Source organism: Triticum aestivum, chromosome 3B, assembly GCF_018294505.1.
Source record: "Triticum aestivum cultivar Chinese Spring chromosome 3B, IWGSC CS RefSeq v2.1, whole genome shotgun sequence".
Classification (NCBI taxonomy): Eukaryota; Viridiplantae; Streptophyta; class Magnoliopsida; order Poales; family Poaceae; genus Triticum; species Triticum aestivum.
Window position 1 is genome coordinate 815,602,670 of NC_057801.1, and position 71,752 is coordinate 815,674,421.

The window sequence follows — 71,752 nt, forward strand, 5'->3', positions numbered from 1 at the left end:
GTGCAAAAAGAATTAGAACCGTTTGACGTTCCAGTACAAAATGTAAAATCACGCACTATAGCCAAAGTTTCTATCCTGCACCGTACAAACCAACAAGCATTGTAAACATCCTAAAGGCAAACCTTGGCACATTATTTTTATAATAGAAAGGAATTGTAGAAGGGGATAACTATTTTTGATGAAAAGTTTCTGTAATCAAGATTCACAAAGTTTCCGTGAGCATGAACAAAGTTCAAGGAGCTCTTCCACTTCAACAATGCTTGTCTCTTTCACTTTCGCTTTTCTTTTTGAAAAGTTTTGGGTTCCCCACTTTATATTTTTGTTTTTAAACTATATAAAAGCACTCAACAGAAATAAATGACTCTCTAAAACTTCCGGGTTGTCTCCCTGGCAGCGCTTTCTTTAAAGCAATTAAGCTAGGCATATAGTGCTCAAGTAGTGAATCCACCCGGATACCAAGGTATATCAAAGCCAATTCTAATTAACAATGATTTTAAATTTAGTTGTGAGCACAAGGTAAGATATCTCATGCAACAACGAAGTCTAACTCTCTTCCTATGCATTGGCATGTCATAAAAGAACAACTCATGCACACATAGTAAAGGCCAATGCATAGTATAAACAGTTTCTTGCAATTTCATAGTATGGGAAACATAGAGAGGTGGAGATCTAGTTCCTCTCTCATAATAATTGCAAGTAGGAGAAGCAAGCACATGCATATCACATTCATCAAAATTATCATGTGCAATGGTAAAAGGCAACCCATCAATATAATCCTTAATAAGCACAAACTTCTCTGATATAGTGTAGTCGGGAGAATTCAAAAAGATAATAGGACTATCATGCGTGGGTGCAATAGCAACAATTTCATGTTTAACATAAGGAACTATAGCAAGTTCATCTCCATAAGCATAATTCATATTGGCATCTTGGCCACAAGCATAGCAAGCATCATCAAAACGGGTTATTTCAAGAGAATCAACGGGATCATAACAATCATTATAGCAATCATCCTTCGGTAAGCACGAAGGGGAATTAAACAATGTATGAGTTGAAGAGTTACTCTCATTAGAAGGTGGGCACGGGTAGCTAATCCACTCTTCCTCCTTTTGTTCTTCGCTCTCCTCATCATCTTTTTCATCCAATGAGCTCATAGTTTCATCAATTTCTTCTTCCATAACTTCCTGCAAAATATTAGTCTCTTGGACAGCGGAGACTTTCTCAATAAATGCATCAATATTGTAATCGTATTCATAATTCTTATAACAATATTTAAGTATAGCAAAATTTTCAGGTCTATAAACTGAATCATCAAAATCATCAAACTCTTTAAACATAGATTCAATCTCATAAGCACCCATAAAAGCAACAAATTCTTCTATTTGTTCCACATCATAGTAATCATATCTACCATTAGAATAAGAAGCTAAGGTTTCATTATCATTGAATTTGCATGAAAAGGGAAGGTGTGGAGCCTTCATCCTAGAGCAACAAGTATAATCATGTCTCAAGCATAGATCCCGAGCATACCAACACAACATATTAATTTGATCCCATAATAGTTTCCCTTTTTGTGTCAAACAATAATCCCTAAAGTATTCACATTGATCCAACGTGTCTCCCATAACAAAGTTGAATGGGGTTTTCTCAGGATTATCAAAGTAGTACATAATTTCTGTCACATAACGAGCATCGAGGGTTTTAGGAGGTTCCCCATCTCCATGAGTAGCAAGTACACCTAATTTTTTTGGTATTTCATGTTCCATATCCATAACTAAAGATAGAGAACAACTAAGAACAGCAGATAAAATTTACTTAGTGATAAAGCAAACAAGCACACACGAGAATATTCACCCCACGCTATGACTCCCCGGCAACGGCGCCAGAAAAAGGTCTTGATGACCCGCAAGTATACGGGATAGTTGTAGCCTCTTTCGATAAGTAAGAGTGTCGAACCCAACGAGGAGCTAAAGGTAGAACAAATACTCTCTCAAGTCCTATCTGCCACTGATATGACCCTACGCACGCTTGACGTTCACTTTACCTAGAACAAGTATGAAACTAGAAGAACTTTGTAGGTGTTGTTGGATAGGTTTGCAAGAAAGTAAAGAATGCGTAAATAGAAAATAGGGGCTGTTTAGATAAAGAAGCAATAAAGTAAATATAGTGAGTGTGGAAAAGTGGTGGTAGGAGTTGTGAAATTGTCCCTAAGCAATTGACTACTTTACTAGACCGATAGCAAGTTTTATGTGGGAGAGGCCACTGCTAGTATGTCATCCCTGACTTGGAATTCTATGCACTTATGTTTGGAACTATTATCAAGCATCCGCAACTACTAACGTTCATTAAGGTAAAACCCAACCATAGCATTAAGATATATTGGCCCCCCTTCAATCCCGTATGCATCAATTTCTATGCTAGGTTGAAGCTTCTGTCACTCTTGCCCTCCAATACATAGTCCTATCAACATACAACTAACCCTATGGTGTGATCCACGCGCGCGCTCATATGATGGGCACCAAAGGACAGCAAGATAACCACAAGCAAATTAAATCAATCATAGCAATTCATCAACCACCAATAGGACAACGAAAATCTACTCAGACATCATAGGATGGCAACACATCATTGGATAATAATATGAAGCATAAAGCACCATGTTCAAGTAGAGGGTACAGCGGGTTGCGGGAGAGTGGACCACTGTAGATAGAAGGGGGAAGGTGATGGAGATGTTGGTGAAGATGGCGGAGGTGTTGGTGTAGATCACAGTGATGATGATGGCCCCCGACAGCGCTCCGGCGCCACCGGAATTAAGGGGGAGAGAGCCCCCCTTCTTCTTCTTCTTCCTTGACCTCCTCCCTAGATGGGAGAAGGGTTTCCCATCTGGTCCTTGGCTCCCATGGCTTGGGAGGGGCGAGAGCCCCTCCGAGATTGGATCTATCTCTCTGTCTCTCTCTGTTTCTGTGTTCTGGGATTCTGCCCTGGCACCGTTTCTTTTATATCCAGAGATCCGTAACTCCGATTGGATTAAAACCTTTGCCCGGATCTTTTTCCAAAAATTAGCTTTCTTGTGGCAAAAGAAGGGCATCAACCGCCTTACGGGGTGCCCATGAGGGTGGGGGGCGCGCCCACCTGGAGTGGGCGTGGGCCCCTGTCTTGTGGCCACCTCGGGCACCGTATCGCGTTGATTTTACTTCCCAAAAATCACAAATATGCCAAAATAATTCTCCGTCCGTTTTTATCCCGTTTGGACTCTGTTTGATATGAGGTTTCTGTGAAACATAAAAGATGCAACAGACAGGAACTGGCACTGGGCACTGGATCAATATGTTAGTCGCAAAATAATATAAAAAGTCGCCAAAAGTATATGAAAGTTGAATAATATTGGCATGGAACAATCAAAAATTATTGATACGATGGAGACGTATCAGTGATAAAGAGTTTACGTCGATGCAAGCTTTTACACCGATCCAGATAACTCTAAGTCTCAATTTGGATACATATTGAAAGTGGGAGCAATTAGGTAGAGTAGCTCCGGGTAGAGCATTGTAGACATAGAATATTTGCAAAATACATATGGCTCTTAATGTGGCAGACCGGCTGACTAAACTTCTCTCACGAGCGAAACATGATCACACCTTAGTACTCTTTGGGTGTTAATCACATAGCGATCTGAACTAGATTATTGACTCTAGTAAACCCTTTGGGTGTTGGTCACATGGCGATGTGAACTATGGGTGTTAATCACATACAGATGTGAACTATTGGTGTTAAATCACATGGCGACGTGAACTAGATTACTGACTCTAGTGCAAGTGGGAGACTGAAGGAAATATGCCCTAGAGGCAATAATAAAGTCGTTATTTATATATTTCCTTATATCATGATAAATGTTTATTATTCATGCTAGAATTGTATTAACCGGAAACTTAGTACATGTGTGAATACATAGACAAACAGAGTGTCACTAGTATGCCTCTACTTGACTAGCTCGTTCAATCAAAGATGGTTAAGTTTCCTAGCAATAGACATGAGTTGTCATTTGATTAACGGGATCACATCATTAGAGAATGATGTGATTGACTTGACCCATTCCATTAGCTTAGCATTTGATCGTTTAGTATATTGCTATTTCTTTCTTCATGACTTATACATGTTCCTATGATTATGAGATTATGCAATTCCCGAATACCGGAGGAACACTTTGTGCGCTACCAAACGTCACAACTTAACTGGGTGATTATAAATGTGCTCTACAGGTGTCTCTGATGGTACTTGTTGAGTTGGCATAGATCAGGATTAGGATTTGTCACTCCGATTGTCGGAGAGGTATTTCTGGGCCCTCTCGGTAATGCACATCACTATAAGCCTTGCAAGCAATGTGACTAATGAGTTAGTTGTGGGATGAGGCCTTACGGAACGAGTAAAGAGACTTGCCGGTAACGAGATTGAACTAGGTATTGACATACCGACGATCGAATCTCGGGCAAGTAACATACCGATGACAAAGGAAACAACGTATGTTGTTATGCGGTTTGACTGATAAAGATCTTCGTAGAATATGTAAGAGCCAATATGAGCATCCAGGTTCCGCTATTGGTTATTGACCGGAGATGAGTCTCGGTCATGTCTACATAGTTTTCGAACCCGTAGGGTCCGCACGCTTAAAGTTCGGTGACGATCGGTATTATGAGTTTATGTGTTTTGATGTACCGAAGGTTGTTCGGAGTCCCGGATGAGATCAGGGACATGACGAGGAGTCTCGAAATGTTCGAGACGTAAAGATCGATATATTGGAAGGCTATATTCGGACATCGGAAAGGTTCTGAGTGGTTCGGTTATTTATCGGAGTACTGGAGAGTTACTAGAATTCGCCGGGGAGTATATGGGCCTTATTGGACTTTAAGGGAGAGAGAGAGGGGCTACCTAGGGCAGCCCCCCCCCCCAAGGCCTAGTCCGAATTGGAATAGGGGGAGGGGCGGCGACCCTCCTTCCTTCTCTTCTCTCTTCCCTTTCCTTCTGTCCTACTCCTACTATTTGGAAGGGGGGAATCCTACTCCCGGTGGGAGTAGGACTCCCCAGGGCGCGCCACAGTAGAGGACCGGTCCTCTCCCTCCTCCACTCCTTTATATACGGGGGAGGGGGACACCCCATAGACACACTAGTTGATCATTGATCTCTTAGTAGTGTGCGGTGCCCCCCTCAACCATAATCCACTTCGGTCATATCGTTGCGGTGCTTAGGCGAAGCCCTGCTTCGGTAGCATCAGCATCACTGTCATCACACCGTCGTGCTGACGAAACTCTCTCCCTTGACACTCTGCTGGATCGTGAGTTCGTGAGACGTCACCGAGCTGAACGTGTGCAGATCGCGGAGGTGTTGTACGTTCAGTACTAGGATCGGTCGATTGTGAAGACGTATGACTACACCAACCGTGTTTTCATAACGCTTCTGCTTTCGGTCTACGAGGGTACATGGACAACACTCTCCCTCTCGTTGCTATTCATCACCATGATCTTGCGTGTGCGTAGGAATTTTTGAAATTATTGCATTTCCCAACAACGACTAGGCTTTTAGCAGGATTGGGTGAATTTAGGTATGCAATGTGTGTCCTCGGTGGAATACCGCGTTTGTTTTAACACGGAAGAAATAAAGAGCTTCAAACCATCTAGAGGACTGAGGCAGGGGGACCCTCTCTCCCCATATTTATTTTTATTATGTATGGAAGACCTGACTGCACTCTTAGCTAATGCAGAGGAGAATGGAAGTATTTCTGGAATTAAAGTTAGCAGAGATGCCCCATCTATTTCAAATCTCCTCTTTGCGGACGTTTCATTAATCCTGATGCAAGCTAATTCGATGAGCGCGGTGGCACTGAAATCAGTTTTGGATGCTTATTGTGCTACATCGGGGCAAATGGTGAGTGTTCAAAAATCTAGTATATTTTTTTAGTCCCAACACGAAAGTGGAAGATAAGGCGCATAGATGTTGATACGTCTCCAACGTATCTATAATTTTTTATTACTCCATGCTACTTTGTCTACTGTTTTGGACTATACTGGGCTTTATTTTCCACTTTTATATTATTTTTGGGACTAACCTATTAACCGGAGGCCCAGCCCAGAATTGCTGTTTTTTGCCTATTTCAGTATTCGAAGAAACAGAATATCAAACGGAGTCCAAACGGAACAAAACCTTCGGGAGCGTGATTTTCTCACCAAACGTGATCCAGGAGACTTGGACCCTACTCCAAGAAGTGCCATAGGCGGTCACGGGGGTGGAGGGCCCCCCCGGGCGCGCGCCCCTGCCTCGTGGCCCCTCTGTTGCTCCACCGACGTACTCCTTCCTCCTATATATACCTACGTACCCCTGTCAGATCATATACGGAGGCAAAAACCTAATTCCACCGCCGCAACCTTCTGTATCCGTGAGATCCCATCTTGGGGCATGTTCCGGAGCTCCGCCGGAGAGGGCATCTACCATGGAGGGCTTCTACTTCAACACCATAGTCTCTCCGATGAAGTGTGAGTAGTTTACTTCAGACCTTCGGGTCCATAGTTATTAGCTAGATGGCTTCTTCTCTCTTTTTGGATCTCAATACAATGATCTCCCCCTCTCTTGTGGAGATCTATTCGATGTAATCTTCCTTTTCCGGTGTGTTTGTTGAGACCGATGAATTGTGGGTTTATGATCCAGCTTATCTATGAACAATATTTGATTCTTCTCTGAATTCTTTTATGTATGATTGAGTTATCTTTGCAAGTCTCTTCGAATTATCTTTTTGGTTTGGCCAACTAGAGTGGTAGTTCTTGCCATGGGAGAAGTGTTTAGCTTTGGTTTCAATCTTGCGGTGTCCTTACTCAGTGACAGAAAGAGTTGCAAGGCACGTATTGTATTGTTGCCATCGAGGATAACAAATGGGGTTTTTATCATATTGCATGAATTTATCCCTCTACATCATGTCATCTTGCTTACGGCGTTACTCTGTTTTACTTAATACTCTAGATGCATACTGGATAGCGGTCAATGAGTGGAGTAATAGTAGTAGATGCAGAATCGTTTCGATCTACTTGTTTTGGACGTGATGCCTATATACATGATCATACCTAGATAATCTCATAATTATTCGCTTTTCTATCAATTGCTCAACAGTACTTTGTTCACCCACCGTAAAATACATATGCTCTTGAGAGAAGCCACTAGTGAAACCTATGGCCCCCGGGTCTATTCTCATCATATCAATCTCCATTACTTTATTTACTTGCTTTGTTTTACTTTGCCTTTTACTTTTTACTTTGTATCTATCTATCAAAAATACCAAAAATATTATCTCTATCAGATCTCACTCTCGTAAGTGACCGTGAAGGGATTGACAACCCTAAGCGTTGGTTGCGAGTTGCTATCGTTTTGTGTAGGTACGAGGGACTTGTGTGTGATCTCCTACTGGATTGACACCTTGGTTCTCAAAAACTGAGGGAAATACTTACGCTACTTTACTGCATCATCCTCTCCTCTTCGGGGAAATCCAACGCAGTGCTCAAGAGGTAGCAGATGTACTATTCTGAACATTATAACTGAAGATCTCAATGACAAATATTTGGGTCTGCCTTCAAGTGTGGGTATGGACAAAAACTGATTGTTTCCAGTTTTTAATAGATGGAATTGTTATGAAAATGAGTGGTTGGAAGGAAAAACTGCTATCAGCAGGAGGAAAGGAAATCCTTCACAAATCGGTTGTACAAGCTGTCCCAACTTATGCAATGTCCGTCTTTAAAATTCCTAAAAAAATATGTAAAGGAATCATTGACGCGATGTCGCATTTTTGGTGTGGTGACGAAGACAGTCGGAAGAGAAAGCATTGGATGGCATGGTGGAAGATGTGTGTACCAAAAGACCAAGGAGAAATGGGTTTTCGAGATATACATTGTTTCAATCTGGTCTTGTTAGCCAAACAAGCGTGGCGCCTGCCTGATAATCCTAATTCCCTATGTGCCACCATTTTCAGAGCTAAATATTTTCCGGATGGAGATTTAATGAATGCGAGTCTGAAAAAGGGATCTACTTTCACTTGGCAAAGCATTATAGCCGGAGTGGATTCTCTCAAAAAAAAAGGTTATATTTGGAGAGTTGGTAATGGACAGAATATTGATATTTGGAGAGATGCATGGATCCCGAATGGGGCCAATAGGAAAATTATCACTCCTAGAAGAGGGCAGCTTCTAACAAAAGTTGCTGATCTTATAGATCCAATCAACAATTGATGGGATGAAGATTTGGTAAGACAAACGTTGTGGCCAATTGATGTCCAGAGGGTGCTTACGATCCCCCTCCCCGCGTATAACATGTCGGATTTCATAGCTTGGAGTTTTACAAAGAATGGACTGTTCATGGTTCGTTCTGCTTATCTGAAGGAATGGAAAACGCAACAAGGGAGGAAATTGCGACACTTAGATGGCATGGGAGGAACAAATGTCAATATTATTTGGAGCAAGATTTGGAAATTATCTTGTCCCGCAAAAGTGAAAATCTTTATTTGGCGTACCTTATATGGAACCCTCCCGTGTCGTGTTACACTTGCTAATAGACATATGGAAGTTTCTCCCACCTGCGCATCATGTTCGAACGGGCATGAAGATATTAAACACTTATTATTTTTGTGTCAAAAGGCAAAAGAGGTGTGGGAGAAACTGTGATTGCACGAAGCCATTAAAAAAGCTTGCGCGGTCGATCGTGTGGGAGAGGCAATACTCGAATTTCTACTTCTTATTCCAGAACACGAGCTATCTACAGTGGGCATACAGAATGTTCACGAACTGATCGCTATAACATCCTGGTATTTATGGTGGGAAAGACGTTCGCTAATCCATCAGGGGAAGACCCAAGATGCATACAAAATTTTGATGGGAGTCTGTGCTATAACAACAAACTATGTTATTGCCCAATCATTCAAGGCAACAAATAGAATAGAGGGATGGACGAGACCCCCTCTAGGTTTTGTGAAATTAAATGTCAATGCTTCTTTCGATCAAGACATGCTTAGAGGCATAGCGGGAGCTGTACTTAGAGATGATAAAGGAAGATTTATTGTTGGAGGGAATTGGAAGATGGATTGGTGTGCAGATGTAGATGTTTTAACAGCGGAAGCCATGGCACTGCATTTTGGCCTATTACTTGGACAAAAGGTGGGAAGCAACCGACTTGTTGTTAACTCCGACAATATGGAAGTAATCGACATGATGAAGAATGGAGGACATACAGCGGGAGCGGCGGCAGCTGTGTTTGATGATTGTTATTTTATGGGTTGTGATTTTCCGTTAGTTAGATTTGAACATTGTAATCGGAAGGCAAATAAAGTAGGTCATGAAATTGCTAGAATAACTAAATTTTCTGAGATAAGGAATTGGTTTGAGGAACCTATGAACGATATTGTAAATTTCTTATAGCCGATGTAACCATTGTTACCAATAAATAAAGAGGATGTTTTACTTAGAAAAAAAAACAAGTGGCTAGGGTTACACGCCATCGCCCTCGCCTCCCACGGTCCCACCTCCCATCGCCCCTCCACACCGCCGCCCCTCGGCCAACCCCGACCACGTCCTCTGCGCCTACCGTCTAGACAAGCGCCTAGGATTTCACGCCGCAGCCGTCGCCGTCGCCACGCACCTCCCGCTGCCGCCGCCTCCACCCCCCTGACTATGTCCTCTGCCGCCTACCGTCGCCTCCGGACGCCGCCGCCCAGCTCGGCCTCCTCCCTCGTCCCGCGGCCGTATAGTTTGATCGAGATGCTGCACGAGAAGCCCGTCCAGATTGGCCAACTGTCCGATGATGGAGATGGAATAAACAACACGTGGACAGGGGAGAAGAGGCGCCACAGGCACCTGCCCGCATCATCTTCCGATGCTCCTGCCACTACTCACGACCATGGAGACATGGAGGACACCATCCAAGGGGCCCAAGATCCGATTGCTCATCCAAGGGTGCTGCTGCTCAGAATAGATTCGGCACAATTCTTCGGGCCGGACGTCCTTATCAGGGAGGAAGACCATGGGGTCAAGATCCTTTTCTTCATGTGACAGACATGGAGCTGCTGCCCAAAACAGTTTCGGCAGAAGAAACAAGCCAGGATTGCTTCGGGCCGGACGTCTTTATCAGCAAGGAAGACGAAACCCGTTATGCCCAACGTTTGCGTCCCAGCATTCTTCCCAGGGAGGAAGACCTTCCACTTGATATGACATGGGAGGAAGAAGGCAAGATAAAAGCACGCCTTGCACGCCTTCGCATCACTTATTACAAGGTACCTACATGCTGTATCAATCATTCACCGCTCACTTCAATTCACGTATGTCCATAGTTTTAAATAGCGCGCTTAGCATCTTAGCGGTGGACCTCTTCCAAATGCTATAGCGTGCTATAGCAGAGCTATAGCGCGCTATTTAAAATGTTTTTTCATTTGTTTGGATCAAAGTTTCTTAGCGCAAGACCTTTTATAAATGCTATAGCGTGCTATAGCGGAGCTATAGCGGGCTATTTAAAACAGTGTGTATGTCTGTAAGTTTACACTTGTGTGCCATGGCAGCAAATCCAGCCGTTTGGTTTGGTATGCGTGAATGATTTTATCTCATGTTTTTATCATCTATGTGTAGGCTTTGAAGCCAGAGTGCGCACGTGAACGTGAGCTTAAGGAACCAGAAGAATACACTGATGTTGAACTTCGTAAGGAGTTTTACTTTAAGAGGTTAGAGGAGGATGCAAGTTTTGAGTGGTTCGTCCATCCCGATGATACCTATAAAGCTGGATTGAATGACTACCAACGGATTGCCCCTCGTAATTTTGTAAGTGTACTGTCTATATCTACATCTAGTCATCCAGTTGACTACTTTGGTTATTATTATCATAATCATGGGTGTTCAGAAACTATTTCAACACACACCGTGAAATCCGGCAATCAATAAGGTAGTTCATTTTGCTTCATTGGCTCCAACCACAGCTGCAACATTAGTATAAAAAGTTAAGCCATGAGTTTGTGGTACGAGTTAAAACTGTTTTCGAACAGAAGATGATGATGATTGTATGGCTGAGGTTCAGTATTAGATCACAAAAATATCATGATTTCAATGACCGTAGGGAGCAGTCCAAGGCTCAGAGCTATGTTACCTTGTATGTTTTCACAAACATTGCTATCTTCAAACTTCTTATCTCTTTGATTTCGTGCTGGTAACTTTGGCTACTGAAATTAGTTGATGTTTGAATTGCTTCTGAATTATATATGGACATGGTAATATTTCTAGCAAGCCAGACTTTACTAGGAAAAAATGTGGATCCTTAGTCAGTTACTTCTATAGACAAAAGTATGTCATCTTACTTCAATGTAGCCATTGTGGGACTTTTGTTCCTTTTCTGACGTTTCATCTAATTCTTGTTCTTTTTTTTAGCTGCCTTATAGCGGTCGGAACCTGTACCGCTATCACAATGAGTACCGCTCACGTTATCATACATATAAAATTGATGCTGTTTATGTCAAGTACTATGCAGAAATTTCAGAGAAAATCAAGGTATGCATTATGTGATCAAGCTGTTGGAATTAAAAATACTATGAGTGGCTGGATCGTTTTTAAAGTGATACACTTCTATCTTGCAACAGTGGATTACAGAGTATCTGCATCTGGAGCGCAGGACCAAGTTTGTAAGTATGCCCCCCCCCCCCCCCCCCCCCCTCCCAGGAAATCACGAAATTAGTCCATATACATACACATCATGATTTACTTCTTTTCACTTCAGTGGAATAGACAAGGATACTAGAGCATGGAGGCAAGCATTGAGGATTGCAACTGGCTTTCCTCATATGACTGTTCGTTTAGCTGCTTTTGCTTATAATGTAAGATATCTTGTCTTTTACTAATTTTTTTTTGAGAAATTTTTTCATTGAAATCACGAATCAGTACAAAGTAGGTGACCCTTACAAGCACACTGAAACGCAAACACAAAGGACCATGACCACCTAGAGTACCCTAAGGCAACCATAACACAAGAAGATCTCCGGAGCCCTGTGTCATCATCCATGAATCTTGAGAGAAGACCCCTGCAGCAGAAGGATATGCAACCAGTCGCAAACATGTCATCATCTTTGACCACGATACAATTGCCGCCACGCTGCTTCCTCCTTTCTTGACACCAGCGCTGAGAGGGCATGGATATCAATCCAACACATCTGCAACAGCCGTCGCCATCTTTGGCTTTGAGTACCGCGAAAAGTGTCTCTTCCGGAAGGAAGAGAACTCGAGTCATCCGATCGGTCCAGCATCGCGGCCGGGCCATCCGCCCTGGCAAAGCAGGATCTCCCACCAGCATCAGCGCAGAGGAAGGAGAAGAACAGCAGCAGCAAATCATACCAACAAGGAAGAAGAAAGGTCTTCGTCTCCCTGCCTCCATCGCCCATCTGAGGATCCAAACGGGCAGTGCCGATGGACCTCCAACCACCATAGCCCGTGACCTCGACGAGATCCGGGGATCCCTAACACCGCTAGCACCTAGACGAAGGCAAAAGCCTCGCTTGACCGCGAACGGAGCCCGGAGAAACTTATTCCGACGCGACACCACCGCAAAGGCCTCGGCAGCGTCTTCCTCAACCCTAACCCTACCACACACCCACCTAGTGAACAGACCCGAGGTTCCCCCTCCCTCCCGCCGCCGGAGTGGCCGACGGAGAGAGAGGGAACCGGCAGCGTCACCGGCGGCACGCAAGGGACCCCTAGTCGCCTCCTTGATCGCCTCAAGCGATCCAACTTTTCCTTGCCTTTTGCTAATTGAGGTGTTGATTGCTGGTATTACTCACAATTTGGTCAATTTGATTCAGGAGTACATTCTTGAGATGGATAAGGATGCGTCCCTCAAGGACATAGGTCTTCTCTATTTTGAGATCTGGAGGCGTGTTGCTAAGAAAAATGTTGTTATCCTACTACATCAAACATTTGTGTGATAGATATGCTTTGTGATCATGCATATTTCTTACCGCTTCACAAATATTTCAGTTAAGTTACATGGAAGCTGTGAAGGAAGTATATGAAATGGACAAGTTTGATGTACACAAAAGGAGACTAGATGGTGAGCTGAAAGGGGTTCCTGTCATTGCAACTATAAAAGAATATGTAAGTTGTTGATGTCTCAATTTGTGGCTGTTGTGCATATTTGTATACCCCCTAACTGTGAATTTATGTTGTCAAAAAGAAATATGCAACATATTGCCAATGTCTAATTTCATCTGTTTATCTTTCAGATGCACTATGTTGCCCGACAGGGTGGCATTGATGTGAAGGTAAGTAGGGTATTGTAGATTTGACATGGTGATACATATTTAACTGCAATATATTGCTAATATTGATATGGCCTTTGTGTAGACCGAAGAGGATAAAGCTCGGGATGTGTTTAGGGAGTTATCTGTCAGTATGGTATTGTCTTGATGAATCCGCTATGGTTTTTTGTTTTGTTTTGAGAAAAAATCCTCTATGAATTTATATGTGGTCATGATTGTCGTTTTTATATAACTGGTTCTCTTGGTCAGCATAAAACAATGAACATGGCTCAGTACGCTCAGAAGAAGTTGGATTTAGCAGATGAGCTGAAGTTGGACAAAGAGGTATGCTAATAACTGTATTTGTTGTCAGAGTAAGGTTGCGTCCCAAGATTTAAGGAAAAAACATAAACTTATGTTCGCGCTCTTTGCAGGGTGGAGTTGTTCCATTAGAAAGACCCTTCGAGTTCTGAGCAAGGGAAAAACTAGATTTGTCCCTTTTGTCCTGAAATGATTGTCTATGATCCGTTATCTCATCTGGCAGCGAGACAGAAATAATATGATGATTGTATTACATAACCTGCCCAGCATTCTGAAACTGCGGATGATGATTGGCTCTAGTTTATATTTGTGGTTTCTGAAAACAAGGGAGTGCTTTGTGGTCGACGAGGCCACCTGAGTCGTAATCCTAATCCATGCAAGTTTAACCGTGGTAGAGGACAGTTGTATGGAAAAGGTGGACATTAAGCCGTAGAAGCAAAGTGGGCTACGTGTTAGCAGTGGAAGAGGCGGCATCAGACTTGGTTCAGATTTCAGCCACTGAATTAGAGAGGAGCAAAGGAGCTGAAATGGAGTGTTTAAGGATTAAATAAAAACGAAGAAGAGATAGCAACTAGAATTGGCAACTTTGCAAATCATGCTCGTTCAGATCCAGGTACATCAAACCAAGCTCTTGCATCCTCACAAAAATTCCATTCAAACTGGATACTACATTCGGGTGCATCTATGCATGTCACAGGCTCTTCAGTTGAGTTCGTATCATATACTTCATACCCACACACACATACAGAAGACGGCACAAACTGCTGATGGAGCTGCTCAGCCTATAAGTAAATGCACTCCAACCAATTTACATTATCTTCGGTTTTATATGTTCCCTCCTTTTCAATTTAACTTTGTCTAAGTAAGCTCTTTGGTTGATCACATGTATTGTCGGGTCTCTCTTGATTGTGAGAGACAGACTGGAAGGACACTTGGGATTGGCATCAGGCATACTGGGCTATAATCTTGGACTGAAACACAATAGATGATGCAGTCTGCATTGCATTGCATTGCATTGATGGTTGTTCCAACTGCGGAGGAGGGTAAGAGCAACTCTAGCAGGCCCCGCATCCCGCCTCGACCCGTAAAATTACCGCCAAAATGCGGGTCGAGGCCGAAAAAGCATCCCGATCAGAACCCGCATCCCGCCTTGGCCCGCAAAAAATTTTGCGGGGCGCGGCAAATTTTCCGCCCCAACCCGGGAAAACGCCCCTCCCCCCCCCCCCGGGGCTGCGGTGCCCTGCATATAAGCGGAAGCGGTTGGTGGGGGGGCATTTCATTCCGCGCTTTCTCCCACCAACCACCCCTCCTCCCCCCTCGCGCGGCCGCCGGCCCCCGCCCAAGATTCCGGTGAGAGCAGCCGGCAGGAGCACGCCGGAAGGCATCCACGTGCACGAGGCCTCCCTTCCCTTCCTCCCTGCGTCGGCGGACCACCGGATTTGCAGAACTGCGGCGCTTCATTGCCGCCCGCCGGATTTGGCTTTTTTCTAGCCGCCGGTTGCTGCCCCAGGCGATGGAGTGGTCGGGGAGCCTCTCCCGCAGCCCAGGCAAGGGCGCATCGCCGCATGCAGGCGCGGGTTCGTCCGCCCGCCGCCACCGAAGGTTTGCGGGCATGGAATCGTCCGGCCGTCCGCCGGGCTCGGTGCTCGCGCAGCGTCTTTGTGGCCTGCCGATGCCGCTCATACAATGCGACGACTGCCCGCGCCAAGTGCTGCGGCTCACTTTGGGCACGCCGAAGCACCCCGGATGGGTGTTCTACAAATGCGAAAACGACGGGGTACGTGCACTTGCGGTAGCTCATTCCATAGCTTATTCTTAAGTTCAAGCACCGTAGCTCACTTCGAGATTGCTCAATCTTTTGTGTAGGACGATGGATGCTCATTTCGGTTTTGGGAAGGCCAATACATTGATTTTTTGATAGAAAGAAACTTAATAGATGTTAGTGCACTCCTTAGTACAATCGAAGGCAATGATGCGGCTGCATGTGCAACTAGAGGGGAAGCAATGTCGACTTCTTCGAAACCAAAGATGAAGAATGAAGAAAGCATCAAGAATGAACAAAACAAGATCAAGAATCCACATATCAACAATGAGTGCATGGAGAAGTTATTGCTTCAACTAGTGGGAGCACTTATGAAAGTTGGAAATCTTTTGAAATGCATTCTTGTTGGTTCTTGTTTTCTTTGGTTTTGCTATTCTAGCCAAGATTTGGTGATATATTTTGTATCTAAAGTTGTTGCAAAAGCAAATAAAAGCATTATGATAGATCAAACTAAGTTTTACGGGCCGGGACGAGCTGCACCAGATCAGAACACGCATAAGCCGACCCGTAAAAAAAAATATTCCGTGAATATGCTTCTTTACTGGTCCATTATGCGGGGACTGCATCTGTGCCAGCCCGCGCCGGCCCCCAAAAGTTGTTTTGCGCGAACTGCAAATGAGTTATGCGGGTCGGCGAGATGCGGGGTCTGCTAGAGTTGCTCTAATGCAATACTTCTACATTGTCGGTTGGGGCATGTGTCTTTTGATACTATGACAAAAGTATTCCCTATGTAATGTGTAAGATCGATAAAGATATCATACGTGAGTAGGGGGCTCCGTAGTGTGTTGTCTTTTATGTTAATCCACTCAGACGTGTGGACTTATCCATTTGTTTCTAAAGTGGAATGATGCATTTTGTCGAGTAGGGTGTTTCGGTGACCAGGCTCATCTGCATCCGGTTAAAAAAAAATGTAAATAATTCAAAACAAATTCAAAAAATTCCAAGAAACAATTGTGCGGTAGAAAATTCGATGCGTGAGGCTCGCTCCAAATTTCAAGTCATTTGGATATTTGAGCAGCTCTCAGCAAAAAAAAATTCGGGTCAAAACAGTACATGAACAGCAAACATTTTTACAGACCTCCAATTTGTCTTTTTTGCTGAGGGCTCTTCAGATGTCCAAATGATTTGAAATTTGGGGCGGACCTCACGCATCAAATTTTCTACCGCACAAAAAAAATAGAATTTTCGGAATTATCAAGTATTTGTTTTGATTTTTTTTCATCAGTGCAGGTGCAGATGAGCTCGGGTACAGATATGGATTTCCGCATTTTGTCACCTTTATTTATTGATTGTTATTCTGGCATGACTTGGGTATATCTCTTATGAAACATAATACCGAGGTGCCTCAATGCTTACAAGATTATTTATTTATGTGAATATGTTCGAAAACTTCTTAACACGTATGTTGAGATGATCTGAACTCGGAGAGAGTATGTGAATAGAAAAATTAACAAATTTCATGCCTCCTTGACCATGGAGCAGGCACATGTGCACTTCACGGCTGTCATGGCGGAGGAGCAGCCGGAGCAGCATTTGGTGTCGATGTTCCACCAAGAGTAGGAGGAGCAGCGGTACAAGCTCTCCCTTCTCGAGCAGCACCGGTTGCCGGAGGGCCAAATCTATGGTGATCTCGTGAGCGAGGAGGCCAAGACGGCCATGGCCGCGGAGAACCCTAACTTTGTTGCCTGCAGCGGGCGCTCTACAAGGTGGCGCGAGCTTGCAACGCGGTCGCGACGTAGTTAGACGCGGAGGCGGCGCAAACAATTGCGGATGAGAACGCCGGCAGTTGCGTGTCGTTTAAGATGCCAACTGTGCTTCCTTGGCATCGCTATGACGATGAGGCTGGCCCGCACACGTCCATCATCGACCTGACGTCCACTGGCGGTGGATAGATCACGGGCTCTGACGAGAAGGAGTCGTGCATGGGTGGTGGCGGCGCCTCGAGTCCCAAGTGGTATGGTCCGTCCATGTCTTACTCTTCGTCACCGCTGACGCACTTTCACTTCACATGTCTCATCTCCGCCAAATATGGACAAGGCTGCCCGAGATGGGCATGCAGGGAACAACCAAGACTTGGAGGACGGTGGCAGCGGTTAGCATCCTTAGCAGTTAGCATCCTTCTTAGTGAGAGGTATTTTTACGACTTGATGATCCGTATAAGCTATTACCTTAGAACTAATAATATTAGATCAAAACTTCCCGCTTGCAAAAAGGAAAAACAGTAAGCAATTCCTTTCCTTTGGTTACTGATACAATGAGATACTTTTTTCCTTAAATAGTTTATTTTAGTATTTATTGTCAAAATTTCTTGAATTTTAAGTTGCTAACTTAACACATTATTTTGTTGTAATGTAGTAACAATATTTCATAGCTACATAGGAGTATGTCTTGGTGATTCGGCAGCAATGTGCAGGGGACTATCTAATTTACATATCATCACCGCATGTTCATAATAAAGTTAATCAATACAAATTATTTTTATGCAATCATGCACTAACTAATCTTTTTTGGGGGTGGGTGAGAAAAATATAACTAAATAATTAACAAAACAAAATTGGATGCTCAAATTTGTATTTTACACTTTCAAATTTTAATATAAAAATCAAGTTTCATATAAAATATACACAGATTGTGAAATCTGTATTTATTTATTTTTTGGCGAAAAAGATTGTGAAATCTGTAGAACCAAACTGTACCATCAGATGCTAAAGTGACACTACGACTTAGGAACTTAGACACAAGTGGACTTAAGTTTTTTTTGTTTTTTTTTTGCGGGTAACTTCACTTAATTTACTTGTCTAAAATTTGGCCTACTTTTTACTTTCGACTTTGAGGTTCATGATCTTCCTCCTATATTACCAGGGCATGATGTTACAGTAAACATGTTTTCTTTTCTAGAAACAATTATCAATATAGAAAGATGGCACAAACCGGTAACATCTAAAGGATGTCAAATTACAATCCAAAATATGCTTTCGTGTTGGATTTCAGCCAAGAATCAATTACATGCATGAAAAATAGAGAAACACACACGTTCAAAAAATTTAGCCAAAGGCACAGCTCGTGCTTATTTTGTCACTTTGTTTCTCTCTCCGTCCGGATCTCACGGTACAAACTCACAAGACATGCTGCCCATGTATAGGCATCGAAACCTCAATGCACCCGACATTACAGTGCCCGATCCCTGCCCGATAAATGATCCTGTGGCCTACTCTGATTTGGTTTTGGATATCGAAGGTTAGATGTGCACCATCGTGTGCATGTCGGGTATAGGAGGTAGTTCGCATATCAACGCTCGGTAGGCATGAACAGCCGACCCAATACAAAACCTAGACGTACGTACTCGACTACTTGTACCGGACTCAGATAGAAAACCAACTCGTTTACAAAAGCACAACCAAGTAGTACTCCTCTGAAGAAGCGGGCGCTGATGTGAGGAAGAAGCTAGAGGAAGCCCTAGGAAAGCTTGATATCTCTGAAGAAGAGGCGACTCCTCTAGTCCTTGACGATCGGGTTGATGGAGGTCCGGCGAAGTGGCTGCTGGCGGGGAAGATACTGCACAGAAACCAGTTTCACATCCAGACGATCACCAATGCCCTTCGGCCGGCGTGGGGGAACCCGCGTGGTCTGCAATTCCAATCTACAGGTATCAACGTCTTCGTAGCTGAGTTTGAAAATCAGCGAGATAGGGACCAAGTATGGGGTGGATCACCATGGCATATAAACAAGAATGCTGTGGTTCTAGCCGAGTTTGATGAGTGTATGAGGCCGGATGAAGTTAAGTTTGATCGGCTGCAAGTGTGGGCTAGGGTCATAAACTTACCCTACAATTTGAGGGATAAGGCATGGTGGAAGCCAATAGCTCAGCAGATGGATAAGAATGCGCATATGGTGAAGTTTGATCACAATGGAGCATATCTGCGTGCTAGGGTTTCCATTGATGTAGCAAAACCAATCAGGAGATGGATACTAATAGACTCTGCCAGGAGAAAGAAGGTTGATTTGTATGATATCCAGTATGAACAGCTGCCCTACTTCTGCTTCTCCTGTGGTAGATTGGGACATTCAGACCTGTACTGCCCAACCCCGGGTTCACGCGATGAGAACGGGGACCTGCCGTTTGGCCCTTCGCTTCGTGCACCGGATGATTTCAAGAAGCAAGCGTCCAATGAAAACTCCTCCAGGGATCCAAAATCAGGTGCCCAAAGTAAGGCGACCACCAAAAACTCAAGCACCAATAAGGATTCGGGAGAGGAAGTGGTTTCTCCGCATAAGAGCAAGCAACCGCCAAAACACAAAGAGGCTCCCACGCAGGTTTATAGGCCTGTGGCAAAGGCCTTGCTTCTTACTGATGGAACAACATGTGCTGATGGTGAGGGAACAAGTTTGATCAGAGATGATACAACCTCAGCTAGCAATGACACAGAGGGCGATGGACTGTTTCGTGAACCGAAGAAAAAGAAACCCACTCCAGAAAATTCGGCAGAGACCACGCCGCGGTCCTGCCGGGATCAATGAGCTGCTTGAGCTGGAACTGCCGGGGGCTTGGGAACCCCGAGGCGGTTCGTGAACTTCGCAGTATTGTGAAGTTGGAAGGACCCACTCTTCTCTTTGTAATGGAAACAAAAATTAAAGCAAAAAGAGTTGAGGATTTGAAGCATACGCTAGGTTTTAGTGGATGTTTTGCTGTAGATAGTGCCGGCCTTAGTGGCGGCATTGGTCTTTTTTGGTCGCAAGATGTAACAGTCGAGTTAAAGAACTATAGCCAAAGTCATATTGACGTGGTTGTCCAGTGCAATAATCAAGATTTGACTTGGCGTTTCACTGGTTTTTACGGAGCTCCGCGAGCAGAAGATAGGCACCATTGGTGGCGGTTCGTGCGTACACTTCATTCGTTACCACATGCAGCTTGGTTGAGCATGGGGATTATAATGAAACTCTGTACTCCTCTGAACACTTTAGTAGATCAGCGAGGTCTAAAAATCAGATGCGTGCGTTCAGGGAGGTCATAGATGAGATCTCTTTCCAAGATTTCGGCAGATCTTCCAACATATACGTGTCAGGCATATTCCCTCGGTGGAGTCTGATCATTGCTTTGTTTTCGCAGAGATTAAAGAGAGCTTGCCAGCGTCTCCATTGAAAAAGAAGCAGTTTAGATACGAAAACGTTTGGCAGACTCATGCGGATTATGACCGCCTGGTTTGTGATACTTGGGGGGGCATACAGCATACGCCGGGGCTCCGGGGTGTAGCATCCACGCTGAGCACCCTGCAGGCTACGTTAGAACCCTGGGGAGCCAGGGAGTTCGGAGTCTGACGCGCTCTGTCAGACAGCTTCAGAAGAGGCTGGATCGCCTTCGTTGCCGGTCTATTGGCACCGGTCCTACGGAGGAGGAGAAATCTGTTGTTAAGAAGTTGAAGGAGGCATTACACCAGGAAGAAGTCTGGCTTCGGCAACGTTCTCGAGTCCCATGGCTTCGAGACGGAGATTGAAATACTTCCTACTTTCAAGCTCAAGCAGCTCAACGCAAACGAATGAACAAAATATCAGGATTGAGACGTGCTGATGGCTCCACTTGTGCCAATGAAAGTGAGGACAAGGAAGAGGTGCAAACCTTTTATCAAAATCTGTATTGTTCCCAGGGTTTTGGCGACTCTAGCTACCTATTATCACATGTACCAGAAAGAGTCACCCCTGCCATGAACGGATGAGTTGAACAAACCATACACGGGTGAGGAGATCAAGGTGGCATTGTTTCAGATGGCACCTTCAAAAGCTCCCGGGGTGGATGGTTTTACAGCAGGGTTTTACCAGCGCCACTGGGATTTACTAGGTAATGAGGTGACCTTGGCTGTTTTAGAATTTCTTAATGGAGGGGAATTACCTACGGGTCTGAATGACACTTCCATCACTCATACCTAAGGTACGCCACCCCCAATCAATCACACAATATCGTCCCATAGCCTTGTGCCCGGTGCTCTATAAGATTGCAGCGAGGGCCATAACGAACCGGTTGCGCAGCATGATGGATATAATCATTAGCGAGGAGCAAAGTGCGTTCGTTCCCGGACGACTCATCACAGACAATGTACTTGTTGCATATGAAAGTATCCACACGATGAAAAGGAAGAAGAAGGGAAAGAATTTTTCTTGCGCGGTTAAGCTTGATATGATGAAAGCCTACGACCGTGTCGAGTGGCATTATCTCGAAGCTATATTATTACGTTTGGGTTTCAATATGGGCTTTGTCAGGTTGATAATGAAGTGTGTTTCCTCTGTTCGGTTTTCAGTAAGAATCAATGGGGAGCTACTTCCATATTTTAAACCTACCAGAGGGTTTCGGCAAGGAGATCCAGTGTCTCCATATCTATTCTTGCTGTGTGCCGAAGGCTTATCCTCATTGTTGAAATATTACAATGGTGGAACCATTGACAGAGGACTGCGGGTGAGCTATAGATCACCGTGGGTAACCCATTTGCTTTTTGCAGATGATAGCCTCATCTTCATCATGCAAGTAATCCGAGCGCACTCCGGCTAAATGACATCTTGAGGATTTATGGAGAGGCCTCGGGTCAGTGCATCAATAGGGAAAAAAGTTCTATTTATTTCAGTACAAATACACCCATAGATTTGAAGTAACTTTTGAAGACAACCTTGAACATCCAGGTTGAGGCTTTTAATGAGAAATATCTGGGTCTCCCTACCGATGTGGGTCGGATCACGAGCGGGACATTCGAGCATGTCAGTGAGAGAGCCCGGGCGAGAATGCAGGGATGGTCGGAGAAGTTACTTGCTTGTGCAGGCCGCGAGACTTTGTTGAAATTAGTGGTTCAAGCTATCCCCACCTACCCAATGAGTACTTTTTTGTTAACAAAGAAAGTTTGCAAGAGTTTGACGTCTCCAATGGCAATTTTTTTCTGGAGTAGTTCGCTTGACAAACGATCAATGCATTGGGTGTCTTGGAAGGAACTTTCAACGCCCAAGTGTAAAGGTGGGATGGGTTTCAGAGACCCACATCTGTTTAATCTTGCCTTGTTGGGGAAGCATGGTTGGCGATTTCTGACAAATCCTAATTCCCTCAGTGCAAGAGTTTTGAAGGGGCGTTATTTTCCTGACATTGATTTTATGCATGCTGCTGTACCTAAGTCGGCTTCGGCCACTTGGAAGGCTATTATAGCTAGGGGTGGGCATTCGGTTGCACCGAAGAATTCGGTTCGGTGCTTCGGTGTTTACAGAAATTCGGTTCCCAGAAAATGAAGACCGATCGGTTAACAGAAATTCTGATAACCGAGGATTCGGTGCACCGCAAATTCGGTTTTGGTCTTCGGTTTGACCGAATCACCCGATGTAAATCCACAACATCAGATCGAGGCAGAGGAACTGAAAAAAAAATCATCCAAATATAGATCAAATCATTGGGCGGCGGCGCCCCGACAGCGTACAAGCCATTGGAAGCCATAGGCGGCGGCGCGGCGGCGGCCTGCGATGCTGCGAGGTGGGGGGAATCTAGCATGTAATCCCTTGGGCGGCGGCACCTCGATTGGGGGAGTCGTAGGAGACAGGGTCGTCGGACAGGTTGGGGTTGAGCTGGCCCAGATGGGACAACTTGTGTGCACGGATAAAAAAAGAATTCACGTGAAGAGTAAATGGATTGTTGGGCCAAGATTTGTTGGGCTGCATATAGAGGATAAGGATAATACGGTTAATCGGTCAACCGAGGCAGAGCACCGAACTCACCGAACTTAGTTCGGTTTTGCACATTTGCTGACCGATGTAACAACCGAAGTTTCGGTCCTTGGTTTTTTTCGGTTCGGTCTCGGTTTATTCGGGTTCGGTGTTCGGTAGTCGGTTTTTCTGCCCACCCCTAATTATAGCAGGAAGAGAAGCCCTTCGATGTGGCTTGATCTCTCGTGTTGGAGATGGTAGCACTCTTGACGTCTGGACCGATAAATGGATTCCAGACACTATATCCATGTCACCTATATTCAGGCCTCAGAACACTGCTATTCGGAGGGTGGCAGATCTCATTGACAAATCAAACTGGTCTTGGAAATATGAGGTGGTTAGGGAGGCTTTGATTGCCTCGGATGCTGAAGCTATTCTTAATATCCCTATTCGGCAAGGGGGAGGTGATGATTATCTTGCTTGGGCATTCGAAAAAACAGGCAACTACACTATGAAGTCGGCGTACCGTGCTCTTATGAATCAAAACGAGCGTTTGGCTCTAGAGGAGGGGACGGCTACTGGTACCTCAAATGATGATCAACAGATGTGGAAAGGCATGTGGAAATTGAATGTTATCCCAAAAGTGAGAGTGTTTTGGTGGAGAGTTCTTCGTGGGATTCTTCCAGATGAAGCTACTCTCAACTATCGACACATTGCAGAAATTCGCATATGCAAAGTATGTCTAGTTATGGATGAGGATCTGGAACATGCATTGATTCATTGCTCGCATGCTAAACGCTTCTGGGAGGAGGCGTGTGCATGGTTCGGACTCCGGCTACCTCGTCTACATCTGGACTCGTGGGCTCGCGACATCTTATGTGACCCACATTTTACCGACGATGATCGTGCCAAAGTCACCACTATTATGTGGTCTATCTGGCACTCAAGGAATCGTATCAAGCACTCAAGGAATCGTATCAAGCATGGTTATGTGGTCTACCGACGTTTTAACTACAAATTGTACACGGATACTAATGCATCGTCTCGGAGCGGCTATGATTGGGTGACCGGTGGATGGCGGCATCTTCGCGCGTGGTTTGCTGAGACGGGGCGCTGGTTTCTATTTTGACAATGATGATGGCGTCGAAAGGAGCTCGGGGCGCGGCGTGGACTTTGGTAGTCGGATCTTTCCTGCATGTCCGAGGTGCTCTTTTGTGTGTTGTTTTGTTGCTTTGAAGTCGGAGTTACGGTGGTGCGGGTCCAGGTGGTGACGATGACATGCACTCAGTAGTTGTTTGCCAAGGGCATGATCGGCGCAAGTCTTGCATATTTCCCTTGCGATGCTCGCCGTCAAAAGTCAGAGCTGTCATTTGTTGGCGACTGTGGCCATCTTTTGGCATGTGTCGTCGTGGCTTCCGCGACTGTTTGTGGGTGGGCTTCGTTGATGGAGCTCTATGGTGAAGTCGGAGTCGCTCGTTCGAGGCAAGCGGTGATGACGATGACGCTTGCAACACCTCAGTGTATGTGTTTCTTCTTTGCAGCTCTGTGTTCCATGTCGGTGGCCAGGTTGGCCGGTGGTGCCCATGTCATGTGGGTTGGGTTGTATCAGTTCTAACCCGGTTTCCGTCAATTAACCGGGTAATTTTCTTCTTCTTAATCATTGAAAATGGTAAGTCTTTTGCCTCGTTTAGAAAAACATCCATTTAGAAAAACCCTTCGATGTGCAGCAAATTTACGTTGGCCAGCCACCGATTGCCCCAAACAAACAAGAGCCCGCACGATCTGCTTCTCCCCCTCCATCTCTCCACAAGTGGCTTTTACGCTGTCGCCGTCGCCGCCGCCTCCCCGAATCTCGACCACGTCCTCTGCAACCTACCGTCTCGACAAGTGGCTAGGGTTTCACGCCACCGCCGTCGCCGTCGCCTCCCACCGCCGTCGCCACGCCATACCGACGCCCCGTCCCCGCCTCCGCTGGTCCGCCCCCGACCCCGTCCTTTGCCGCCTACAGTCGCCCCCTACGCCAGCAGATCGACGCCGCCGCCCAGCTCGACCACGTCCCCCGTCCCGCGGTCGTATCGTTCGATCGAGATGCTGCACGAGAAGCCCATACCCATCATCCAACTGGCCGATGATGGAGATGGGGGAAACATGGCGTGGACAGGGGAGAAGAGGCGCCGCAAGAACCTGCGCCCATCATCTTCCGATGCTACTGCCACTGCCGATGACCATGGAGACATGGAGGACACCATCCAAGGGTGCCAAGATCCGATTTCTCATGCGACAGACATGGAGGGCACCATCCAAGGGGGCCAAGATCCGATTTCTCATGCGACAGACATGGAGGGCACCATCCAAGCGGGCCAAGATTATGATCTGCTGCTGAAAACAGAGCCGGCAAAAGAAGAAAGCGAGCAGTGTTTCGGGCCGTACTTCCTTCTCAGCAAGGAAGACCAGGCCAAGGATTGTCAATTTTTGCTTGCCAATATTCAGAAGGAGGACGATTATCCTACTGACCTGCCACTTTATTTGACACGTGAGGAACACAGCAAGATAGAAGCGCGCCTTGCACGCTATCGCGTCGCTCATTACAAGGTATCTACATGCTGTATCAATCAATCACCGTGCATGTCTTAAAGTTTATACCTGTGTGCCATAGTAGCTGATTCAGTCTTCTGGTTTGTTATGCGTGGTGATTTTATCCCGTGTTTTATCATCTATGTGTAGGTTGTGAATCTGGAGTGCGCACGTGAGCTCAAGGAACCAGAAGAATACACCGATGATGAGCTTCTTAACGAGTCGTACTTTGAGGGGTTAGAGGATGATGAAAGTTTTGAGTGGTACATCCATCCTGAAGACACCTACAACATTGAATTGAATGACTACCAACGGATTGTCCCTCGTAATTTTGTAAGTGTACTGTCAATATCTACATTTAGTCATCCAATTGACTAGTTTGGTTATCATAACCATGGGTGTTCAGAAACCATTTCAAAACACACCGTGAAAACCGGCAATCAATGAGGTAGTTCATTTTGCTTCATTGACTCCAACCACAGCTGCAACGTTAGTATAGAAAATTGAGCCATGGGTTTATGGTATGAGTTAAAACTGTTTTTGAACAGCTTATTCTTAACAGATGATGATTGTATGACTTGCATCACCATATTCTATTATTCTTTGCTGTGGTTTCTGAGCATGATTTTGTATCTATTGCCATTGCTTTGTGGCTACTGATGGATGATAGTACTTGCGGTGTTGGATTTGAAAAATTTCCCAGTTTTTTATGTTTATTCAAACTCTGGACTAGTCTAGCTGCTGATTTTAATGAGTGATCCCTTAAAATTGGTTGGTTCTTAGCCATTTCGTATGTAACCTTAACTCGGGGTGAAGTGCTATGAAGTGTATCCCACTTGGTTCTTGAACCTCCTTGATTGCCTTAGTTTTAAAGCTGAGGTCAGCATTAGAAGACAAACATATCATGATTTCTGTGACCGCAGGGAGCTTTACAGGGCTCAAAGGTATGTTACCTTGTATTTTTTAACAATCACGTGCCGGTAACTTTGGCTGCTGAAATTAGTTGACTTTTGAATTGCTTCTGAATTATATCATGTCCGTATCTCAGTTGATTGACTTGTTAAAGGTCATTTAATTATACGGTACTATTTCTAGCAAGCTAGACTTTACTAATAGGAAAACATGTGGATCTTTAGTCAGTTACTTCTGTAGACCAAAGTATGTCAACTCACTACGCTGTAGCCATTATGTATGTGCACTCCTGTGCCCTTTCAGATGTGTCAACTAATTCTTGTCCCTTTCTTTTTGTAGCTGCCTGGTAGAAGTGGAAACCTGTACCGCTATCACGATGAGTACCGCTCGCGTTATCATACATATAAAATTGATGATGTTTATGTCAAGTACTATGCAGAAATTTCAAAGAAAATCAAGGTATGCGTTATGTGATCAAACTGTTGGAATTAAAAACATTACGAGTGGCTGGATTGTTTTTAAAGTGATAGACTTCTATCTTGCAACAGTGGATTGCAGATTTTTTGCATCTGGATCGCAAGACTAAGGATGTAAGTATGCCCCACAGAAGATTACGAAATTAGTCATATACATACACATGATGATTAACTTCTTTTCACTTCAGTGGATAGAATGGGATACTAGAGCATGGAGGCAAGCATTGAGGATTGCAACTGGCTTTCCCCATATGACTGAAAAATTAGCTGGTTATGCTTATGACGTAGGATATCCTGTCTTCTGCTAATTGAGGTGGTGTTAATTGCTGGTTGTACTCACAATCTGGTCCATTTGATTCAGGAGTACATTACGGAGCTGGAAATGGATGCGTCCCTCAAGGACATAGATCTCCTCTATTTTGAGATCTGGAGGCTTGTCGCTAAAGAAAATGTTAGCATCCTAATACATCAAAAAAATTGTGCAATAGAGCACGGGTGACATGCTTTGTGATTATGCGTGTTTCTTATGGTTTCACAAATATTTCAGAGAACTTACAAAGAGGCTGTGAAGGAAGTTTATGAGTCTGGCGTGTTCCCTATACACAAGGCAGTACTACATGCTGAACTCAATGGGGGTCATATCTTTGTAACGATGCAAGAAATGGTAAGCTGATGTCTTAATTTGGGGCTGTTGTGCAAATTTGTATAGCCACTAACTGTGATTTATGTCGTGAAAATGGAATGTGCAACATATTGCCAAATGTCTAATTTCATCTGTTTACCTTTGTAGATTTACGCTGTTGTCCTGGAGGGTGGCATTGAACTGACTGTAAGTAGGATACTCTACATGTATGTTTGACATGGTGATACATACCTAGCTGCAATAGGTTGTTGACTTTGATACGACCTTTGTGTAGGACGAAGAGAAGAAAGCTAGGGGTGTGTTTAGGGAGTTATCTTTCAGCATGGTATTGTCTCGATGAATCCTCTATGATTTTACGTTTTATTTTGTGAAAAATCCTCTATGAATTTATATGTCGTCATGATTGTTGTTGTTATATTACCGGATCCCTTGTTTCAGCATAAACCACTGAACATGGCTCAGTATGCTCAGAACAAGGTGGAGATAGCAAAACAGTTGAAGTTGGACAATGAGGTATGCTAATAACTGTATTTATTGTCAAAGTAAGGTTCTGTCCCGAGACCAAAAAAACCAGTAACTTATGTGCGTGCCATTTTGCAGGATGGATTTGTTCCTTTTAGACCCTTTGAGTTCTGAGTAAGGGAAGACTGGATTTGTCCCTTTTGGTCTGAAATGAGTGTCTATGATCCGTTAGCTCATCTAACAGTGAGACATAACTAATAGGATGATTGTATTACATAACCAGCCCAACAGTCTGAAATTGCGGATGATGCTTGGCTCTAGTTTACATTTGTGGTTTCTGAAAACAAGGGACTACATCAAACTTGGTTCAAACTACTACATCAAACTTGGTACACACTACTACATCAAACTACTACATCAAACATTGGGTGCAACAACAACGCCTTTACTCCCTTTGTCCCTCGAAGAAAAGGCGGCTAGGGTTTCTGCCTCCTGTCGGCGGCGCTACGTATCTCCCACGTCTCCTATGGCCTTAGGGCCATGGATGCGCGGTGGATCCCGGCGCTTGCCGGCGGAAGGGCTCCGTTTTCAGGTGCTTCTTTAAATTTTGTTAGGGTTTGTGTCCTACTCAAGAAGACGAGACGGCGGCGGCTTCTTGAAGATGGAATATGGTTCTCCCCGCCTAACCCCCGTCCCAATGGTGTGTAGCATCATTGGAGGGCGTGTGGAGGTGTGCCTCCGGCAGATCTCGTTAGATTTTGTCGGTGGTTGTCTTTGGTGGATCCGCTCGGATCCGGTCTCATCTTTATTCATGTGTCTTCAGGTTGGATCCTTCTGATCTAAAAAGGCATTGGTCCTATGGGACCTTGGCACGGTGACTTTCCGACTCTCTACTACAACAAGTGGTGCCAGGCTCTGACGGGGAAGGGGCGATGACGGTGGCGCGCCTTCTGCTCGCTTTAGTGTTTGTAGTCGTCGCTAGGTGGTCTATGAATCTGGATGTAATTTATATTATTTCTGGTGTTTGTTGTACTGCCATGATTGAAGATGAATAGATGAATAGTTTCCCGCAAAAAAAACATTTGGTGCAAATTTGGTTCAAACTACTACATCAAACTTGGTTCGGAATATTTTACATAAATACTATAGATACTTAAACAAAATATGAACTAAATTGCATCGAAACTTACTATCACTATCACTCTCGTTCACCAACCTCTCCCAGTATGATTCTGTAAGCCCTCCAATCATACCGCCATGGCCCTCATCGCCTCGGTCGCGTTCTTCTTGTATAGCCGGCTCTTCGGATACAGGAGGCGGAGCTCCACCATGTACGCCTTGCCGGCTTGCTTCGCTTAGAGGCGCTCGCGAGCCTCCCAATCTTCTGGCATCTCCCATGCGGTGGCCACCCGGGAGTGAACAGGCGCCAACTATGGTAGGACGGCGGGGAAGTTGAGCCAGGCGTCGGTGTCATGGAGGCAGGCCAACATAATATTTCCCGTGCCACCTGTGCTGCCGGGTGGAAAAATGCGATATATCGGCTCTTATGTGTAGCGATCCGTACGTGATCTCGGCAACCCACGTTCCCCAGCGTTGTTACACAAAAATGCTAGACATACAAAGATTTACAGGCTTTTACAGGCTCTTTTCATCTAACAACCAATCACAAACCTCTCCTCCCTGATTTTCAGGGGGTGGACCGTCCCACTTATCTGTTGGTCAATAAAGACTAATCCATCCTGTAAAAGCCTGTAAACTGTTTGTACGTGTAGCATTGCCGGTTGTTACACGCTGAGGTATTTGCTCTGCAGCGGTGGCGGTTGTGAGAGGTCGGTAAAGCCGGGAAAACCGCGTGTTGATGTCATGTACTCCTTGAGAGTTCTTACGGTGTAGACATGAACAGCCGACCCAGTACAAACCGCGTGTTGACGTTCCCCAACATTTTTTGTTCACCAATGCATTGACCAAGTAGTACGTACATATACTACCTTAACTAGTACAGTACTAATCCTACACGGATACTAACTTCTATCTTTGACTAAAATAAATTTGCATTACTCCTACTTGAGAAGCAAGCCAAACTCGTTTGGAAACCGACGAACTAACCAACGCGAATACGTGTAGGATTCAGACAGCCCAACTCCTTTGATGGTGCTATATATATACGATCAAGGCTGCACACCCAATACGATCGAATCTTGAAGAGAAGAAAATACGCTTCTTCTACATGGGCCTGGCGTCTTCTATTCTGCAATGTTCTGTACTACTTCACTTTAGACCCGGCATATTGTATGTATCCTTCGCCCTTATTTTAAGTTCAGAGAATCCGCCTTCACCCTTCGGAGAAAACATGATGGCTGGAGACAAGGTATGTAGATTAATAGAGTAGCTCTTACTTTTTGAATATATCATTGATCAAAACTTGGTTCTCATGGATGGCGGGCCCCAGGAATGGTTGAAGCCATACCCAATCGAAAAAGGATATTATCCAAACGCATTTCAAGTAATTGTAGTAAAACCTGGCCTGTTGACCTTTTTGCTTTTCCAGCGATATGTACATATCTAAGTAATTGTGCGGCCTCTCGCGGAACATCCTCGACCAAGTAGTGGTGGCCAACCTTCCTGACCAGGCCAACTGCACTCGCTGCCGTGCCGACGGCACCATCTGCCGCCCATGGCACTCGACCGACCCCCAAGCGCAATCGCTGCCGTGGACTCCCCTCTGTAGCAACGTCATCATCGCCCCCTACAGCGGCCACACCCACCGCCTACCCGACAACGCCAGGTCTGTCGGCTCCACCGACGACTGGCTCGCCCTCGGCTTGGGCCATGAGTACACCACCGAGGATGGCAAGATACACTATGTCGTGCACAACTATGTCTTGCATAACCCTTCCACAAACAGGTCTCTGCTGCTGCCTGAGCTCGACGCCGTCATCATCGACGACAGGTCTGCAATCCGCAAGTTCCTCATGCGCTCCACAGTTGATGACTTTGTCGCGGTCATCACCAACAACAGGAAGCATCCGCTCATTGTGTTCCAGCGAGGGAAGGGCACGTGGTCGCCGGAGCCACCGACAACTCCATATATCTATCTCATTGACATGGCCTTCCTTGGTGATAAACTATATGCCATCACCGAGACTGAGGACCTCATCCCCCTTGATCTAGCATTGGATGGGGACGGAAGGCCCATGGTTACAATGGAAACACGTGTTATCAAGAAATCGTTCTACTATGATAATTATGAATCACAAACCACTTCTGACAAGGAGGACAACGATCATGACGATGACCAGAATGAAGAGGAGGAAGAAGAAGAGGAGGTCAGCAGTCTCAGTGAAGAGGATGATGAAGAAGAAGAAAATAATGACTTGACCTATATCAATTGCTCTGTTGAATTTGATCATGATGTTGAACCTATCACCATAATCAGCCGACACCTCCTCGAGTCACATGGGAAGCTACTCATGGTAATACATCATCGGCGCCTCCATCCAGATCACCTCCATTCAGACGCTTTATGGATCACTCTCCAGGTGGATGTTTTTGAAGCAGACTTTAGCACACACGCTTGGGTGCCACTTACAGGAGGGCTAGGCGGTGGTCAAGCACTCTTCCTTAGCATGGAGTTCTCTAAGTCTGTCCCAGCACCTTGTGGAGAGGTGGAGGAAGATGCAATTTATTTTATGGACACGGGCAATGTGTTCAACATGAAGTACGGTACTTCTAGCCCGTCAAAGTTTTGTAAGTATTCTGGAACAACGTGGCTCTTCCCTCCGGAGTCGGTGCTTTGATATGCAAACAGGATGTGACACAATGTTGCAAACCAAGATTAGATGCCGGAAACAGTAGTTACCATGTACAATTTCCTCTTATAGTGTATCATAAAAAAATGTTTTAGGTATACGTAATCCTTATTATTGTTTGTCAGATTACAATCGTACTCAATTCTTCTCTTATCTGGTTACTTAACCGCACTCAACTATATATTTGATACTGAACAGATTGACCGCTCATCACCCAACTCTTCTCTTATATCTGGTTACTCGGCTCAGCAAAATTTTCTATGGGCGATGCTCGGCGCTGGTCGATCGACTCAAGCGTCAGATTGGTGGCCTAGCGAGCCATTTATTCAACAACGCAAATACAACTCACAGCCTCACGATCTCCCATCTCTCACCTCGCTCTCTTATTCCCTTGGTTGCGTGCATTTGTCGCCCCCGCCTCCTTTCGCGTGCGGTCGAAGACCCCCGCCACCGCAGGCTCGCAGCAACATCGTGACCCCACGCTTTCCTCCGCTAGCAGCTTGCACCTTCTTTCACCCGCCGTTGTTGGCGTCGGAGCCGACTGCAGCATCCTTGCCACCCAGTCGTTGCTTTTTGTGCAGCTAGTTGTAGCAATTTGCTGTGACAACGTAGCCCATGCTCTCGTTGTCATAACAATGGTCGCTGTTGGTCCTAGCGTTAGGTACGGGTGGTTCTAGCATCGACGTCGACGGGTGTCGCAGCTTCCAGCACGTGCTCTCACCGCTTGGAGCATTGTAATCGTCCAGCTGTAGCCTTTTGCCGCTAGTTTCAGCATCCTTGTATGTCGTCCCAACATCGATGGGCGTGGTCCAAGCATCATTGATTTCTGGTCCGAGTGTCACATAGGCATAGTAATCATGTGTTCTATCGTAATAAGATAGGATAACACCAAAATCCAACCCTGGCCAGAGACAAGGGCGTACTACGCCATGGTAAAGGCAAACCCTACGCCATAGGCCATCTGCAACCGGGGGGGCGGGGGTGTGTGACGACGCCCTCAAGAAGGTGATAACGCCTGGCACCACTATCGACTTCAAGAGATGGACTAGGGTTTTCACCTCGGACCCCTAGAATTGTGCGGGAACCCACAACAATGCCTCCCCCCTAGAGGGAAGCGACACCCGTAGGTACCGATGATGCCGGCGCCAAACCCACACACGTACCACCCGTGGGATGAAGGTTGCCGACCCAACCCACAATGGGGAAACTACCTGCAGCAAGCCTCTAGATCAAGACCACGGGATTGCTATCGTAGAAGCCACAACAAAACGAGGGCCATCCGCCATTCCTCCCCATGATAACAACATAGCCAAGAGCAGATGACACCATCGCTGCCACGCTGCTCGCCGCAAAGAAACCGTGCAGCCTCACAATCCAAGACCGCCACCCCGACATCCAAGATGGAGCTCCTTGCCTCGACCGCTCGAGACAAGATGAACTGAGCCCCTTGCAACGCGCCGCTTTCCTCCTACGTGCCCTGCACACAGTAGCGAAACTGGCCGTCGACTGGTTGATTTTGTCATGGATCCATCATAACGATGGACACATACGACGACGACAACGGAATGTGCTTCCCCTATGATGTGCTCCAATACTACTTTCCCTGGCAGGCCTTCCCTGGCATGTTGGTCTACAAGGTCAGATATTGGTCCCATATGTCCTTAGCCTCGTCAGCCACATGCTTCCGGTGCTCCGCCCGTCTGTAACAGAGGCCACTGTATGCCAGTCATGCAACGGTCTCCTGCTCCTAGATAACTACTAGGAGACTACTACTACATGCTCAATCCCGTGATGGCACGGTACACTGGCTGTATTGCTGTACTACCATGTGTTTGTCTTTCGGAGGGGTGGCTAGCTCAAGGGTGAGATGTTACTTTTTTTTTAAACACAGAACAGACCAAATGCTATATATATTCACACCCTACCCCTATGAGTACCTCTCTCCCACTGAATATGTATCGCCGGAAATTCTGAAATAAATTTAGGATAAATGCGGCATCAGGATTTGAACCCCGGAGGACTAAAGATACCACTGCCCTCTTAACCATCCACCGCAGGTTGATTCGCAGGGTGAGATGTTACTGACCACACAGATGCAAGGCGAGGTTTCTTCACTACGGCAGCCGCAAGCAGGTGGTCGAGGAGCCCAAGGAAAAGATATTGCCAATATTAGTGTTCTCATCTTGAATGGGACGATGGGTGAACCGTCAGTTCGTGGCTCGGCATTGTGCCCCGGAGCACCTCTACAACATGATGGCCAGACCGCCTGAAAGCTATGGGTTGCAATTGGCGCAAGTTCTTTTTCATGCACTGCCACGACAACGTCATCATGATCCTACGCCCTCAAAGGAAACTTATGATATGGTCCAATTCCCTCGAGAAACTGGCCGCACAAAGAGCTTGTACGACCTACCTACAAATCCATATTAGAAAACTACGAGAGATGGATAAATATGATGCGACCAATAGTTCACACCTTTTGTTTTAGAAAAACTTCCGATCTATTAATCAACTGTCAAGGTAGTACAGAGAATACCAGAAGTAAAAAATACATCCAGTTTCATAGACCACCTAGCGACGACTATAAGTACTGGAGCAAGCCGAAGATGCACCGCCGTCCTCGCCCCTCCCTCATCAAAACCGGGCAAACCTTGTTGCAGTAGACAGTCGGAAAGTCGTCGTGCTAAATCCCCATAGGACCAGCACACCAGAACATGAACCGCCACCGATAAAGAAAAGCGTAGATCGGAAGGATCCAACATGTAGACACACGAACATAGACGAACGAAGGCATGTATCCACCGAAGACAAACAACGACCGAATCCCGCGAGATCTGCCGGAGACAAACCTCCACATGCCCTTCAACAATACCAGAAATACATGAAGGATGAAGATGAAATCACTAATTAAGGAGTACTTCTTTCAAAGATCACTCCCACCTTCCTAGGTCTCGACAAGTGGCGCACTGCATGCAGGGGCGGAGCCAGAACTTTTGCGAAGCCCGGGCAAACTTAAGCCTGAATGTCTAACATGCAAATAAAAAATTCCGTACTGGGTAGACAATATATACTATGCATCAAACTTGCAAAGCACAAATCCACATTAATATTGAAGTGAAAATACGGACATAACAGTCATACTAATGTAATATTTAAGCGAACTAATATATCAATATTCCATTTCAGAGAGCAAATAAAGTTGTGACTTGACAACAAAAGACACGAAATCAAACCGAAGCATAGAGCCAATCAGCCAAACTAGCCATCTTGCCAACAAAAGTGTAGCCGTCTAAATAACCATGACACCATCAGTATATCCTAGAAGACACTACAGGATAAGAAAATGGATTTGTTATTCACAAAAATTCAGTGTTATGATTTGTTTATTTATTCAAAACAGAGAGCTTGTAACAATAGAAAAGGTTAAATGAAACGTACCAATAGTGTGCTAATGAAAATCACGAGGCAAATGTCCTTTCCGAGACTTCATTGCTGTAAATGTTCGGATAATATCCTTATCATCAACTGACTTGAATAACTCGCGCTCAGTGTAACATATCATCAAGTCGTTGAACCATTCGTTGTTGATCTTGCTACGCAATTTATTCTTGATAATCTTCATTGCTGAAAATGCTCTCTCAACAGATGTTTGTATACCAATAAGCTTGTATACCAATGGAAATACCAGATTTTTCTTAGTTTCAACCATCTTCATGGCCAAACTTTGAACATCATCACAAGTAGAAAAAGAAGCATGCCTTTTCACTTGACTTATAGTATAAGTGAGGAGCTGCTCTCTTATTGTTCCACGATCATCATTAGAGAAGTCTTCATGATAAATTTCAGCAAGATGAGCAAGTTTATCAACATTGAACTTGGAGAAAGAGTCCTTGGGGTCAAGACATGAGAAGCAATCAAGCACACAATTTGCTCCTTCACTAAACCGGTGCTCCATCTCCACACAAATTTTATCAATAGCAACATAAAAAATCTCTGCACGGTAATGGCGAAGATTAGTAACAGTTCTCCTTTCTCTCCTTGAACGACCACGAACTGGTATTACTTCGTCCATATTTGGTACTAGAATACTATTAGCACCAGAAAATTCTTGGACATCACCAAATAAATTATCCTAACCACTCTCTCTGAACGTTGCCAACCGATCCTTGACATCATTAACTAATTCCATGGCAAGAACAATATTGAGATCTTTTCTTTGCAAGACTTTTGAAAGCTCATTTGTGATGCCAAATAACTTCAACATAAGCTTCAGAATGAAAGCTCTCCATTTTTTCTATCAAACCTGCTGCTTGAGATGGTCCACGTCCATATTCATGTACTTTACTAAGCACCTTTAACACGGAGGACCACATTTGATCCAAACGAAGTAAGGTAGTATGATGTGAACCCCATCTTGTATCCCCCGGTCTAGCAAGAGTAGATGATTGGTGCAAGCCCCTTCCAGTAGATATCTCACCACTCTCAAGTCTATCCAGAATATCTTGGTGTTGTGCCTCGGTCACTGCATCCCTTCTCTTGCAAGATGTTGTTGTTGTAGTCACAATCAAGGAGATGTACTCAAAGAAATCATGAATAGATGAGCAACTACTAGCAACAGACACAACCACCAATTGCAGACGGTGAGCATAGCAATGAACATAGAAAGCATAGGGGTTTTCATCTATGATCTTTTTCTGCAAACCATTAAATTCACCTCTCATATTTGAAGCCCCATCATATCTTTGACCCCGTATCCATGAAATTGATAACTTATAATGATCAAGAATGCCATAAAGAGCATCCTTTAGTGACTCGGACGTCGTATCTTTGACATGATGCAAAGCTAGGAATCTTTCCACAACCCTCCCTTTGTCATTCAAAAACCTATAGAAAAACACAATAATGTCAGTTGGTTGCATAGAGAATAAATGACAAACAAACAACAAAATAAAAGTGAAACTAATAACCTAAACATCACAGCCATTTGCTCTTTCACAGATATATCACGTGATTCATCAATAAGCACTGAGAATTGTTTGTCACCAAGCTCTGCCATGATCTTCTTTCTAACTTCATGTGCACAACACATTGCAAGCTCCTTTTGAATGTCACCAGATGTCATTGTGCAATTTCTGCCACCATGGTTAAAGGCATCTCTGACTTGTTCATTCTTAGTTTTTTCCAAATCTATCATCTCTCTAAAGTTTCCCTTGTTTAGAGAAGTATCTGATTCATCATGTCCGCGAAATGCCAAGCCTTGTGCAATGAGATATCTTGAACAACTTACAGAACAAGTTAAACAAATCCTATACATTTCTTCTGATTCCTTGCTTGATCTAGCAAAGTTAATTGCCACACTTTGTCTTTGATTATTATAATCATCATAATGCTTGATGCAAGAGTTGTGCTTACTACCATGACCACCAATATGATCTTTGAAGCCTTTAGATGCATGCTTCCAATCTGTAAATCATTCTTTGCTGAAGACTTCATAACCAAAGTGCTCAGCCCTTCCGGGTTGCTTAAAGAGAAAACAATAAAAACAATAAGCTGCATTCTTCCACTCACTGTATTCTATCCAGTCGTACCTTTTATACCAAGATTTGGAAAATGCTCTTGAGGAACGTGAACTTCCAAATTCAGTACGATGGTATTTATTCAAATCTTGTTGCGTTGGACCCTTCAATATATATGCTCTCCTCACTTGGTCTTGGATATCAGGAGGATACACACAAATTTGTTTCCTCTTTCCCGGATCGCGCTCAATCGCATTTGGATTAAATTCATTGGCAATGTTTGGCGCTGGTGGCTCTACTTCTATTTCAGGCTGCGCATCATTCACATTTCAGTCCTTTACTCTACTTCTACTTCAGGTTGCACATCATTCATATTTTCAGTCCTTGCTCTCTTAACCAAAAACCTCCTCATCTCTGAAATTTAGTGAGTAAAAAAATCTGAAGTTAGTTTTTACACAAATAAGAATATGGATTAATCACAAGTTCATAGTACAGTACAATAAAAAAGCTACTTGCATCAACTACATGTATCAGATTATCAAGTATTTCTTGATGTTGCCAAACTAAAGTGAAATCGGTGAAACATTTCTTAAAATTACTAGAGGAAAGAGTCTGCAACCTGCATACTAGTTTGTCAGTCTAATTAACTTACAGTTTCTGTGGTTTCCAACAGCTAACAAATAGATTTTCTCTTTGGACTATGGTCATAATCATCCCCAATCAAAAGTTCCTAAATAAGCCCTAAGTACATCAATCTCATTATCTCAACCCAAATCAGTTATTAAGTACGTGATCTTACCGGAAGTCGAAGAAAAGGAACTGCCTCAGCATTCAGGAGAGGAAGGGCCAAAGGAGGGGACGACCGTGGCCACTACCGGCTCACCGTCGGCCTGCCGCTCGCCCAGCCCCAGATAGCCGCCTCGCCGCCTCGCCTTCAAGTCCCTGCTGCACTTGGGAGAAACCAAAGAGACGCGAGTACGCGAGAAGCCGAGAAGGCGAGAACTGTCTGGGCTCTGGAGCGATCGATGGTATTCCCTGTTGCCTCGTGGGCTGGAGCGAAGCGATCGATGGTATTCTTTTTTTTAGTGGGCTGGAGTGATCGGGACGTTCAAGTAAATAACTGGGCTGGGCTGTGAAGGAGGCCTAATCCAGTTTTGCCAGGGTAAATCCACTCCGTATCCAGCGGTTTTACATATTGTGGTACGACCACTGTTGCCGTCGGAGTGCCAGCGAGCCCGGTCAACTGCCCAGGGTCGCTGGGCGCTCGCTCCGCCACTGACTGCATGTGCGTTACTTATCACAGAAGCAAAACGATGCCTCTCATGGAAGGAAAAAAAGAAGAGAAAATACGTTTTTTTTTCGTTTCCGAGAGACACGGACATGCTTCTCTTGGAAGCAAAACCACGCCTCTCGCGGAAGCAAAACCGTGCCTCTCATGAATTAAAAATAAAAGATAAACCACGTTTTATCATTTTTGAGAGGCATTGCCATGCCTCTCGCGGAAGCAAAACTGTGCCTCGCTCACGAAAAAAAAGAGAGAAAACACATTTTTTCCGTTTTCAAGAGGCACAGAGTTTTTCCAGGCAATTTTTTTTCTCAAAAACTAAGAAAGACAGGTGAAAAACTGAAAAGCCGAAAAACCAGGAGAAAACCATCTAAAAAACCAAAAACGCGTGCCAAAAATAAAAAAACAAAAACCGGAGGGGGTGCACAGAGCGCGACACGTGGCGGCAGCTGTGGCGCGCTCTCAGCCCACCTCAAGTGATCGTTTGCAGGCTCCCACATGTGCACTCTTCAATTAGTTACAAAAGGGACGGGGACTTAAATCCTGCAGCGGCTAGGATTGGGGAGAGCGAAGGCAGCTGGATCCTACAATGCGGTCATCGCAGGCCTATCGGGACAAACGGGTGCAGACCCCCTGCGGTGGTGACGACGACCAAGCCTCTGTTGGCGGTGTCCTCCGTACTCAACTAGTTACAGATCCAGAAACAACCATTGCCATGGCCGACCTCCACCACCAGATTTCGCAGCCGGTCGTCGACTTCCACTGCGCCGCCACCAAGAACTCACAGCCTCCTCGCGCATCTCCTCTGTCCGGCGTCCAGGAGCGCCGCGACCCTGCGCTTCCCTCCGTATGAACCGCCTCGGCCTTGTGCATGCAACGGAATTAGCATGTGCCCGCCAGGCCGTGCGGTCACTGGCCGATGAGTTTCTGCAACAACGACTGAGTTGCAAACGGCGACGACGTGGTGTTGCGACATCATGTTTCATTGCAAAGTTTTTTGCAACATCGTCCGTGTTGCAAAAGGATTCCTGAAACATTATCTATGTTGCAAAAAAAAGTGCGTACATTTTCTTTCTACGACACAACCTTTGTTAAAAAAGAAAAATCTCGTGACAATCTATGTTTCAAAAAAAATCTCGTGACACAATCTATGTTGAAAAAAATAAAATAAAATTTCGCAACACAACCTCTTTGCAAATGTTTCCGCAACAAGACATTTGTTGCAAAGTAGAGCAAGACGTTCAACCGTAAGATTGTGTCAGATCTAATGGCTCGCGAGGCGGCGGGTCTTTTAAAAAGATCTGTCGGCAGATGTGCAGCCCCCTCCCCCCCCCCAGACAAAAAAAACTCCAAAAATACTTTACTACCAAACGCACCCTCAATGTGCAGCAAATTTTTACCTTGGCCTGCAATCGAGTGACCCAAAGAAAAGTGGCTAGGGTTTCACGCCATCGCCGTAGCCGTCGCCTCCCACCGCCGCTGCCTCCCATCCCCGTCGCCACTCCACACCGCCGCCCCTCAGCCAACCCCGACCACGTCCTCTGCGCCTACCGTCTAGACAAGCGCCTAGGGTTTCACGCCGCAGCCATCGCCGTCGCCATGCACCTCCCTCCACTGCCGCCTCCACCCCCCTGACCACGTCCTCTGCCGCCTACCGTCGCCTCCAGAAACGTCTCCTTCGCCAGCAGATCGACGCCGCCGCCCAGGCCCAGCTCGACCTCCTCCCTCGTCCCACGGCCGTATAGTTTGATCGAGATGCTGCACGAGAAGCCCGTCCAGATTGGCCAACTGGCCGATGATGGAGATGCGGCAAACAAGGCGTGGACAGGGGAGAAGAGGCGCCGCAACGTACCCCCGTCATCATCCGATGCTCCTGCCACTGTCCAGGACCATGGAGACATGGAGGACACAATCCAAGGGGGTCAAGATCCGATTCCTCATGCAGCAGACATGGAGCCGCTGCTCAGAACAGATTCGGCGCAAGAAACAAGCCAGGATTGCTTCGGGCCGGACGTCCTTATCAGCGAGGAAGACGAAACCCGTTATGCTCAACTTTTGCGTCCCAACATTCCTCTTCCTCGTATGGACCTGCCACTTTATATGACATGGGAGGAAGAAGACAAGATAGAAGCGCGCCTTGGACGCCTTCGCATCACTTATTACAAGGTACCTACATGCTGTATCAATCAGTCACCGCTCACTTCAATTCACGTATGTCTTTTAAAATTTGTAGTTGTGTGCCATAGTAGCAAATCCAGCCCTCTGGTTTGGTATGTGTGGATGATTTTTTTCATGTTTTTATCACCTATGTGTAGGCTGTGAAGCCGGAGTGCGCCCGTGAACGTGAGCTTAAGGAACCAGAAGAATACACTGATGCTGAACTTGGTAAGGAGTTGTACTTTAAGCGGTTAGAGGAGGATGAAAGTTTTGAGTGGTTCGTCCATCCTGATGATACCTATAAGGCTGGATTGAATGACTACCAACGGATTGCCCCTCGTAATTTTGTAAGTGTACTGTCTATATCTACATCTAGTCATCCAGTTGACTACTTTGGTTATTATTATCATAATCATGGGTGTTCAGAAACTATTTCAACACACACCGTGAAATCCGACAATCAGTAAGGTAGTTCATTTTGCTTCATTGGCTCCAACCACAGCTGCAACGTTAGTATAAAAGTTAAGCCATGAGTTTGTGGTACGAGTTAAAACTGTTTTCGAACAGAAGATGATGATTGTATGACTGGCATCACCATATTCTTTGCTGTGGTTTATGAACATTGAGTTTGTATCTATTGCCCTTGCTTTGTGGTCACCGATGGATGATAGTACTTGCGGTGTTGGATTTGAAAAGTTTGCCAGTTCTTTTCTGTTTATTCAAACTTCAGACAACTCTAGGTGCTGATTTTTATTGGTGCCCCCTTAAAATTGGTTGCTTCTTAGCCATTTCATATTTAACCTTAACTCGCAGTGAAGTGCTACGAAGTGTATCCCACATTCCCACTTGGTTCTTGAGCCTCCTTGATTTGCCTTGGTTATAAGGCTGAGGTTCAGTATTAGATCACAAAAATATCATGATTTCAATGACCATAGGGAGCAGTCGAAGGCTCAGAGCTATGTTACCTTGTATGTTTTCACAAACATTGCTATCTTCAAACTTCTAATCTCTTTGATTTCGTGCTGGTAACTTTGGCTACTGAAATTAGTTGACATTTGAATTGCTTCTGAATTATATGATGACGGTGTCTCAGTGGATTGACTTGTTAAAGGTCATTTGATTATATATGGACATGGTACTATTTCTAGCAAGCCAGACTTTACTAGGAAAAAATGTGGATCCTTAGTCAGTTACTTCTGTAGACAAAGTATGTCATCTCACTTCAATGTAGCCATTGTGGGACTCTTGTTCCTTTTCAGACATTTCATCTAATTATTGTTCTTTTTTTTTGTAGCTGCCTTATAGCGGTCGGAACCTGTACCGCTATCACGATGAGTACCGCTCACGTTATCATACATATAAAATTGATGCTGTTTATGTCAAGTATTATGCAGAAATTTCAAAGAAAATCAATGTATGCATTATGTGATCAATCTGTTGGAATTAAAAATACTACGAGTGGCTGGATCGTTTTTAAAGTGATAGACTTCTATCTTGCAACAGTGGATTACAGAGTATTTGCATCTGGATCGCAGCACCAAGGAAGTAAGTATGCCCCCCAGGAAATCACGAAATTAGTCCATATACATACACATGATGATTAACTTCTTTTCACTTCAGTGGTTTGACAAGGATACTAGAGCATGGAGGCAAGCATTGAATATTGCAACTGGCTTTCCCCATATGACTGTTCGTTTAGCTGCTTTTGCTTATAATGTAAGATATCTTGTCTTTTGCTAATTGAGGCGTTGATCGCTGGTGTTAGTAACAATCTGGTCAATTTGATTCAGGAGTACATTCTTGAGATGGATAAAGATGCGTCCCTCAAGGACATAGATCTTCTCTATTTCGAGATCTGGAGGCGTGTCGCTAAGAAAAATGTTGGCATCCTACTTCATCAAACATTTGTGTAATAGAGCACTACTGACATGCTTTGTGATTATGCGTCTTTCTTATGGTTTCACAAATATTTCAGTTAAGTTATATGGATGCTGTGAAGGAAGTATATGAAATGGACAAGTTCGATGTACACAAAAGGAGACTAGATGGTGAACTGAAAGGGGTTCCTGCCATCGCAACAATAAAAGAATACGTAAGTTGGTGTCTTAATTTGGGGCTGTTGTGCAGATTTGTATGGCCCCCTAACTGTGACTTTTTGTTGTCAAAAAGAAATATGCAACATATTGCCAATATCTAATTTCATCTGTTTATCTTTCTAGATGCACTATGTTGTCCGACAAGGTGGCATTGACGCGAAGGTAAGTAGGGTACTGTAGGTTTGACATGGTGATACATATTTAACTGCAATATGTTGCTGATATTGATATGGCCTTTGTGTAGACCGAAGAGGATAAAGCTCGGGATGTGTTTAGGAAGTTATCTGTCAGTATGGTATTGTCTTGATGAATCCTCTATGATTATTTGTTTTGTTTTGAGGAAAAACCCTCTGAATTTATATGTGGCCATGATTGTTGTTTGTATATAACTGGTTCTCTTGTTCAGCATAAAGCAATGAACATGGCTCAGTACGCTCAGAAAAAGTTGGATTTAGCAGATGAGCTGAAGTTGGACAAAGAGGTATGCTAATAACTGTATTTATTGTCAAAGTAACGTTGTGTCCCGAGATTTAAGGGAAAAAATAAATAGAAATTTATGTGCACACATTTTTGCAGGGTGGAGTTGTTCCATTGGAAAGACCTTTCGAGTTCTGAGTAATGGAAAGAAGAGATTTGTCACTTTTGGCCTGAAATGAGTGTATTATCCATTATCTCATCTGACAGCAAGGCAGAACTACTATAATGATTGTATTACATAAGCAGCCCATCAGTCTGAAATTGTGGATGATGCTTGGATTTAGTTTACATTTGTGGTTTCTGAAAACAAGGGAGTGCTTGGTGGTCAACGAGGTCACCTAAGTCGTAATCCTAATACTTGCAAGTTTAACCGTGGTAGAGGACAGTTGTATGAAAAAGGTGGACATAAAGTTGTAGAAGCAAAGTGGGCTACGTTGTCAATCTGTCAGCAGTGGAAGAGGCGGCATCAGACTTGGTTCAAATTTCAGCCAATGAATTAGAGGAGCCAAAGCTGAAACGGAGGTTTAAGGATTGAAGAAAATAGACGAAAAGAAAGGAACTAGCAGTGACAACTTTGCAAATCATGCTCGCTCAGATCCAGGTACATCAAATCAAGCTCTGACATCCATACGGAAATCCAGCTCAAAACGGACACTATATTCGGGTGCATCTATGCATGTCACAGGCTTTTCAAGTGAGTTCGTATCGTAGAATTCATACCCAGACACACATACAGAAGATGGCACAATCTTTGGCACTTCTGTAGTTAATTACACTCCAATCAAATTACATTATCTTCGGTTTTATATGTTCCCTCCTTTTCAGTTTAACTTGGTCTCAGTAAGCTCTTTGGTTGATCACATGAATTGTCGGTTCTCTCTTGATCGTGAAAATTGTTTGATCTAGGAGAGACTGATTGGAAAGAGACTTGGGATTGGCATCAGGCATAATGGGCTATAATCTTGGACAGAAACACAATGGATGATGTAGTCTGCATTGCATTGATTTGATGGTTGTTGCAACTGAAGAGGAGGGTAATTCAATACTTGTACATTGTCGGTTGGGGCATGTTTCTTTTAATTCAATACTTGTACATTGTGGGTTGGGGCATGTGTCTTTTGATACTATGACGAAAGTATTCCCAAATGTAATGTGTAAGGCTTTGTTCGATTACACCTCCTGTCAACTCCCAAGGGGATTGGAGGGGATTTGACTTAGTATATGAGATTTAATCCCTGACAAACCTCTTCAAATCCATGTGAACCAAACACAGCCTAAGGTGGACAAAGCTAAATTAGTATGCGATACATGTGAGTTTGAGAAACACACAAGGTGGGCTCCGTAGTGTGCTATACGTGAGTAGGGGGCTCCGTGTTTTCCTTTATGTTAATCCACTCAGATGTGTGGACTTGTCCACTTGTTTCTATAAGTGGAATAATGTATTTTGTCACCTTTATTGATTATTATTTGGCATGACTTGGGTATATCTCTTATGGAACATAATACTGAGGTGCCTCAGTGCTTATAAGATTATTTATGTGAATATGTTTGACATATGTTTAACACGCATGTTGAGACGATCTCAACTGGGAGAGAATATGCGAATACAAAATTTAACAAATTTCAAGCTGGCTTGACCATAGAGCGGGCACATGCGCACTTTAGCGCTATCATGGCGGAGGAGCAGCCAATGTTAACAGCATTTGCTGCCGGAGGGCCAAATCTATGGTGAGCTCGCGAGCGAGGAGGCCGAGGCGGCCATGGTCGCGGAGAACACCAACTTTGTAGCCGAGAAGCAGGCGCTGTAAGATGCGCCGCCTGCAATGCGGTCACCACATAGTCGGACGCAGAGGCGCTGGCGGTGCAGGGAATCGCGGTTGAGAACGTCAGCAGCTTCGTGCAAAGTTCGCCCAGCATGTTGGAGTCCGGAACACCTCCAGCTGCACGCTCACTCTTTCTCTCTCGACAAGAACGCAAGGAAGAAGAAGAAGAACAGTGGAGCACACAAAGGATTTTCCGGCGACGAACGCCTGCATCTTGACCTATTATTTCTCTGGACTCCCATGAAACAAACGCGTGAGTACGTGTGCTTAAGTAGCATACGGGCACACACAAAAATGCACTCAGCTGGAGCAACAACCTGCCCAGATTTTGTGCCACTCACGCACTAACCAACTAACCGACGCATGCACTATCCGGCCACCACATGAGGCCACTAACTAACCATGCACACACACGCACTAAGCTCAGCTCTCCTTGATTCGCTCCAACGTCTCAGGGCATGTACAATGGTTGATAAGATAGTCTTATCTTAAATTTTGCATGTAATTTAGAGATAACAAAAAAACATGTCTACAATGAGTCATCTCTTAGCCTTATCTTCCGTAACTAATTATTCCTAAAAATATGATGAAACATATTGTGCTAAGAGATCATCTCTTATCTTCTCTGAAATAAGAGAAGGCAAGTCTTTTCTTATGATTTCTCTCTCCTCCACCTCATCATTTATCCTACGCGGCATTGCTAAGATAGAACCATTGTACATGCCCTAAGGACTAGGCCTATCACGCAGCTAACAAACTCCATGCATGCTGCAACTACTTGCCAAGCCATGGCGCACACCATTGCCTGACCTAGACTGCGCATGGACTCACGCGCCACCGGGGCATACACGCACGTACGTGTTATAGAGCCGAAAACATACCTATGGACTCGGCACGGCCGCGAACCAGTGCCTGGCTCGACCAGCACGCACACTGGTCAGCACCACCGGGGCTTATTCCAACAAAGACTGTGTGTCGCTGTGATTTAGTTTTCAGTATCGATGGTCAGATGTGCAGCATCGTGTGCATGTCGGGCGCAGAACGCAGTTCGCAAAGAACGCTGCAACACAGCCGACGAGTTCTGGACGATTCGCAGATGATGTAGCGAATCAGGCCGTCGATGCATGGATCAGAAGTGACCGGCACCCTTGAATCCTCCAATCGTCCACAGTTCGTCCGGAACTGTCGTCCGTACAACAATTTCTCAATTAAAGATAGTATAACCGCACCTAAAGTGAGCCCTCACAACGAATTGGGTTTTCGGCCGTCCGTTTTATCGATTTGGCCGTTTATGTCCGTCGGATGCGTGTGGGGCGCTGCTTGCGTGCTGTCCTAGGGGCAGCTACTCCCGTGACCTTTTTGGGCACCTCTCCTTGATTGGGCCAGTAAGCGAGCGGCCAGGCCAAGCGGCCCATCGGGTAGGGAGCAACTCCCTTCGCTCCGTACCCTGCCGACTGCCTTCCACGCCGCAACCCCCCAGCTTTCTCCCTTTGCATCGTTCGGGATCAGCACCGCGGCACCGCGCACGATGGGCGCACCACAGTGCCAGTGTGGCGTCGTTTCGGGCCACAGCACGCGGAGTTCCACTTCCTGTCACGGTGGCACCCCAACCCTCCCAATCTGATTGTCGCCGCCGCCACGAGAGAGAGAGGGGATGGCAACTGCGACGGCGGGTGAACTCCTTCTTTTCCATGGTTCCAAACTCTCAGAGAAGTCAGGAAACCTATCGCTGCCCGCGGTGGCGAATGGTGATAGGCAGGAGACAGACTGTGCATGGCGCGGCAATGAGATCGACGGATCTCAAGCGGCCTCCACAACAATCTTGCCATCCCCTGCAGTTGCGAGGAAGAGCAGTCCTCTCACCACACACCGATTGTCCATCCCCACTGAGGTCAACCAGTAGGAGAACGTACTAAATAAGAGCAGGTTCCATCAGATCACATTCACCTCCTTCCATTTTGCTGTTCTTGCTTTTCTTTGTTGTACAAGCCAATATATTCAGCATTTGCCATTGTTTGTGGTTCCTAATTAATCTTGGGCCAAATGGAAGAGTACCAATTAAGCTGCACACATTCCCTGGGCTTCGTGAATGCCTATTGCTGTAATTAACTCATTGCCTTTAGTTGGAGTAACCTAACTTTGCCAACCATTGGTACTCATTGCCTTTACCAACAAAGTTTGACAAGGCAGTATTCGAGGGAGTGTAGGAGGCAAAGGGCATGCTCTCCCTGACCCTCTCTCTTTAGAGTTGATAATGTGAGCACACAATTTGATGAAATATAGAATTTCGGTAGTACAATTGATATGTCTTTAGATAGGTGTGCGTCCGCCTCTTTTGATCAAGGAAACGAACACCATATGTGCTGTCGCTACTGTTTCGCCTCCGAGTTCATGTGTTTATATCCAAGATGCGACCATTACCTTGACCCCCCTTTTCCCTGTCAACGGCATCGATACCAGCAGTTGGTTCAGCGGCAGATTTCCTGTCGGTACGGCTGCTTCCGTTAACATCAGTATGTTCTGTTATTTGATGATTGTGGATTTCTGTATGAAGATGCATAGGCACGTGCAAGTTTTGATGCTCGGTTTGTAGGAACTGTGCATGCTGGTTATTCAATTGTCTCCACACTATTAGGATCTGAACCAATGAGCTTTATACATTGATGTTGAATCCTCTTACGGATTAGCTTTTGACGCAAAAGCTGACAGTAAGTGTTGTATGACCTGTTCAAGAAATCAACACCATTGTGATACAAGACGGGCTGATTAACAAGGATAGTGGATAAACACTCATCTCCTTTAAAGTAAAAAATATTGTTCCTCTGTTGGTACATTTTTGTGTGTATGATCGCTGATGAATAATCTGAGTTGTGATTCTTGTGTGTTGACATGGTGTAGGAGGAATTCTGGCTGGCGCTTTTCAAGATCAGTAAGACCGAGAGTTTGCTGATCGTGTAAGTCTACATTGCGCGTGTATACACGGATTTGCTGTTTGTATTGTACAACAAAAATGTATTTCTGTTTTTTTGTACATAATGTAATTATTGTGGAGTCACTCTCACTCTTGTTTTGGCATATTACTTGGATATTGAAAATAAAGAACACACCATTTAACATTCTGTAAGAATCGTTTGCAGTGGACAAGAGGAATCATTGTACTCAACAATCAACTCTCTTTTCCTGTCAGTGAGGACCATAGCATGGACTTACTGTAGCAGGTGCCATTAACGTCCATACTCCATCGTTGTAACCGGTGTTCTTGTGAAGCTTACCATAGAACATATGTTTCAGGTACAAATTTGTTGGCTCAAGTACCATCGGAAATTTCTTAGGACTATTTGTGTCTCAATGTTTTTCTATTAACATCCGGCATGCATGTATGCTTTTTATTGGTTGGATGGATAACCCAACTAACTAAGGAGCCGACTCTTTTTTTGCTAGGCTCTGAACAATGTAAATAGTATTATTCACTAACATTGATTGGAAAGGTATGTAGCATTCTTTACTTTTTGAGTTAAAAATACTTTAATTCTGATTTTGAAATTGTGCTAACATTGACTTTAATTTTCATTTAACACTGCACTATGACGTATGTTGTTGGATTCAAATGTGGATTTTCACATTGATAACTTCATAGTTGAACAACTTGATGTGGCTGGTGCAACCAAAAGGAATCCATCGATCTTTGACGTTCAATTCAGACGTACGTTAGTTGGTGAGCGATTGTCTGCCTTCTCCATAATATTATTGGGCAAAATCTCTCGTGCACTACTGCTCTGAACTAGAATTTGCTCTGATGCTTCATGTTTTCAATTTCATTTAGACCGAAGTGTTGGAAAATCAGATCATCTGCCCTCATGTATCATTTGTATGTGTGGGAAGCTTCCTGTTGTATTATTACTTAGGCTTAGAATGTAGATTTTTATGCAAATGTTGTTGTAAACCAGCTGTTGAGTGACTTAATTTTGGCCGGCTTTTCACATCTTATTTTATGCAATTGCTCGCACCAATTGAAGCCCATTAGACCAAAGAAAAAATGTGTACTGCCAAACTAATCAATACTTTCTTTACAAGCCAAATAAATTCACCATTCATCTCTCTTATGCTAACAAATATATGGATCATATCTGCAAATGTAATTAAAGTTCATGATTCGTGTCTTTCTATATATATTTAAAAAATCCAAATAGATGGGCGCAGCAACGCGCGCCATCAATGATCTAGTAGGCATGAACAACCAACCCAATGCAAATGTAGACGTATGTGCTCGTATCGAACTCAGATATAGAAAACCAACTCGTTTTCAAAAGCACGACGAAGTACGTAGTATCCCTTGACTTAACTACAAATCGTACATGGATACTAATGATTCTTTTTATTTAATTAATGGAAACACGGATATGAATTCTAACATGACTCAAACTAGTACTACTACTCTAAAGTACAAACCAAATAGGGCTGCACACCAATACCAAAATCACTAATTCAGGAGTACTCGTTCTGGTGTTATATGTATATGAATCAAGGCTGCACACCAATACTGAAATCACTATTTGAGCAGTACTCATTGTAAAGATCACTCCCATCTTTCCGGCTTGTGACAAGTGGTGCGCCGCATGTGCGCCACTTATCGCAACCGGGGAGTTTTTCCTTTTTTTCATAGATCCGTTTATTTAAAACGTTCTATCTCTTACACGTGCGTCCAAAACTCGAGCCGTTTTCACCGTTGGATTTCTCGTGTCGAGATCTTCAAAACTAAATACCATGTTCATAGGTTTTGATGAATTTTTTTCACGAAAAAAAACGGACGAAGAAAACCAGAAGAAAAAAGAACCAAGAGCACGGGTTTTTTCCCTTTCCGAAAGAGGCACGCCCGTGCCTCTCATGAAATCACAATCGTGCCTCTCACACAAGAAAAATCATGCCTCTCGCGGAAGAAAAAAAAGAAGAGAAAACGCGTCTTTTTCGTTTCCAAGAAGGCACGATTGTGCCTCTCGTAAAAGCACAACCGTGCCTCTCGCAGAAGCAAAATCGCGCCTCTCGCGAAAGAAAAAAAAACAGAAAACACGTTTTTTCCGTTTCCGAGAGGCACGGCCGTGTCTCTCACGAAAGCAGAACCATGCCTCTCGCGGAAGCAAAACCGTGCCTCTCTCGGAAGGAAAAAAAACACAATTTTTTTCCGTTTTCGAGAGGCACGGCCCTCTCGCGAAAGCACAATTGTGCCTCTCGCGAAAGGAAAAAAACAGAAAACGTGTTTTTTCCGTTTTCGAGAGGCACCGCCGTGACTCTCGCGAAAACAAAACCGTGCCTCTCGTGAAAAAACAAGCTTTTTCGTGCAAAAATAATTTTTTGAATTTTTTTTGGTCTAAAAGTTAAAGAAGATCGGTGGAAAACCGAAACATCGAAAAACCCCGAAAAAATTAATTTGAAAAGCCAAACGCATGCGGAAAGATAGAAAAACAAAATCCGAAGGAAGCACCCAGAGTGCGACACGTGGCAGGCGGCTGTTGAGAGCGCATCAAATGACGCTGATTGTTGTGAGGCTCCCGAAGGAGTGCTCGTCAACTAGTTGCTCTTCACCAATACGGTCGAATCAACAAGAGAAGAAAAATACGCCTCTTGTACATGGGCCTGGCCTCTTCGATTCTACAATGGTGCTTCTTGAGCGGAAGATCCTCCACATCGTGGTTGGCAGCCTTCCTGATCAAGACAAGTGCGCCCGCTGCCGTACCGACGGCTATGTCCGCCGTCCATGGTGCACAGCCGTGGGCGGCCATGACCCCATAGCACGCCGGCTGCCTTGGATCGCCGGATGGGATAAGTTCATCATCGCCTCCTACAACAGCCACACCCACCCCCTCCCTGACAACGCCACGTGCGTTGGCTCCCCTGACCAGTGGCTCGCTCTCGACCTAGGACAGAAGCACACCAGAGACAACGAGGAGCAACCGCAGTACTACATCGTGCGCAACTATGTCCTGCATGATCCTTTCTCAAATAGGCCCCTGCTGCTGCGTGAGCTCGACACCGTCATCGTCGATGACGGGTCTCTCATCCGTAAGTTCCTCATGCGGCCCACGGTTGATGACTTCATCGCCGTCATCACCAACAATAGGAAGCATCCACTCATTTTGTTCCAACGCGGGAAGGCTGTGTGGTCGCTGGACCCACCCACAACTCCATATATCTTCCTCATTGGCATCGCGTTTCTTGATGATAAATTGTATGCCATCACCACAGATGAGGACCTCATCGTCCTTGATCTTGCATTGGATGCAGACAGAAGGCCCGTGGTTGAGCGCTTGGGAGATTAGACGTAGCTGTCACACCGGCCTCCTGAGGAGAAGGGCTAACGCGATCGTCACTTGGTGCACGGCGACCCGGGCGACTGGATGCCGCCGGACGTGAGAACGGCCGTCACCCCCGGTGATCGCCAGAAGGTGGGCGGGCGTTTTTGGGCGCTCGCGGAGGAGGATAGCGGGGATGAGGATGAAGACGGCGGGCGCTCCGGCAGCTGGACGGAATATTCACCGACTCCCTCAGATGTGATTTGTGAGGCTTTCGATCCCGGCTACGAGGAGGAAGAGGTGGCGCAGATTGTGGAGGCGGTGGTCCCCCAGAGGATCCGGCGAGGACCGGGCTGCGTCACGGAGAGAACTTGGAGTTGCTCCGGCGCGTCGTACACCGGAGGACGGCCGCGTCTGCATCTCGACCTTGGAAGGGACCAATTCCCAAGGTAAGTGTCCCAAAACTTACTCTTTCCGATTTTATTCCTCCGGAAGCGTGGACGGTGGTAGAGAGAAGGAAGAAGGGCGGCCGTGCGGTGGTCGGCCGGCAGCAGACGGCGCCGGCGGCGTCGATCCCGATAGCGGCGGCTAGGGCGGCTCGTTTGAACGCGCTGATTGGCACTGTTGGGCCACCGGTGGTATCTGGGCCGCCTTCGGCTGGGTATGAGGCCCAGAATGAAGGGGTCGCAGGTGGGCCGGTGTCCTTTGGGCCGGATTCAGTAGGGTTATCGGACGAGGCGGTCGTTTACGTGCGAGAGGCATGCAACGATCCGTCGAATCCCTCAGTTCCCGTCGTGCGCCGTAGGGTGTGCCGAGTTCCTCGTCGTCGTACAGATCGTGGGGGCCGTGCCCGTTGCATCCCACCGCTGCTCATGGCGGGTCGGGGGAATGCGGGGAAGAGCACGGCTGAGCCGGCTGGGTCGGCCCGTGCCGGTGTGCTGCCGCCGCCTGTCTCTGGAGGCGGCTGTGGTGTGGAGGTGCCACCGCCGGCAGTGGGGTTCTGGCCGCGGTGCCGGCGTTATTGCGGCAAACCGTAGCGTGCCGCTGGCGGATCGGGGCGTGGCGCCTCGTGCTCCTGGCCGCGGGGCTGGAGCTCCCGGATTCCGCCCACCGGCCTCGGCTCATGTCGTGGCCGCGGGTAGGGGAGGCTTCGTCCGCCCGCCAGCGCCGGCTCCCCTTCCTATTTTGGGACGGGGCGGTGGCCAGGAAGCTCGGCCGCCTGTGCAGAGTCCGGCGGTGCAATCTGGGACTGCGGCCGTGGGGCGGGGTGTTGCGCAGGTAGTTCCTCGTGCCGCGCCTCCGCCTCACTATGTCGCGGGTCCTGTTGGTCCTCGGCCTCCTGCGCCGGGTGTGGCTCCGGATGGACGCGGTGGTACTGCCCTTGTGGCAGTGCAGGCGCCTTCGGGCGGTCCGCCCCGTGTTGCTCCTCAGCCGCACGACGAAGCAAGGCCGGCTCAGAACCGCATGGGGCCGACACAGGCGAGGCAGAATTCTAGCAGAGTTTCACATGATCCACCCCGAGGCCAGTGGGGGGATGATGGGTACGATGCATTTGGTGATGGACAGCACCGAGGGTCCTCTTCCACGGGAGGAGGCCGTGGACATGCCTGGCAGAGTGACGGGTCTGCTGAGAGACCGTTTCTTGGCCCTGCAGACGGATTTGTTGAGGGGGCCTCATGCCCGGACCACCGACAGAGAGGAGGCTATCGTGGCTATCGTGGTGGCCGGGGCGGGGGCCGTGGGAGGTTTCGCCGACCGCCTCCGCCTAGGGCAGCTGCTGACCCTTCGGCTTCGGCAATGGAGACCGACCACGTTTCCTCAGAGCTTCCACCCCAGGCGATGGAGGTGGTGAATGCTTTGGCCATTGTTGAGATTCCTGATTCTGGGACGGGAACAGAGGCCACTGACAAGACTGATGCAGAGAGGGCGTCCAAATATGCGCGTAAGAAGGAGAGGATGCTTTGTTACCGGTGTGGTGAGAAGGGCCATTTTATCGCTGAATGCATGGCCGAGCTGTGTGAGTCTTGTGGTAAGCCTGCACATACCTCGGGGGATTGCCCGCTTCTGCGTGAGCAGGTTCCAGCTCTTACAGTGTATGGAGTATATTGTGCCGAGCTGATGTTCTTTGAATCCCCAGCTGCGAGAGAGATTCCAGTTGATACTCAGAGCCTGACTACTGGACTGGTGAAGGTTAACCAGGGAGATGTCTCTGAGGCTCAGATCATGCAAAGGCTTCAGGAGCTGGCTCCGGGAGATTTTCAATGGGAGCTTATCTCCATTGAAGAACGCGTATTCAGGGTTGACTTCCCGTCGGTAGAGGACCTGCGGCGTCTGTTGAGCTTTGGGATGTGTAAGGTGCCAGGCACTAATTGCATTTTAGAGTTTCACGAGTGGAAGAAAGTGGAGCCTAAGGGGAAGCCTCTCACTCAGGTGTGGTTACGTTTTTTTGGGGCACCCTCTGAGGCTCTGACAGATGTTCGTGTTGTGGCTACTATGGGTATCATGGTTGGTAAAACGGAGAAAGTGGATATGGCATTCACTCGCGCCCAGGGGGTGGCCAGATTGCGAGTTAGTGTTTTGGACATCGAGTTCGTCCCGGATGTGGTTAACTGGACCTATAAGAGAGAGGTGTTCCCCCTTGAGATTGAGTTTGAGGACGCCGAGTTGTTTGCTGAGGCGGTTAATGGTGCTGATGTGGATATGCATGAGGGGGACGATAATGCTGGTGCTAGGGAGGAACCGACTGATGAGGCTGGACGAGAGTTGTCCAACGGATCAGGATCAGTGGCTCAGGTGCCCGAGACTGGATCCGGGGTAGAGCCGGCCCCAGCTATGTCGGTGCCTAAGAGCACATTGCGGTTTGGATCTTTTCAGCCGGCGTCTGCTCCTCCTAGGCTTTGGAGCGATCGGGTGGACTCTGATGATGCTTTCGAGTGCTCGCTCCCGGTGTTGGATTTTGGATCTGCTGTCCGTCCCGTGGTAGGAGGCCACAGGATGGGCCTCTCCGAGACGACCCTGGGGAGGGGGAGGGACGTGGAGCCTCAGGTGGTTCCGTTCCTCCCAGGGTCCCCTGCGCGCTCGTGCAGCCAGGTGGCGGCTGATTTAGTGGTTCTACCGAGGGGGGGGGGAGTTCGCGGCAGGCGGCCACGACTTCCTCTACATCTACCCTCTTGCCGGTGATGGCAGCCTCGCCGTCGTTGGCCGGCCGAGGAGGGGTCCGTCTGGGGCAGGTGGCCTCGGACGTTTCCCGTGCGGGTCCAGTTTCTGCGGCGGTCTCTCCTGAGGAGCTGGGCGGGAGTCAGGGGCAGGTGGCCCCGGTCCTTCCGGCGCCTCCGGCTGTCGGGACGGCGACGCCCTCAGGCTTGAGGACTGTGGTGGGGGGGGGGGGCGGGGTGGTCGGGCAGGCGGCTCCGGCACCTTCTCCCCCCGGCTTCCTGTCCGTCCGACGGGGGAGTCCTTCGCCGCTGCCTCCTCCGAGTGCCGCTACTCGGGAGGAGGTTATTGCCTTTGGCGGGATCCCCGACCCGGTCTCTGAGGGGAGACGGATGAGTTCTTGTCTCCAGGACCATCCGGAGGTTGATGATATGCAGCAAAGGTGCGCTATGAGGGTGGCCAAGCTTCGTGACATTGAGGTCACTACCGGTATGTCTGTCAACGTATCCAATTCTATTCTGCATTTTTCTACGGATGAGATTATTCATAATGCAAATCAAGTAGGGGTTTTGCTAGGGAATACCAATTCTGAAATTTCCAACTCGGTTAATGATCTCCTTGATCTGGAAGCGGAACGCGCTTTAGAAACCATTCGAAACCTAGCGGCAGTGAGGCCTATGAATGATGCTGAGATTGATGCGTTGGGGGTGAGAGTGCTTGACAATTTGTGTGCGGACCTTGCACCATCCACTAATGAGTCCGACGAGGAGGAGGTTAGTGTAGAAGTTGTAGTGAATCAACCACCCGAGCCCGGTTATGAGGACTGGATGGTGGACAATGATAAACCCAAACGTAAGTGGAAGTGGAAGGTGTATCCCGCATCCGTGGTGCGTAGGAGTGCTAGGATTCGTACGGCAAAAAAATTTCATGATGACTTAAGAAAGGAATCTTTTGGAATAGCAGAGGTCTGAAGGACTTGGCTAAAAGAAGGTTTCTCGCTGAGGCGTCTCTGGAGCATCGATTAGATTTCATTGCTCTCTCTGAAACTGGTAGAGATAATTTTGCTCCTCTGTTTATTTCCTCTCTTGTGGGTGGTGTTGATTTCGATTGGCATTGCCTACCTCCACGAGGACGATCGGGAGGCATCTTGCTGGGAGTGAGATGCGATTCCCTTGAGGTCCGGAGTGTAGTGATGGGCGACTTTGCGGTTAAGTTTCGGGTTAGGTCTAAAGTTGATGGTTTCAACTGGGCTTTGGTGGCGGTTTACGGTGCCGCACAGCCGGAGCTTAAACCGGAGTTTCTGGCGGACCTGGTTCGAATTTGTGGGTCCGAGCAGCTTCCGATGTTGGTCGGGGGTGATTTTAATATCATTCGGAGGAGAGAGGAGAAGAATAATGATAACTTTGACGGCAGATGGTCGTTTATGTTCAATACCATTATTGAGAGCTTGGATCTGAGGGAGATAGAGCTTTCTGGTAGAAAGTTTACCTGGGCTAATGCTTTGCCAAACCCGACATATGAAAAGCTTGATCGAGTTCTTGCAAGCGTGGAGTGGGAACAGAAGTTCCCTCTTGTTACGGTACAAGCTCTCTCGCGGGGAATATCCGATCACACACCACTGTTCGTGGACTCCGGGGAGTCGAACCATGTGGGAAACAAAGACACCTTCTCATTCAAGATGGCCTGGTTCGAACGTGAGGGGTTCTTAGACCTCATTGCCAGGGAATGGGCTAAGGGTGTAGGAGGTAGGACGACAGTGGAGCGTTGGCAGAATAAAATTAGGCATTTGAGAAGCTTCTTACGGGGTTGGGCTAAGCACCTCAGTGGGGTGTATAAGATTGAGAAGGATAGGCTCCTTGCTCTTATACAGGCCCTGGACATAAAAGCTGAATCCGCGATTCTCCTGCCCGCTGAGCTCCAGGTTAAGACTGAAGCGGAGAAGAGGTTGAAAGAACTTCTCCGCGAAGAAGAGTTGAAGTGGGCGTTGCGAGCTAAGGTCCGCAAAGTGGTCCAAGGGGACGCCAATACTCAATTCTTTCACCTGATTGCCAATGGTAAGCACAGAAAGAAGCGTATCTTCCAACTTGAACAAGATGAGGGTACTATTGTTGGGCAGGATAATCTCAAAACATATATTACCGAGTATTATAGGCAGTTATTTGGACCTCCGGAGGTTAATTGTGTGACCCTCGGTGAGTCTAGGACTGAGGATGTACCTCAATTGTCTGCTGCCGATAATGATATCTTGCTCGCCCCGTTTTCGGAGAAGGAGGTGTTTGATGCTATTGCACAAATGAAAAGCAATAAGGCCCCCGGACCGGATGGGTTCCCGGCTGAGTTCTATAAAAAGTGCTGGCACATTATTAAGGGGGAGTTGTTACCTATGTTTCAGGATCTTTTCTCTGGACAGCTTCAATTATTTCAATTGAATTTTGGAACTATCACATTGCTCCCTAAGAAAATGGAGGCTGTGAGAATTGAGCAGTTCAGGCCGATTTGCCTCCTCAATGTTAGTTTCAAAATCTTCACCAAGGTCGGGACTAATAGGCTCTCACAGATTGCGCATTCTGTGGTGCAACAATCCCAAACTGCTTTCATGCCGGACAGAAACATCCTTGAAGGGGTGGTTGTCCTTCATGAAACGCTCCATGAAATTCACTCCAAAAAATTAGATGGGGTAATTTTTAAGGTGGATTTCGAAAAAGCATACGATAAGGTCAAGTGGCCATTCCTCCAACAGGCATTGCGTATGAAATGTTTTGATGACGCCTGGCGCCGGCAGGTCGAATCATTTACGCAAAAAGGGAGTGTGGGAATTAAATTAGCAATTTTGATAGGGACGGCTAAGGAGAATGGTCAAGTGGGTGGTTTGGTACCTCATCTTGTTGATGGAGGTGTATCCATCCTTCAATATGCTGATGATACAATCATCTTTATGGAGCACGACTTGGCCAAGGCAAGAAATATGAAGCTGTTGTTATGCCTCTTTGAACAATTGTTCGGGTTAAAGATTAACTTTCATAAGAGCGAGTTGTTCTGCTTTGGTAGAGCCAAAGACGAACAGGAGTCTTATAGGCAATTGTTTGGGTGCGAGTTGGGGAGTTTGCCCTTCTCCTATCTTGGTATTCCGATACACCATCGTAGGCTGACAAACAGAGAGTGAAAGTGTATCGAGGACCTATTTGAGAGGAAACTGAGTTGCTGGAAGGGTAAGCTCATGTCATACGGAGGCCGGTTAATCTTGATAAATTCGGTGCTCACGAGTATGCCTATGTTCCTCTTATCGTTCTTTGAGGTCCCAGTTGGTGTTAGGAAAAGACTGGACTTCTATCGATCACGCTTCTTTTGGCAGGGTGATGAACTTAAAAGAAAATACCGGCTTGCTAAATGGGATATTATCTGTCGACCCAAAGACCAAGGAGGGCTTGGTATTGAGAATCTTGAAGTTAAGAACAGATGCCTTCTTAGTAACTGGTTGTGGAAGCTCGCTTCCGGGACTGAAGCCATGTGGGCGCAGATCCTTCGCAGCAAGTACCTCCAGACTAGAACACTGTCCCAGGTAACAGTTAGGCCGACTGACTCGTCTTTCTGGAAAGGACTCATGAAAGTTAAACAATTAATGTTCAATACGACAAGAGTTGTTAATGGAAATGGTGCCACTACACGTTTCTGGGAGGATACTTGGCTTGGCGACTCACCCTTGGCCATTCAATATCCGTCTTTATATCGTATTGCTCAACGACATGAGGTGTTCGTTGCAACGGTATTTCAATCTATCCCCCTTAATATTCAGTTTAGACGGTCGCTAGCGGGAAATCGTTGGGAAGTTTGGCTCCATTTAGTTAGGAGACTAATGGAGGTTCAACTTTCTGACCAACCTGATGAATTACGCTGGAAGTTGACTAGGTCTGGAGTATTTACAGTTAAGTCAATGTATATTGATGTTATTAATTCGAACTCCATTTCAACTTCCAAGAATGTCTGGGATGTCAAAGTTCCTTTGAAAATAAAAGTGTTTATGTGGTTTGTCCATAAACAAGTTATTCTAACCAAGGACAACTTAATAAAGCGTAATTGCACAGGACCTACTAGGTGTAGTTTCTGTGATCGGGATGAGACGATTAAGCATCTCTTTTTTGATTGTCCGTTGGCCAAGGTCCTTTGGCGGACGATCCACATTGCTTTTAACATTACTCCACCGACTACTGTTAATGCTTTATTTGGGACTTGGCTTAATGGGATTGAGTCTACCTTAGCAAGACATATTCGGGTTGGAGTCTGCGCTTTGCTGTGGACCATCTGGCTTTGCAGAAATGATTTGGTTTTTAACAGAACATCACGGATTCATTTTTTGCAGGTTATTTTCCGAGCTACGGCAGTGATCCGTTCGTGGTCGCTACTCACTCCGATGGAGGCCAGGGAGCATTTGGTTACTGGGTCTATCCGTTGGGAGATGGTAGCTCGGGATATCTTCAACCGGTTTGGATAGCGGTCATGTAATAGGATAGGCAATTAGTTTACCTACCTTTTTTAGCCAGCCGGTTGTGGCATCTTTTCCTGGCTAGTTTGTGTATCTAGCCTTTTGCGCTCTGTGTGAGCTGCTTTTTCTTTGTTTAAGTTTGAGTCTTTGGAACTTTGTTGGCACATTTTGTTTCTTGCTTAATAAGATGGCCGTATGCATCACTCTTGATGCAGAGGCCGGGGAACCCCCCCCCCCCCTTTTCAAAAAAAGAAGGCACGTGGTTGCGATGGGAACACGTGTCATCAAGAAATCGCTCTATTATGATTGTTATGAATTATGGACAACTTTTTGCGAGGAGGGGCGAAGTTGACAATGGCGACCAGAACAAAGAGATGGAAGAGGAAGAAGACAATGACGATGAAGGGGAGAAAGAGGAAGAGGACAATGACTTGACCAATATCAATTGCTCCGCTGAATTTCACTATGACAATGACCTTGGTACTGTCACCATAATTAGCCGGCACCTCATCGAGTCGCATGGGAAGCTACTGCTGGTAAAGTATTGTCGGCACCTCCATCCAGACTATTTTTGGGTCACTTTGAAGGTGGGTGTTTTTGAAGCGGACTTTAGCACACATGCTTGGGTGCCACTGACTGGGGGGCTAGGCGGCGGTCAAGCACTCTTCCTTAGCATGAATTTCTCTAAGTCGGTCTCACCGCTTTACGGAGGGGTGGCGGAAGATATAATTTATTTTATGGACACGAACAATGTATTCAACATGAAGACTGGTGCTTCTAGCCCGTCAAAGATTTGTGAGCATTCTGGAACAACATGGCTCTTCCCCCCGGAGCTGGTTCCTTGATATACAAAAAAGTTTGCATTAAAATGTTGCATTCTAAGATTAAATGTCAGAAACAATATGTTTTCCTGTATTTCCTCTCATAATTTGTCGTGTTAAAAAAATGCGTGTCATTAGGTACTCCCTCCTGTTCGGTGCGTAGGGCTCAGTCAAAAACTATTTGTTCTGTTTTAGTGTTCGAATAAGGCCTGTTAAGATTTTTTTGCGAGAAAAACTTCCAATATTTTCATCTTCAATCATAATAGTACAACAGACACTAAAAATAATAAAAATTACATAAGATTCGTAGACCACCTAGCAACGACTACAAGCACCAAGCGAGCGAAAGGCACGCCGCTATCATCGCTCCTCCCTCGCCGGAGCCGGGCAAACCTTGTTGTAGTAAAAAAAAACCTTGTTGTAGTTGACAGTTAGGAAGTCGTCGTGCTAAGGCCCCATGGAATCAACACACCAGAACAGTAACCTCCGCCGATGAAGAGTGTAGATCAGAAGGATCCAAACTGGAGACACAGGAATATAGACGAACGACGAACATATCGGACCAAATCCATCAAAGACAGATCAGCAGGAGACACACCTCCACACGTCCACCGACGATACTAGACGCATCACCGAAACAGGGGCTAGTGCGTGAAGACCTTTATTCAATCTGCAGGGAGTCGCCGTCGTCTCTACATGGACACCGGTTCATTCTTTATAACTTTTTCAATGTTTTCTTGTTTCAATTCTATTTCCTATTTATATATTTATTTTCCCTTTTAAAAACAATTTTTTACAAGGAAGCATGATTTTTTTTGTTCACCGCTACTAAAAAGTGGTTTTATCCAAAAAAATAAGTGTTCAACAAAAATAACTAATTTTGTCTTTTTAAACAGATCTCTAAAAATGCTCGTTATTTGTTACAAACTTGTACTCATAGCCCAAAATAGGTTCATCATTCTTGTTTATCATGAAGTTTTTTTGTTGACATTTTTTTGTTTAGATGCATGTGTATTTTTCATGAACTACCAGAACAAAAAAATTCTACAAGACTGTCAAAACATATCTCTGGGAGCCACATAACACGTCATTTGAACTATCGAAACTATTCTTGTGAACAGCATGAAGAAATCCCGTGAATGTCAGAACACATTTACTAAACTAAATGAACATTTTTAGACCATTTGAAACTATTTTTGTGAGATACAAGACCATATGTTTTACGAATGGAACAATTCTGACAAGCTACACGGATATATTTAGAAAACTTAATTTCACATACTTCCTCCAATCTATATTAATTATTGCTGACTTGGTACAACTTTATAGTCAGCGACAAAGTTGTACTAAGTCATCGACAATTAATATGGATCGGAGTATAAAGCTGTACTAAGTCAGTGACTATTAATATGGATCAAACGGAATGTGATACTGCATTTGGGAAAATCCAGTTATACAAATCAATCTTGATTTGAACTTTACGTTTGAATGTTCTTGCTAACCTCGGAGCGCCGAGCGACGATCGCAGCGAAAATGCACGCGGCCAAGGCTCGGCATGCAGCCCGCATTGCGGCTGGCCTTCCGCAAGACGAAGAGGAGGCCCCGACCTTGGATGAGGGGAAGGGGCTGGCAAATGTTCGGAGGGTGTGGGAGCCATAGTCTTCTCCCACACACTCTGGCTATGCAGCGAGGCATTGTCCCACACTTTGGCCAAGAAGCGAGGCACGCCTGAAAATGACCCAGATCTAGGAAGAAAATGGCGGAACTTGTCGCTCTCTGAAAAATTCCGATCCGCCTCATACTTGGCCACAACTAGGCCGGTTTCCCTTCAGTTTACCTACTTTGAGGAAGGATTGGCACTTCTTCGAGGCTCCCATGTGTGAGGCCGATTTCCTCTACTTTGCCTCCAATTTAATTTTTCTTTTCGAGTTAGCTGCGGGAGTCCATTCTGTTAACGCTTATACTGTACTTCATCCGTTCCTAAATATAAGTTTTTGTAGAGATTTCCTTATGAATCACATACAGATTTATATAGATGCATTTTAAGTGTAGAATCATTCATTTTGCTCCGTATGCAGTCCACCTAGTGGAATCTTTATAAAGACTTATATTTCCCAAATGTAAGTCTTTTTAGAGATTCCAATAAATGACTACATACGGAGCAAAATGAGTAAATCTATACCTCAAAATATGTCTAAATACATCCGTATGTTGTAGTCCATTTGAAATGTTTAAAAAGATTTATATTTAGGAACGGAGGGAGTATTTCCTAACGGAACATGAGCTCCCCTATTGTGGCAAAAAAAAGCAAACAAGCTAAAATGAATTCCGATGCTTCCACGGGTGTTGGAAAACGATGCCGGGGAGGCCAAGTGCATATCGGACCCCGACCGAGAAAAGGAAAGTCCAAACCGAGAAGGACATCAAATCTATTTCCTCCAGCGTCTGCGCACAGATCCTATCTGTCCCCGATTCATCAACATGGAAGCCGGCGGCGACGCCGTCCGCTTCCCCTGAGACGTGCTCCTGGACATCCTCCGCCGCCTCCCCGCACGCGCCCTCGCCAGGTCCAGATGCGTCTGCCGCACGTGGCGCGCCGCGATCGTCGACGCCCACGACGTCCTCCTCCCCTGCTACTTCCCCCGACACGTATTTCCTGGCATCTTCGTCACCAAGGTCGGATGCCACACGGACGCCGCCTTCTTCGCCCCACCGCCGGGCACACGGGCCGCCGATCGGTCCGACTTCTGGCGCCCCGTCTCCCTGCTCGACCGTGCTTCCGTGCTCCACTCATGCAACGGCCTTCTCCTCCTCGAGGACCGGTGGAGAGGCTACTTAGTGTGCAACCCGGCCACGGCGCGGTTTGCTGACCTGACACTCCCAAAGATGTCATCGACATGCCACGTCGACGTGATGTTCCTCGCTTTCGACCCGGCCGTTTCCCTGCAGTATGAGGTGTTCCTTTTTCAGGAGGAGTACCCGCCACGCGTTCCGGAACCACCTACTTGGGTCGACCTAGAGCAAACGTACTTGCCCAATTTGTTTGAAGAAGAGCAATTGTCCCAAGATGAAGATGAAAACACGGATTTGGGCCATGTCGAGCAACCGCAAGAGGAAGGTGTCGAGGAACAAAAAGAAAAGGTTGTGCCTTTGACAGTGTACTCCTCGCACACGGGGCACTGGGAGAACAGGGAGTTCACACCTGGATGTTGTGCCCCGGGGCACCTCTACGACGCGGTGACCACTTCGCCCGACAGCTATGAAAAGGTGTGGTCATCCGAGTACTGGCACGGGTCACTCTATGTATATTGCCACAACAGTGCCCTCATGATCTTACGACCCTCAAAGTGGACTTATGATATGGCCCAGCTCCCCGGGGAACCCTGTGCTACAAGGGGATTTTACTCACTACCCAAAAATTCAGTCTTGGCAAGCTATGAAAGAGGGATTCACTGCGTGGCTTTCAACCAGCCGCAACTCAAAGTATGGAAGCTAACCGAATCGATAGATGGTCAACTAGGGTGGGCATTGGCACACGAGGCCAGCCTCAACCCACAAGATCATATAACTGACCATCTTACAATAGAGCCAAGGGTGAAATGGGGAGTGGTTGAAAGTAGCGATGAGCTAGTGAACTTGTTCGAAGACAGGTCCTGTGGAGAAAGCATGTGCAGTGAGGATTATTGTCATGATGATTATATCGAGGATGAAAGCTACGAAGGTGTCAAAGAGGAGGATGAGGGTCAAGAGGAGGAGGAAGAGGAGGGACATGAAGTAGAAGATGCTAGGAGTATAGGTGGCTCTGAACATTCCTGGAACTCTGACGAAGACAATTTCATTCATGTAGATGGGGACGTCGACCACCTTGGACCATTGGCATGGAGTTTCTGGAATTTCTATAGAATCATGGGATTCCATCCTCACAAGAATGCCCTCATCCTCTTACTCCACTCAATGGTGGTAGTGTACCATCTCGATATGTCGAGGATGCAATATCTAGGCGATAAGCACGAGCTCATCAAAGACCACTTCCAACAAGCTTGTTGCGCCTACCGTTCCTTCCCTTACAGACCTTCCTATGTAGATGCGTTACCGACAGGAGATTTGTCCTGATCACCATTCTAATGGGTCGTGTTCTCTCTCTCTCTCTCTCTCTCTCTCTCTCTCTCTCTCTCTCTCTCTCTCTCTCTCTCTCTCTCTCTCTCTCTCTCTCTCTCTGTGTGTGTGTGTGTGTGTGTGTGTGTGTGTTTTCACAATTGGTAGGTCATTCCATTTAGCCAGTCAGTTGTATCGAGATAATTTTGCTACTACTGTACGTGCTACATATCCGTTTGCTTACAAGTTTTTACGTGCGCCCATGCACTTGCGACATTAGTTTTTTTTGTATGTCGATCGATTTGTCACATTTGGGTGAGCTGTAATATACGTCCCTTGTTTCTTGCCCTTGGCCTGAAACTTCCATGTCCAAACTAGGGCAAGGTCGCTCAGCTTAGCTAGGAACTTACGTAATGTTCCGGGTACCCAAACGCGCGGCTGAAAGTTTTGAAGCTGAAGTTGTTAGATTGATCTGAACTTTGTTTGCTATCTAAAAAATTGGAGAGTCTGGAAGTAATATTCACATTAATAAGTTCGAAGCTGGAGTTGTTAAGCAGACATTCTCCATGTCCTTTCACCAGTAGTCACATTAAGATTGTTGCAGAACTAAACTGCATGCTTACTCTGTCATGGTGTCTACTTCATGTGCTTTGTTAGGGCGTCTCTAACCGATCCCCTAAAAGTTAATGAAGTAAAAGGCTTAGTGCAGTATATATACTCCACTAAGTTTTTGCTGGACCTAGCCAATTCCCTAAATATAACTGAGTAATTTTTTGTTTTTCTAATCTTTGCAATTCTAGTATAAATTGCAACTACATCTTAGCACACATATAGAAACTAAACATAAATTTGAATGTTCAACAAAATTACGAATATAGTTTACGACGGCGGTGGCATTTCACCTTGATTCCGGCGACGGCAACGAGGGCTGAACGGGCTAGCCGACGGGCAGAACGGCGGCGGAGGGCAAAGGATGGAACGAGGTAGTGGCGGGGCCGGTGAGGGGCGGGTGGGAGGCGTGTCGGTGAAGATGCAGTGGCGGCGCATACGCGAGAGAGAGGTACGGCGTTTTACTCGGCCGCCAATCGCTGGAGTAAAAATAGGGAATTTTTTGGGGCCGGAGTGAAAATATAATCCGCTAACTGCGGATAGGGGATCGGCTAGGTGCCGGTTAGCCGAGTAAAATCGCTCACCGGATATAGGGGATCGGTTAGAAATGCCCTTAGTTTGCTTTGCAATATATTTATCTAACACAGTTGGGCAGCCTTGGTCTCCAAAAAGGGTTCCATAACGATGATCTAACTCTCATTTAACTTGATCTTTTGTATACTCTTGTGCTTGGTTTGTGCCGGTGGTTCCTCGATGAACGAATGTGCATCATATCGCTTGGCCTTAAAAAAAGGATTATTTCCCAGGGATTGTTATGGTCCAATTCAGAGGGCGAGAGCTAACAACATCATATATATGTGTTTTATTTATTTTTGCTGAGAATTTTTTATATGCTAACAAACAAATATTCGAGCAATGGTGGTCCTCTTTGCAGCCTGTGTGGTGTATGCCCGCCGTTGTTACCCCTAAAAAAAAAAACCAGCGTCCTAATTAATACTAGTACAAACCTAGACCTAATCCTAGCGGACTCGTATAAACTGCAGTCGCGGTCACGTACGGACACTAATCCTACACGGATACGATACAAAAGAAAAGAAAAATACGCTATATATACATGATCAATCAAGCGCTGCACACCAAAACGATCGAACCAAAAAAGAGAAGAGAAACACGCTCCTCCTACATGGGTCGTCGTCGATTCTGCAGTGGTGCGGCCTCGCGCGGAAGCTCCTCCGCATCCTGGTGGGAAGCCTTCCTGACCCGGCCAACTGCCCCCGCTGCCGCGCCGACGGGGCCGTCTGCCGTCCATGGCTCTCGGCCGTGCTCTGCCATGGCCCCCAAGAGCGTCTGCCATGGATCGCCGGTTCGTTCAAGTTCATCATGGCCCCCTACAGCAGCCACGTGCGCCGCCTCCCCGACAACGCCAGGTGCGTCGGCTCTACCGACGACTGGCTCGCCCTCGGCCTCGGCCAGGAGCACACCACCGAGAAGGGCGCAAGACGCCATGTCGTGCGCAACTATGTCTTGCACAATCCCTTCTCAAACAGGTCCCTGCCACTGCCTGAGCTCGACGCCGTGGTCGTCCATGACAGGTCTCTCATACGCAAGTTCCTCATGCGCTCCACGGTCGACGACTTCATCGCCGTTATTACCAACAACAGGAAGCATCCGCTCATTGTGTTCCAGCGAGGGAAGGGCGTGTGGTCGCCGGAGTCACCGACAACTCCATATATCTACCTCGTTGACATCGCGTTTCTTGGTGATAAACTATATGCCATCACCACGGCTGAGGATCTCATCACCCTTGATCTTGCATTGAATGGAGACGGAAGGCCTTTGGTTGCAATGGGAACACGTGTCATCAAGAAATCGCACTACTTTGATTATTATGAATCACAGACCACTTCTGGCGAGGAGGGCGATGATCATGACGATGCAGAAAACGGCAATGAAGAAAAGGAAGGGGAAAAACACAATGACTTGACATATACCAATGTCAATTGCTCTGCTGTATTTGATCAGGACACTGAACCTGGTAATATCACCATGATTTGCCGGCACCTTATCAAGTCGGATGGCAAGCTACTCATGGTAAAGCATCGTCAGGACCTCCAACCAGAAGGTTCATGGGTTACTCTCAAAGTGGATGTTTTTGAAGCAGACTTTACCACACACGCATGGGTGCCACTGACCGAAGGGCTAGGCGGCGGTCGAGCACTCTTCGCTAGCATGAATTTCTCCAAGTCTGTTCCGGCACCTTACGGAGAGGTGGAGGAAGATGTAATTTATTTCATGGACACGGGCGACATGTTCAACATGAAGTTTGGTACTTCTAGCCCGTCAAAGATTTGTGATGATTCTGGAACAACATGGCTCTTCCCCCCTGAGATAGGAATTTTTTTCAAAAGTATCATGTTTTTTGTAGCAATTTCGGAAACTATAGTGTAGAATGAGAAAAATGCAAAACTAGTAGCCCGTCGGCCAGGGGTTGGCCGAAAAGGGGCTTTTCGGCCAGGGCATGGCCGAAGTAGGCTTTTCGGCCGCGCTTCGGCCGAAAACGCGCTGTCGGCTGGGGCCCGACCGAAAATAGTAGCTTCGGCTGCTGGGAGGCCGAACTGGCCCGTTTTCGGCCCACAGGTGACCGAAGCAGAGCTTTTCGGCCAGGCTACGGCCGAAAAGGTGCGGATAAGCCCCGCCGACGCCAGCGCTCTGTTCTTTCCTGTTCTTCTTCGTTTCCCTTTCTCTCTCTCAGTTCTTCTCTACCTCGCCCCCCCGCGCCGATCTCCTCCATTTGCCACTCATTTGCAAATCCAACCCACAGAATCGGTAGATCATCGCAATCTCCACCGGCCTATGGTGTTATTTTTTGCTATGGGATAGTTTTTGATGTGTTTGGGGAGGAGTAGCCATGGTGGGGAGGAGGAGCCATGGTGGAGAGGAGGACGGGTAGTAGGTGGTGGTGACTAGTAGCAGCTGCTGCAGAGGAGGAGGTGGTGAGGAGGAGGAGCAGGTTAGGGGCTGACCGGAGTTGAACCTCCGGTCGTCGGGGGCGGCGTTGTCGTTCTCCGGTGGTGCAAGAAGCGTACACACACTTCGAAGGTATAATCACGGCCTCACAAATATTATGTAAATTGTATAGTTTAGTTAGTGTATATAAGTCATATTGTGAATTTTAGTGTCAATAAATTTTTGGAGGCATTTTAGCGCATAGTTCGTGTAGCGGATAATATTAGTGTTCGTTGTGAATTGCAGTGTTAATATAATTTTGGAGGCATTTTAGCGCATAGTTCGTGTAGCGGATAATATTAGTGTTCGTTGTGAATTTTAGTGTTAATATAATTTTGGAGGCATTTTAGCGCATAGTTCGTGTAGCGGATAATATTAGTGTATATTGTGAATTTTAGTGTTAATATATTTTTGGAGGCATTTTAGTGCATAGTCCGTGTAGCGGATAATATTAGTGTATATTGTGATTAATGAGAAGATGGCAATGTCTGACAGGTGAAAATGTCTGAATCAGTAAATCTAAATGTTTACTACGGCGCTGGTAATGTTCGATATAATGAGTTGGGGGTTGATCTTAGCGAGTTTAAAAATGGCGTCATGACACTAGCTGACCCGGACAGACTGGACATTAGACAGTTGAAGTACTGGTTGACAACTAGTTTCGGTCTGGATCCTGAAGTATGTTCTGTCAGTATTCATGCATTGTGGACCAAATCATGTAAAAATGTCAAGTGGGAGTTGATGCCGGTAGATAGGAGCCAGCATTGGTTGTCCCTGTTAAGACGCTGTCGAGACCGAAGAATCCACCCATATGCACTTGTGCAACCTGTGCCGAAGGAGGAGAATACCGTAGAACTCCACAGGGGGTATGAACCCGGCCAAGGCAGTGAAGTGGCTAACGAGATTGTTTTATCCGGGTCACAACCACAAGATGTGGATGCTAGCCAACCCGAGAAAGAGTCAGACTACGTGCCACACAATGTTTGTGGTCCTGATACTGGGCAGAGCAGCCAGTCGATAATATTAGCTGGTTCAGGTTTTGCTGATGGGGATGAGGAAGGGGATGAAATGCAGAGGGTGATGGAGGAAGAGGACGAGGATGGATTGGTGGAGGAACTGGATTCTGAAAATTCTGAGGATGAAGTTGAGGTACCGATTCCTTCTGCATGGGAGCAGGACATATCCACCGGCCTTACGGTGAACGATGGCCATGAGACTCCATGGCAGTATAATCTGAACCAAGTACAAATAGGGGCTATGTTTGATACAAAGAAAAAATTGAAGTATGCGGTGATAAAGTGGGCTATGTCTACGCAGAGGGTTTTTAAGACACACATATCAAGTCCAACAAACTATACCGTGAAATGTGTTGAAAAAGGTTGTCCAGGGAAGGTGCACGGGCACGTGCCGAAGTACGACATCCACTGGGTTGTCACCATTGTCATCCCACATAATTGTGTGAGGAAGAACCTGCTGGTGAAGCATCCGAACCTGACTTCAAGTCTCATTGCGCAACTCATGTATACTGAGATAGTTGAGAAGAAAGATATGGAAGCAAAACACATCCAGACAGCAGTGAAGGTCAGATGGAAGTATGTCATTCCTTATGGGAAGGCTTGGAGGGCTAAGCAGAAGGCTATGGAGGAAAGGTTTGGGACGTTCTTCGACTCATATGATAATGTTGTCCGTCTCCTGGGCATACTGAAGGAGAGGAATCCCGGCACTTATGTGAACGTACAACACATGAGGTTGCTGAGTATACCAGATTTCAAGGTGTTGAAACGAGTGTTCTTCTCTTTTGGTATGTGCATCGAAGCTTTCCGGCATTGTCCTCCTGTTCTGTTTGTGGATGGTACATTCCTGACCGGTCAGTATAGAGGGCAAATCCTGACTGCTATTGGTGTGGACGGGAACAATCAAATCATCCCACTTGCCATGGCATTTGTGGAGGGTGAGAACTTTCTCAGCTGGGTATGGTTCTTCCGGCAAGTGAAAATTGCCATTGTGAAGGACCGACCAAACGTGTGTGTCATTCATGACAGACATGCTGGTATATTGAAGGCCGTGAAGACACTTCGTAATCCAACAGATGACGAACGAACACCTTGGAGGGACTTGCAGAGCCGGTGGTGCATGCGCCATCTTGGGGCTAATTTTTTCTCACAGTTCAAGAACAAGCGGTTGATGAACTTGTTCAAAAAATTATGCAAGCAGAGCCAGCAGCGCAAATACGAATTTATTTGGTCAAAACTAGATGAGTTTACTAAGAAGCAGGTCCGTGCGAGGAAGAAAATGGAAGAAGATCAAGTTAAATTAGCAGCACTCATCGCGGAGCTAGAGGAGCCAGTAGGTCTTTGTGACTTGCCAGGAATTGACCCTCCTAATACTACGAGAAAGAAGGGAAGGGCAATAAAGAATTTTTCTGAGTGGATAGAGAAAGAGCCTCCAGTGAATTGGTCTTTGCTGCATGACACACATGGAGCTAGGTATGGCCACATGACAACCAATCTTGCAGAGGTGTATAACTTTGTGCTGAGAGGGAACAGAGCATTGCCACTCACAGCTATTGTGGAGGCTGTATTCCATGGCACTTTGAGATATTTCAGAGAAAGGCACGAGTTAGCACAGAAGCATATTGAAGATAATCAGAACACACCTTATTGTAGCCGTGTCATGGAATACATGGCAAAGAAGATAGAGAAAGCAAAGAAGCACACTGTCAGACTCATAGGGAATCAAGAAAGGAGGTATGAGGTTCAGCTTCCTACCGATGGTTTTGGTTCTGGAAATGAGGTGAAGACACACGAGGTAAAAATTGGAACGGAATTTTATCCAACGTGTGAGTGTACATGCAACAAACCGAAGTTGTTGCACCTACCTTGCTCTCATGTGTTGGCTGTCTGTGGGCAGATTGAGTTGGATGCTATCTCCTTCGTGTCCCCATACTATTTAAAAGAGGCAGTGCTCAACACCTGGACAGGCGAGATGACAGGGTTTAGAGTCGTCGGCAATTTCAACAAGGTAAACGACGGTGAGAGAGTATATATCCCGCATCCAGACCTTCGGCGAACAAGTAGGGGCAGACGGAAGGCCCGTCGCATCCGGAACGATATGGACCAGTCTGAAGCTGGTGGAGCAACCAGGCAATGTTTGTTATGCGCGGCTTATGGGCATAGGATGAAATATTGTCCCGACCTGAACAAAGATGGTGCTTCCGCATCGACGAGTGCTTCCACATCGACGGCTGCGACAACAAGAGGAAGAGGCGGACGTGGTCGTGGCAGTCGAGGCCGAAGGGGCGGACGAGGAAGAAATAACTCACAAGCTATATAATGTGTCGTAGTGGGTTTTAATATGTCAGGACTATGTTTTAATTTGTAATATGTCAGGACTATGTTTTAATTTGTAATATGTCAGGACTATGTTTTAATTTGTAATATGTCAGATCTATGTTTTAATTTGTAATATGTCAGGACTTTGTTTTAATATGTAAATCCTCATGGACTATGTTTTAATTCGTACTATGTCAGGACTATGTTTTAATTTGTAATATGTCAGATCTATGTTTTTATTTGCGCCTGAGATTTGTTGTTTGAATTGCAGATATGTCTTTGTATCCGTTGCTTAAATGCCTCCGTTTTTTGGCTGCGGTCCCGACTGCTAGGGCCATAGACAACGATCCTCATGGACCTCTTTTTAGATGGTTGAGCCAGTTTCAGGTAACCATCACGGCCACGTAAACAAATGTTGTTTTTTAGTTGCCCGATTTTCATACAATTATTACGTTTCTATGTAGATTGTCTCGTTAGGACATCCCAATGTTGAGTTGTCGGAGGCACAGATTGACCGGTCCTTAGAGGCATATATTCTTTGGCTGTTCGGCAAGACGATGTTTACGGAGAACCACGTGACCACTGTCGATGCACGACTCATCGGTATTGCACGAGAGATAGCTGACGCACGTTGCCCCGCGGA

General features: G+C 46.0%; 3 protein-coding genes across 3 annotated transcripts; all 3 read left to right on the forward strand.

Moving 5' to 3' along the window:
- Positions 1-10,078: 10,078 nt before the first annotated feature.
- LOC123067991 (uncharacterized) lies at positions 10,079-13,761 on the forward strand. Its single transcript, XM_044490530.1, has 11 exons — positions 10,079-10,294; positions 10,644-10,832; positions 11,433-11,552; positions 11,642-11,687; positions 11,787-11,875; positions 12,854-12,943; positions 13,029-13,145; positions 13,274-13,312; positions 13,395-13,445; positions 13,559-13,633; positions 13,723-13,761. The coding sequence occupies exons 1-11, from the start codon at positions 10,079-10,081 to the stop codon at positions 13,759-13,761; spliced, it is 1,071 nt and encodes a 356-aa protein (XP_044346465.1).
- Positions 13,762-24,815: 11,054 nt separating this feature from the next.
- Positions 24,816-28,337, forward strand: LOC123067992 (uncharacterized). Its single transcript, XM_044490531.1, has 11 exons — positions 24,816-25,688; positions 25,821-26,003; positions 26,922-27,041; positions 27,131-27,172; positions 27,247-27,342; positions 27,420-27,509; positions 27,606-27,722; positions 27,849-27,887; positions 27,976-28,026; positions 28,140-28,214; positions 28,302-28,337. The coding sequence occupies exons 1-11, from the start codon at positions 24,816-24,818 to the stop codon at positions 28,335-28,337; spliced, it is 1,722 nt and encodes a 573-aa protein (XP_044346466.1).
- Positions 28,338-40,528: 12,191 nt separating this feature from the next.
- Positions 40,529-43,641, forward strand: LOC123067993 (uncharacterized). The gene is made up of 11 exons (XM_044490532.1): positions 40,529-40,939; positions 41,089-41,277; positions 42,225-42,344; positions 42,434-42,475; positions 42,551-42,646; positions 42,721-42,810; positions 42,906-43,022; positions 43,150-43,188; positions 43,271-43,321; positions 43,433-43,507; positions 43,603-43,641. The coding sequence occupies exons 1-11, from the start codon at positions 40,529-40,531 to the stop codon at positions 43,639-43,641; spliced, it is 1,269 nt and encodes a 422-aa protein (XP_044346467.1).
- Positions 43,642-71,752: the final 28,111 nt, after the last annotated feature.

What these genes read in the sequence shown, in the direction of transcription:
- LOC123067991 (XM_044490530.1), top strand. Translation starts at nt 10,079, where the DNA reads ATGGAGCTGCTGCCCAAAACAGTTTCGGCAGAAGAAACAAGCCAGGAT. An exon ending in AAATTTCAGAGAAAATCAAG is followed by an intron (nt 11,553 to 11,641) that starts GTATGCATTATG and finishes ATCTTGCAACAG; the next exon opens with TGGATTACAGAGTATCTGCA. An exon ending in GGCGTGTTGCTAAGAAAAAT is followed by an intron (nt 12,944 to 13,028) that starts GTTGTTATCCTA and finishes CAAATATTTCAG; the next exon opens with TTAAGTTACATGGAAGCTGT.
- LOC123067993 (XM_044490532.1), top strand. Translation starts at nt 40,529, where the DNA reads ATGCTGCACGAGAAGCCCGTCCAGATTGGCCAACTGGCCGATGATGGA. An exon ending in TCGCAACAATAAAAGAATAC is followed by an intron (nt 43,023 to 43,149) that starts GTAAGTTGGTGT and finishes TTATCTTTCTAG; the next exon opens with ATGCACTATGTTGTCCGACA. An exon ending in GGAAGTTATCTGTCAGTATG is followed by an intron (nt 43,322 to 43,432) that starts GTATTGTCTTGA and finishes TCTCTTGTTCAG; the next exon opens with CATAAAGCAATGAACATGGC.
- LOC123067992 (XM_044490531.1), top strand. Translation starts at nt 24,816, where the DNA reads ATGTGCAGCAAATTTACGTTGGCCAGCCACCGATTGCCCCAAACAAAC. An exon ending in AGGGTGGCATTGAACTGACT is followed by an intron (nt 27,888 to 27,975) that starts GTAAGTAGGATA and finishes ACCTTTGTGTAG; the next exon opens with GACGAAGAGAAGAAAGCTAG. An exon ending in AGTTGAAGTTGGACAATGAG is followed by an intron (nt 28,215 to 28,301) that starts GTATGCTAATAA and finishes GCCATTTTGCAG; the next exon opens with GATGGATTTGTTCCTTTTAG.